Here is a 68,790-nt window from a genome sequence, read left to right as displayed (position 1 = left end):
CTTGTCACTAAGTCATGAACATATCTTTATATCTCGAATGAGTTTTTAGGTGTGGTTGAGGTAAAGTTTCAGGTTCTTTTTTTCCAGTTGTTCCAACATCATTTATTAAAAAGACTTCCCATTGGATTGCTCTGGCATCTTTGTCAAAAATCACATCCGTGACTGTAAAAACAAAAAGCAGCAACAATTTTATTAAATTTTAATGTTTTAAATAAAATGTTTAAATGAAAATTAAGTGCAAATAAAAGTAGTCTAAGTGAGTTACAAAAGTTCATCTGTAAAAATAAGTTCCTCACTAAGAAAAATGGAACTGGTTAGGACTCATCTGCCATCCAAGGATACTTAGTTTAATACCATTCAGATCTAGAATGAAGGTGAAGGACTTCCCTGGTGGTCTAGTGATTAAGAATCCACACTGCCATTGCAGGGGGCACAGGTTCGATCCCTGGTCAGGGGAACTTCGGTCCTGCATGCCATGTGGTGTGGCCAAAATAAATAAATAAAATGGAGGTGGAATTCTCCATTAAATCGGTTTTCTTTTTAAGCCGTGATATTATCCAGTGCTGAGAATGCCAACAGCCATATGTGTGTAGGTGGAGAGATTGAAAGAATTCAGCTGGCTTCTCCAACACACTTTTCTATTGGTTTGTCCCATAAAAAAATGGTTTTCAATGTTCAAGAGCAACGTTTGCCATGGGATGCCCCCACCTACACTGTGCATTGGCCACGTGGCAAGAGAAACGAGCTGACATGTGGTCGGTGTCCTGGTCAGTGTCAGGAAGACAGACCACACTTCTTTTAGCTTTGTCCTGAGACTAATAATAGCTGTGCTTACCATGAGAAGCAAGTTTCTAATTTAGCTCATTTATTTCTCATTAAGAAAGGTAGAGGCACTCTAGCCAGCCCACTTTAACTGGGAAATGGTGCAGAAGAGTCATGCCGCTGGCCAGTGAGCTGGTGAGTGGGAAGGGGGGACAGAAGCCAGCAGCCTGGTTCCAGCTGCCCTCCGCACCTGCTGCAGTCAGTGTTGCCTGTTCCTAGTGAATATGAAAGTGTTCGTTGCTAAGTCGTGTCCGACTCTTTGTGACCCCACAGACTGCAGCACACCAGGCTTCCCTGTCCATGGAATTCTCCAGGCAAGAATACTGGAGTGGGTAGCCATTGCCTTCTCCAAGGGATCTTCCCGACCCAGGGATCAAACCCAGGTCTCATGCATTGCAGGCAGATTCTTTACCATCTGAGCCATCAAGGAAGCACCAAGAAAGGGCTTTCTTTGGTGGGTCACTTATGTGTGCTATTCCCACGACTCAGCCACTTAAGGATATAACGTTAATGTTAGTCGCCCAGTCATGTCTGACTTTTTGCGACCCTATGGACTGTAGCCCGCCAGGCTCCTCTGTCCGTGGAATTCTCCAGGCAAGAATACTGGAGTGGGTGGCCATTTCCTTCTCCAGGGGATCTTCCTGATCCATGGGTCAAACCATGTCTCCTGCATTGCAGGCGGATTCTTTACTATCTAAGCCACCAGGAAAGCCCAAATATAATGTAAGTGCTATGTAAATAGTTGAAGATGAGTGGCAAATTCAAGTTGTGTTTTTTGGAATTTCATGAAATTTTTTTTCCAAATATTTTCCATCCTTCGATTGAATCCATGGATATGCAGATATGAAGGGTCGACTGTATTTTCTTCTCTCCAAATATCAAATTCCTAGCAAATATATACAATTTTAAATTAAATTCACAGGCTTGTTTTTCTTGTTTTGCTTTAACCTGTCATGTAACATATTGCCATGAGTCTTTGGATGTGGCATCTAACCAAAAAAAGCTGCAAATGGTAACTCTCTGTATGAGAGGTGTAAATACAAAAAACCTGAGGACTTCCTAGGTGGTCCGACTGGCTAAGACTCCATGTTCCTAATGCAGGGGGCCTAGATCCCACATGTCCTGTGCTGTGCAGCTCTGAGTTGTTCACTCGTGTCCGACTCTTTGCGACCCCATGGACTGTAGCCCGCCAGGCTCCTCTGTCCATGGGGATTCTCCAGGCAAGAATCCTAGAGTGGGTTGTCATGCCCTCCTCAGATCCCACATGCTCCAATTAAAATATCACAAAGGCTGCAACTAAGACCTGGCACAGTCAAATAAATAAATAAATACTTTACAAAACTGTTTGTCTACACCCCCAGTAAAACCTCAGGGAGGCTGCCTGCTTCGGGAACCTTCTGCTCTTTGAGGCTCACTGCCCGTATCCTCCTACTCACTGCCTCTGGAGGCCTCTGCCAGGGGCCCAGGGCCCAGCGCTCTCATCTCTTCCTCTCCGGGCCACTGCATTCCGCTCCCCCCCACGCACCGAGCCCCACCCTGAGTTATCTGTCTCGCTTTCCAGTTGTGGTAACACACGAGATCCCACTTAATAAAATGGCCTTCATCTATGAAAACAAGCCCTCTGATTCAGCTTGAGAGTGATTTCCTCGAGGCATTTCCTCCAAGAACCATCAGAGAGCTATAATCAGGGAACAGACTTACTCAGATCCGTGCACGGAGCCAGGGGAAAGGCTTTCCAGGCAGAGCGAGTGCAAGAGTGCAGGGCATGTTTGCAGACTCTTGATGTGGTTTCCCTTGTGAGGCTGGAGCAGGGGGCACGTAGTGGGAGGGGTTAGAGATGACATTTGGAAGGGAGAATAGACGATTTTCTATGTCATGATCAAACTTGTGTGCTTATATCTGAAATAAAATGACACAATAATGTTTAAAAATTATAATGCTTGGGAATTCCCTGGGGGTCCAGTGGTTAGGACTCGGTGCTTTCACTGCTGTGGCCCCAGGTTCAACCTCTGGTTATGGTACTAAGATCTTGTAAGCCGTGTGGTGCAGCCAAAAAAATTATAAGTTAAGGTGGATTAGCTTGCAGCCTTTGCAGTCAGCCAGGCGTAGGGTAAGTGCATGAGTGTGTGTGTGTGTGTGTGTGTGTGTGTAGCTAAGCAAGTCTATTACATGGATTCAACTGGGATTTGAACCCAACCAGGTCAGCCTTCAATACTCTTGCTCATTCTGCTACCCTCCATGGTCCGCGAGAGCATGGAGAGATTGTTTATGCGTAACCCTCCCCTCCTACAAGTTCCACAGAGGAAGGAACCCTATCTCACACCCCATTGTAGCCCCTGTTTTCAACACAATGCCTGGCACATCACTGGTGCTCACTAACACTCATCGAATGACTAATGGACTGATCAGATAAATGAAGGTGAAGACTCTTCGTGGAGCTCTCTCTACTGGTTGCAAGACCATTCAAGAGTGTGGCCGATGGAGCCCGTTCATGAGACCCAACAAGTTAATGGAGAATGTTTGAATGTTTTATGAGGTTCCCTTAAATATTGATTTATTTAATTTGGCTGCTCTAGGTCTTAGTTGCGGTATGCGGAATTTAGTTCCCCGACCAGGGATCAAACCAGGGCCCAGTGGTAAAGAATCTGCCTGCCAACGCAGGAGTCGTAAGAGTCGTGGGTTCAATCCCTGGATTAGGAAGATTCCCTGGAGTAGGAAATGGCAACCTGCTCTAGTATTCTCGCCTGGAAAATTCCATGGGCAGAGGAGCCTGGTGGGCTACAGTCTGTGGGATTGAAAAGAGTCGGACAGGACTGAGCGACTGAACACACACAGAGACAATCCTAGGCATGCTACAGCTATGATTTTCCTAATAGAAAGGTACTTGCCAGGCTAGGCTACACAATGATAAGCAATAAAAGCCCCACATCTCAGTGGCTTCATAAAGCGAGGTTTACTCCTCACTTGTACCAAGTCCAGTGTGAACTGGGCATCTCTTCAGCACAGCTCCTTTGTGCAGTGACCCAGCCACCCAGGCTCTGTCATCTCAGTGTGTGGTCTCCACAGCTGCCACTGAAGAAGTCGGGAGAGTGGGAAGACTCTCATCCTCTCAACCCAGAAGTGACACGTGTCACTTCTCACAGCCCAGGGGCTGGAGATTGTCACGTGGCCCTGCTGTCTGCAAAGAGCCTGGAAAGGGTCGTTCTCCCTGGGAGCTGGGAGGAGAACCAGATCCGGCTAAGCCCTAGAGGTCTATCCCAGTCTGTCCTGATCTCCAAATACTGAATTTGATTCACTCTTCTTCCTACACACAACACACACGAGCCCCCTTTCCAAGAGACAAAACCCAATCCCTGCCTCTAGCCCAGGGTCTCTTGGATGCCCTGAGGTCTCCTTATGGGCCTAGATGTGGCCCCTCTTGATCCAGAGATACACGAATTTAAAAGACAATTTACCTGCTCCCCCTGCATGCTCAGAATACAAACACAGAGCAGTGGCAGGATAAGCCCAGGAAAGATGGCACTCGGGAGAGGAGACCTCCCTGGCGGTGCAGTGGCTAAGATTCTGCCCTCCCAATGCAGGGGGCCAGGGTTGGATCCCTGGTCAGGGAACTAGATCCTGTATGCCTCAGCTAAATATCCCCCATGCCACAAGGAAATAAAGTATTTTTAAAAAGATACAGGAGGGAGATGGGAGGGAGGTTCAGGAAGGAGGGGACATGGGTGTACCTATGGCTGATTCTTGTTGATATATGACAGTAAACCACAAAATTCTGTAAAGCAATTATCCTTCAATTAAAAATGTAATAAATAAAGAAAATGATTTTAAAAAAGGATGCTGTTGGGAAGAGGAGGATGGGAGGGGAAGCCTGCTGGGCAGACACCATGCAGGTCCCTCCTCTGGGGCAGAGGAGCCCCCGTGACTGCTCTCCTACAAGGAACCCTCTTCACCAGCTCTCTGGGGCACTTGGCTTGCTCACTGGAGCCTCTTTCATTCCCGTTATCCTCCCTGATTGCATCTGAAGCAGGGGTTTTGGGCTCTACCCTCTTTGAGAACTGCAGGAATTTCTCAATCTACTTCCTGCCCATAAAATTTAAATAAAATCTTAAATTTTATTTATTGTTTCTCCTCTTCTAGCCTTATTGAGGTGCAATTGACAGAGACCATGGGTAAGTTTAAAGTGTACAACATCGTGATTTGATATGCATATATTGCAAAACGAGTACCACCATAAGGCGAGTTAATATATTATCTGTCGTCTTACACCATTACCTTTTGTGTGTATATGGTGAAAACTTTTAAGATCTACTTTCTTGTTGCTCAGTTGCTAAGTAGTGTCCGACTCTGTGACCCCAAGGATTGCAGCACGCCAGGCTTCCCTGTCCTTCACCATCTCCTGGAGCTTGCTCAGACTCATGTCCATTGAGTTGGTGATGCCATCCAACCATCTCATCCTCTGTCGTCCCCTTCTCCTCTTGCTCTCAATCTTTCCCAGCGTCAGGGGCTTTTCCAATGAGTTGGCTCTTCACATCAAGTGGCCAAGGTATTGGAGCTTCAGCTTCAGCGTCAGTCCTTCCAATGAATATTTAGAGTTGATTTCCTTTAGGATTGGTTGGTTTGATCTTCTTGCAGTCCAAGGGACTCTCAAGAGTCTTCTCCAGCACCATTATTCGAAAGCATCAATTAGTACTTTCAAGTGCACAATATAGCGCAGTTAACTGTAGTCATCATGCTGTACGTTATATCCCCAGAAGTTATTCATCTTATGATCAGAATTTTGTACCCCTGGAACACCTTCACTCATTCCCCTTTTCCCCACCTCTGCCTCTGGCAACCACCGATTTACTTTCTGTTTCTATGAGTTTGTTTTTCTTCGATTGCATATGTAACTGAGATCACGCAGTATGCCTTTCTCTGTCTGAGAAATTATTTCGCTTAGCATAATGTCCTCAGGCTTCCTTGGTGGTAAAAAATCCACTCGCCAATGCAAGAGACATGGGTTTGATCTTTGGGTCAGGAAGATCCCCTGAAGAAGGAAATGGCAATCCACTCCAGTATTCTTGCCTGGGAAATCCAGTGGACAGAGGATCCTGGCAGTCCAGGGTCACCAAGAGTCTGACACAACTTAGGGACTAAACAACCGTGCCCTCAGGGTCCATCCATGCTGTTGCAAATGGCAGGACTTCCCTCTTTTTTATGCTTGAATAATATTCCACTATAGATACACCGTTAGGAACTCTTATACATCCTACTGATTCTGTTTCTCTGAAAAACAGCAAGACACCGAGGACAGGGCTCAAGAGGGAAGCCCTCTGGATGTACAGAGGGCATCTGATTTTCAGAGACTTGACTCTGAAAGAGTGTGGAGAGTCAAATCTCTGAAAAACCTTTTGCTTATGCTGCAGCAGCGAACAGCATCCCAGCCCTGAGGGGCTGGAAGCGGCATGGTTTCTCTATCACGTCCCTGTCTGCTGAGGGAAGAGCCGCTCTCAGGGACAGCCTGCCTCCAGACAGTGACTCAGTGATCCTGGCTGCTTCCATCCTGTGGTTCTTCCATCCTGACATTCCTCTCTCCAAGCACAGAAAGTAGAAAACCTACCACCACTGACTGCCTCAGACTGAGGCCTTGTGTAGCACATTGGCCAGAACTGGCCACATGGCCCTAACTGCAAGAGAGGCTGGGAAAAGTAAAAGACTCATAAGCACTCATTGAGTGCCTTCTGTACACCCAGCTATGCGCTAGGCACTTAAATATTGTCTTTTCGGAATCCTCAGGTATGAATTCTACCATGAACTCATCAGACAGCTAAAGAAACAGGCTTGGAGGAGCTGAGTCCCAGAGCACAGGTCCCAGAAAATCAGGTGTGTGGAGAGTCAAAACCAGGTGTCCGAACATCCAGAGGGCTTCCTCTCGCCCCCTGTCCTCGGTGTCTTGCTGTTCACTGGAAAGAATCTCTCTGTCCCGCTGGAAAACTGGGGCTGGGTTCTTATTTTCTGCTCTCTCTCATTTCATCTTCCTCAGGAGTCATGAATTTTTAAACCCTGTGCAAGATCAACCAGTTCCCCCAGAGGAGACAGCAAAAGAACAGAACAGCCAGAAACAGAACAGCCATCCAATAGCTCGGCAGAGTTCTTCCGGGAAGCATCTACCGACAGGGGTGCAAATGAACTACCGGAAGTTGTGCCAGCTTGGTGGGAGGTGGGGGGAGAGAGCGCTCAGACCAGCAGGAGAATCACTTCCTTTTAGGAAAAACAGAGAGGGAGAGGGATTGGGCTTAGGTCACTAGACTCAGCTATTTCAGTGTCTGTGGTGACAGCTAAGTGAGCAAAGCCTCCAGGGCATGTTTCAAAGGTGGAGGTTTTAGGACCCTAAGCCTGGGCGCCTCATCTGCCTCACTGAAGCAGCAGCCTTCCTAGAGGCCCAAGTCACAGTGCAGAGACTAGAAATGGGCAAAATCGATAGTGAAACCTGAAGTCACCCTGGCCTGGCTACTGCCCTGATCCCTGGACCCAGTGTCTATACCCGTAATACTCCCAGCCCCCATCACTCACCAGGGTCACACTGAGCTCCTTTTCTTACAGTCCTCATTTCATTCCCATAACAGCCCAGGGGACAGGTGGCATCCTGCTGTCACAGGAAGGAAAGTTGTCCTTGATGAAGCTGGGATCTAAACACAGGTTGGTGAGGCCCCAAACCCAGGGCTCCCATCCTAACACCAAGCCATTCAGACCCAGAAGCCTCCAGATCCCCTTCCCTCAATTCAGTTACCTGGCCATCCTGAACCCTTCAGAGGGCGGCCCCCACCGCCCAGGGCCAACCTGAGAGATGGTTGTGTGAATCCTGGCCACCTTGTTACCCCCATGCCGCGGATAAGAGGGGGCCCATGGGCTTGGTGTTCCCCCAGCCAGCCCTTCCTGCCATGACCTTTGTTATGTCATGTCCCAGTTCCAAGTTGCTCCATCTCAGAGGGTCGCTCCAAACAGATGAGATCCAGGTGATCACACAGGGGACACCTGGCCTGGATAAGGGTTGTCAGGTGGGCTCAGAAGAGTCTGGGTTCAGAAACAGCGTTCCTGCGGGCAAAATGAGGGGTTTGATGAGCTCTGTTCCTCAAATCCTATGGCCTCCACAGACAAACCTCAGGATCTCAGCTGGGAGGTACTGCCAGTGCGGGTCCCATCAGTCCCAGAGGGTGAGGCTGAGTGTGGGCTAGGTGAGTCATGCTCCCCTCCACACTCCCCTGTAACAAGGCAGAGAGAAAGGACTTGGAAAGAGGGTGGACTGGGGTCCTGTTGTCTCACTGATGAGGGGGATGGGGAAGACGCTGAGCAAGTTATCATTTTAATATATTTGAAGAAAGAGTTCCAAGGCCTTGAGGCCAAACAAACAACACATCTCAAACTAAAAACAAACATGCCAAACCTCCTGTTCTGGCCCAGCGCCCTTTTTCATGGACAGCCAGATCAGAGGGAAAATTAAGGAAAGTCACACAGCACCATTTGTGCCAGAGGCAGACCGCAAACCCAAGTTCTAGAACAGGCTCAGAAAGGAGGAGAGATGTGATCTCGGCTCACCCAAGACAATGGCATCCCAGCCTCTTCCTTTTTCACCCAAAGGAACTCAGCCCAGGCCTTTTCTGGGGGGAGCACCTAATTCATTCTCTTCCCTCAGTAACGCCCTTACCTCGGGGCCCACCTGAAGTCAGGAAACATCACCTTTGTGCCTACCGCAGTCTCCAGCACATGGACTTTAGAAGTTATGAGCATGGGTTTTAGAAGTTCTAGCAATTTCAATTCTGGGTTGCATCCCTCAAAACTGAAAGCAAGGTCTCGACAAACCACATGTACACTCATGTTATAGTAGTATTATTCATGATAACCAAAAGAGGGACACAGCCCAAATGTCCATCTACAGATGAGTGGATAAACAGCATGCGATATATGCATATAATGGAGTATTATTCGGCTTTAAGAAAGAAGGCAATTCTGATACCTGCTACAATAGGGATGAACCTTAAAGACATCATGCTAAGTGAAAGAAACCAGACACAAAAGAACAAAGATTGTATGATTCATGGGGTGGCAAAGAGTTGGACACGACTTAGCAGCTGAACAACAAGGAGCAGTCAAATTCACAGAGACAAAAAAGTCGCAAGGAGGTTGCCAGGGGCTGCGGGGAGAGGAGAACTGGGGAGGTAGAAAAACCGAGGTCCAGAGGTGAGAGGTTCAAAAGTCAAACAGCAATTGGATCAGCGCCGGGAGCAGCCCCTAGACTCCTGCACCTTGTGGGTTCCTGGCCCTTGCCGCGCCCACCCCTCCCAGCCCCTACTCCCGAGCACACCTTGCCAAGGCCGGCCCCTCGGTTCTGGAGAACCTAGGGGTGGCCTGTGGCTGGGCGATCGAGCAGCTTCTCTGCTCGCGCCTCTCCAGGAACCGCCCCTCTCAGCACTTTGAGGGCTGCACCGTTCGATCACCTGCAGTTCTGCGTGATGACCGCTGGGTGTCGCCACACAGCAAAAAACACAGACCGCCGCCTCCCAGAATTCCACCCCCCAAGGTTTTCGTGGGCTTGACGCTGGTATCCCCAGCTGTTCAAGAGCGGCACACACAGCGCTATGGGACAATAACCTTTCACTATCCCATTTGCCTCGCATCCACTGAGAAAAGGAAAACCTAGTCCCAGGCTTCCTCCAGGCTGCCTCCCCCAGCTGAGCCCCTCCCTTGCACCCTGTGCTCCCGACACTGGGACCAGGCGGTCCTGCCTTTGCCTGGCCAGGATTTCCACGTGGTGTGCCCTCCCTTGTCTCTGCCTAGTGCAGGCCTTTTGCTTACTAGACACTGTGCAAAGGGTATTTCAGATTCACCAGCAACCCTGCAACATCGATGCCGAGTTCCTTCCATACAGGTGCAGAAAGGCTCCGAGAGGTGAAAACTGGGGTCGCACAGCTAACGAGTGGCAGAAGCACTTTTAAAATATATTTATTTATTTAGCTGTGCCAGGTCTTAGTTGCAGCGCGGGATCTTTAGTCGCGGCATGCGGAATCTAGTTCCCTGACCAGGGCTGGAACTCGGCCCCCCTACGCTGGGAGCGCAGATTATTAGCCACTGGACCACCAGGTCCCTGACGTGGGTTTTGAGCTCAGTCCTCTCAGGGTCCTGATGTGAATTTTTGTTGGCTACATCATGCCGGCATGACTGAGACTGCTGTAGACTTGGGCTCCCAGAGGGCAGTGCCATGGGGAATTTGTGTTCTTGACCCTAGAACCAGTCTTTTGCCGAGACCTTTCCCCAACTTGTAGATGGCACCTACCACCTCAGTACCAGTTACAGCCCTACAGGGAGGTACCCTAATCACCCCCACTTTCCAGAAGGGGAAACCGAGGCACGAGTAACGTGGCGGTGGATTGGTTGCTAAGTCATGTCAGACTTTGCAATTCCATGGACTGTAGTCTGCCAGGCTCCTCTGCCCATGGGATTTCCTAGGCAAGAGTACTGGAGTGGGTTGCCATTCCCTTCTCCAGGGGGTCTTCCCCACCCAGGGACTGAACCTGAGTCTCCTGCATTGCAGGTGGATTCTTTACCACTGAGCCCCCAGGCAAGCCTTCGCACCAAGTCTTCTGGTTATTAAGTGTCAGAGCCAGGGCCCTGCCATCTGGCTTCAGAGTCTGAACCCTTGCTTGTAACCCTTTCCCTGAGAACCCTTGGAGGAGAGCCTGCCCCCTCTCTGTCCTAAGGGAGTCCCCACCTGTCCTTCCCTGTCTTGTTTCTCATGCGGCGCTCCGAGGAGCCTCTGTCATTAGACAGGGAGCTCCTGGCTGGAGGGCCGGGCTGTGGACATTCCCTTCTGTCTCTGCAGCTCTTCCTTTTTCTTCTTTTTTGTCTGTCCCATGCCCATGCTCCCTGCTGGCCCATCAGGAAAGTCCCCGTCCCTGCAACATCTGATCCCCAAACAGACTTGTTCTCCTGGAGGGCAGGTGCTTGTTACACCTCTGCTGGGTCCTGGTCACCTCTGGGTCCAGGGCCTCTCTGTGGGGGTCAGGTAGAGACACAGTCCCTTCCTCGACAGGTCAGTCACTCTGGGTGAATGCAGCAAGGGCATCTCCTGGGCAAGGGCAGCCGCCCTTCCCACGGCCTCACTTCATTCACATCCCACTCTCCTCTAAGAGCAGGAGTGCCCTGGAACCAGCTCATACAGCTCCTGAGAGCCGAAGGGGAAACTTCCAGGAAATGTGCCAGCTGATTGTTGAATGCAGCCATTGTTAAAAATTCAATGATATAAACTTATAATCTACTAAATTATATTAAAAATGAAGCAGATAAATACTTCAAAGTCATCACCTTCTCATTGCATGCCTACATTTTCCTGTCGTTCACGTTCTTGTGGTTACTTCCGTCTACTGCATCTGGATGCTGGAAATACCATACAGTGTATAGTGGTGGGCTGCTGACTCTGTCTACCCAGTCCTCCTCTCAGAAACATTGCATTCGTAATTTGAGAGCGACCTGTGATGAGAGTGTTTAGATCATGAAAGTGTTAGCTGCTCAGTCGTGTCCGACTCTCTGCAACCCCGTGGACTGTAGCCTGCAAGGCTCCTCTGTCCGTGGGATTTTTCCAGGCAAGAATACCAGAGTAGGTTGCCGTTTCCTTCTCCACAGAAACTGATAAATGCTGCAAATCAGGACACTTCTCCCCAACCTCAACTGCTTAGTCCCCCTTCCCAGAGATCCAGCTGTTAAACATTCACAAGCCTTACGTCAGAATGGGCCCTCACAGAAGGAGCGTGGACTTTAACATTTTTTTTGGAATTATTTTTTATTATTTATTTATGGCAGTACTGGGTCTTCATTGCTGCGTGCAGGCTTTCTCTAGTTGGAACCAGCGGGACCTACTCTTGGTTGCAGGGCACAGGCTTCTCATTGCGGTGGCTTCTCACTTAAGCTTCTGTAGTTGCAGTGTTGCTCCATGCTATGTGGGATGTTCCTGGACCAGGGATCGAACCTGTGTCCCCTGCATTGGCAGGCAGATTCTTATCCACTGCACCACTAGGAAACTCCTTGGCTTATGCCCTTTTAATTCAGATGAGGCCCGGGCCTCACCTTTCCCATCGCAAAATAAAACTTAGAAGAGCTTTTAAAAACTGAGTCTCAACTACCTGCTAGGTACTGAATCCACACTCTCATCAAATCTCCCAACAGCCCTAGAAGCGGGTCCAGTGACACCCTCGGTGAAGATGAGGAAATGGGGGTGTTAAGAGGATAAATAACTCATCGAGGGCGACAGGCCAGGTTTGAACCACACTCTTCACTACTGTGGTTTATTGGCTCTGTAATAATAGTACCCAGTTTGAGGGTGGTTTGGGGGATTATACGAGGTAATGTGTGTAAAAGAGCTTGGGACAGATTTGGCTCTAGCAGAACATAGTAAACATTAATTTACCCAGAGGCTTAAGAGTGGGATCTGGACTCACCCACGTTTGAAACTCAGCTCTGCTATTTTCTGATTGTGAGATCTCTGGCCAGTCAAGTCACTTTTCTTGCCTAAGCCTCATTTTCCCTGTGTGAAAAGAAGGATAATAATAGCTACCTGGAAGAGCTACTCAGAAGACTGGAGATAAAAGATGTAAAGTGTCTGGTGAGAAGTGGGTACTCAATAAATGCGAGTGATTGTTCGGGATTATCTTTTATGTTGTGTCACTCGGACGGCAATTCTGCCCAGCTCAAGCGAGGGACACCATGATAGGGGCTGGAGCCTCAGAAGAAGGACCTTGCCTGAGCAGCTCCTGGCCTCCTCTCTTAGCCAGGTCAGCCCCTCAGTGGGCCCTGGCTTTAGAAGGGTTTGAGAGGCCAGGGGACGCTGTTGCTAGGCACCTGTTGCTAGGCAACGCACTGTTTCTCCTGGCCTGGCCACCTCCCTGAGGGCTCAGGCTTCTCTGGAGCAGCTCCTGCCTCCTGCAGCCTCTTGCCGACCTCAGAGCCCCTGCAGAGGGCAGGTGAGGGTGGGGCCAACTGTGGCTGGGCCCCAAGAGAGCCTGAGAGAGCCAAGCCAACTTCCAGTGGGAGGTGGGCAAGGATGGGGGAGTCCAGGGGCGAGACATGGAGCCTGGGGCTGAGAGTGAGCTTCTGAGCTGGGGTGGCCAAGAATTCCCAGGGAGGGCAGTAGTCTGGCCATTCAGTCCCCAGGAGAGGCCGTGTGGGGGTTCACATGGGACTGGGGAGTCCTGGCTCTGTCACCTATTGTGAGCTAAGCCTTTCTCACTCAGCACCTCAGTTTCAGCTGTAAAATGGGGGAGGGGTTGATGACAAGGTGTGGGGAAAGCAAGATAAGACACAGGGTGCTACGTGTTGACGATCACTAGTCCTTTCTTCAGTTCGGGGTGTTGGTGGAAAGGCACAGACCTGGGAGGAAGGCCACTGTGAAGGCTTCCATCACCTCCTCTCTGGTCCCCGCAACCTGGGCCTGGGGCGGGCTGGGCTGCCAGACCTACAGGGCTCCGTGTGCTTCCTCCCTAGGCCCCCCGGGGGCCCTGCCCCACAGCGCCATGATGGGAAAACTCCCCCTGGGGGTTGTCTCCCCTTATGTGAAGATGAGTTCCGGGGGCTGCACAGACCCTCTGAAATTCTACGCCACCAGCTACTGCACAGCCTACGGTGAGGGCACCTTTGTGTAGGAGCCACCCCCGGGACATGGGACAGGATGGGGAGGGAAGGCCTTTTAGACCTTGGGGGGTGGGCGTGAAGTATGCTGGTCCTGCCTGGGAGCCCCAGTCACTGTTTTCCCACCCTGCTGACCCTCAGTCCTGTCTTCCTGCTTCCCGTCTGGCAGGTCGGGAGGATTTCAAGCCCCGCATGGGCAGTCACAAAGGCACAGGCTACAAATCAAATTACCGGCCTGTGGTCTCCTATCAACCGCATCTCGATGCCCTGGATAACCCGGCCATGGGGTACAGTCTGTCCAACCCCTCCTCACCCCCTGCCTTCCCAGGCCTTAGCCCTCAGGGCCATCGGACCTCATCAGACCAACTCCAGCCTCTGCGCCTGGGGTCTGAGGTCCTGGGGGACTCAGGGACTGGTCTTCAGCCTGGGACCCAAAGGCAAGAAGACTCCTGAGGCAGCTGTGGGAGGTTGGAGGGAGGTGGACGCCCCACAGGGGACAAAGACAGGTGGCGCTGGTGTTAATAGCTCCTGCCCCACCCTCAGGGAACAAGTCTGCAACAATTTCCAGACTGTGACCAGTCAGAGTTACCGCCCCCTGGAGGTGCCCGATGGCACATGCCCGCTGCCCTGGAACTTGCACCAGACCAGCTCTGGCTACTCTCGGGAGAAAGCCAGTGCGGTCACCCCCATCAAGGAGGTCAGTGCTGGGCCAGGGCCAGGAGAGAGACGGGGAGCCCTCGTCTGAGGTGGAGGAAGGGCTGGAGGGGGGACTGGCTGGGGATACCTCCAGAGGGTGGGGCTGCACTGCCAAGGGATGGTCAAGGCTGAGATGACTGGGCATGGAGGAGCCGCTGCGGGCTGGGGTCCACTCACCTGCATCACTTTTGACCGCACCCCACACCCCATCACGCCCCCCTCCATTTCCATCTCCTCTGCCATCACCATCGTCACCACCCGCCCAGTCCTATTCCCTCCCCACTCAACCCCAACACCGTTCCACGATCCCCCGTCCCATCCACATGTCCACCCTCACCACCATCCCCAGCCCTGCTGCCACGGTCACTTTTGCACGGGCATCCCCATCTTCACTTCTGTAATTGTATGACTGTCTTCCTTATTATGAAACCTTCCCTGGGGTCTCAGACTGTAAAGAATCTGTTTGCTAATGCAGAGGACCTGGGTTCAATCCTTGGGTCAGGAAGAGCCCTTGGAGAAGGGAATGGCAACTCACTCCAGCATTCTTGCCTGGAGAATCCCATGAACGGAGGAGCCTGGTGGGCTATATAGTCCCTGGCATCGCGACATGACTTAACAACTGACACTTCCTTATTATCATCACCACCACCAGAATGGATGCTGTCATTCATTCATGCAGTCAATCTGTTCTAAACACCTCTCTTCTTATTTTTATTTATTAATTTTTTGGCCATGCTATGTGGCATGTGGGATCTTAGTTCCCCAACCAGGGATTGAACCCATGCCCCCTGCATTGGGAGCATGGAGTTGTAACCGCTGGACCATGAGGGAAGTCCCACCTCTTCTATTTTTGAAGGTAATATATGCTGGAGGAAAAAGTGTAACAAGGAAGGGGCAAGGAGTGAAGAAGAAGTGAAAGTTTCCCCTGCAAGTCAGGAGGGTCAGAAAAGAGCTTGCTGTGGTGACACTAGACAAAAATTTGAGGGAAGTCAGTGTTCCTCTGGATGCAGCTAAGTGAGGGAAGAGCAGGCAGACCAGACAGCAAGTGCAAAGGCCCTGAGGCGGGAGCATCTGACAGAGGGAGGGATGGCAGGAAGGAAGGAGACTGGAGCAGAATGAGGAGCTGTGTCCTTGTGGGCCGCTGTCAGGATGTGGGATCCTACCTGGGGTGTGATGGGGATACTGCAGGGCTCTGAGCAGAGGAGAGTCCTGGCCCAGTTTCACTGTAGAAGGACCCTCGGGCTGCTGTGCAGATCCTCTGCAGGGGTCAGGGGCAGAATCAGAGTCGGGAAGTGACTGCCATCCCCTCAACGGGATGGAAATTGACTGCTCCCTCCTCCCAGGTCAGGAAGGTCCATTTTGACACGCAGGACTGTGGGCCCCAGGCCATCACGGGGCTGGAGCCCAAGGATGTGCCCCTGCTCCACCAGCAGCAGAACAAGGGCTCGCTGGAGTGGGAGAACGCCCGACATGTGAGTGCCTGGCTCCGATGAGGGCCCTGTGCGGGCAGAGGGGCCAGAACCCACCTCCTCCTTTCTCCCCGGGACAGGCTCTGAGATGGCTCACCCATGTAGCCGGCTCAGTGTGGGCTCAGGGCCCACACAAACACAGGGGTGAGCTAAGGATTTGATATTGGGTGTTTCCAAAACAGCATCAAAGTGGTCCCCATGAGCACCCTTATGTGCATCTTGGGATTTAATCCCCGAGCTCCCGTCTCTCCTGACCCCCGCCAGGGGCCCAGTGCTCTGGAGCACCCACGTCCTCCCTTCAGCCTCTCTTCTCTCTTTGGGTCCCTCCTGCTCTGGGTCTCAGGGGCTGCAGGCCTGGAGTCCAGTGTGGGATGTGACTTAGTAGATCTTTTCTGGAGCTCTGGTGGGTCTTCTTTGCTGCACACAGTGAGTGGGGGCTACTCCTCCTGGCGGTGCACGGGCTTCTCACTCTGGTGGCTTCTCTCATTGTGGAGCACAGGCTCTAGGCACGCAGGCTTCCGGAGCTGCAGCGCGTGGGCTCAGTAGCCGTGGCACTCGGGCTCAGTTGCTCTGTGGCTTATGGGATCCTCCCGGACCAGGGACTGAACCGGTGTCCCCCTGCATTGCAAAGCGGATTCTTAACCACTGGACCACCAGAGAAGCCCGGATGTGACTTAGTTTCAGTCGTCACAGAGGAGCTGTGCTCTCATGGTGGAATTTCGGGTGCTGTGACGCTGGGTGAAAGAGAGATTTGTGTAGGGGCAGGGAGTGGGGGGAAAGTGTTGCCGGCCCTTCTGTCTCAGAGAACCACGCAGGTCTACTCAGAGCCCAGAGAACTGAAGAGCCGGCACCACCCCCACCGCCTGCAGGCCCTGGCCCAGCTTGTGTGCCCCAATGCTCCGTTCTCTGTGTTCCAGCCCCCCCGCTTTATGACTTCTGAGTATAATTCCAAGTATCTCAAGGAGCCATCACATCAGCCAGGTAGGCAGACGTGAGTCGGAGCTCTAGCTACCATCCCACCACACATTCCTACCCCCGACCCTTGGGGAGGGAATCCCTGGGGACCCCAGAGCTGGCACAACACTAAGAAGGCATCAGCAGAAGACAAGAAGGACATACAGACAGCTTGGGGAAACCATCCTCCCTGGCCTGACCTCTGTGCTTTAGGCCTGCCAATCTCCAAAGGACAACTCACTTGCCTAGGATGGCTGCTTGAAGCTTGCCCTTCCTTGTGCTCTCTCCTCATCTGCTCTCTGCCCTGCACTCTGGAGCTCCCACCAGTATCCACGATCCTGGTGGCTCAGGCCTCCAGATCCTTGGAGCTGGCTCTCTCCCCACCTACTGGGACCCTGAGCCACTGTCAGCCATATGGGTGGGGCCAGCTGGTCCCAGGCCAGCAAGAGGGCTGTCTTTTGCAGATCTCTTGCAGAAGAATTCAATTGGTGCCAAGGAGGAGACTGGCTTCACCGAAGAGTCCAACAAGAACCCCATCGTCTTCCAGCCGCCCTCCCAGGCCCTTCCTGGGGACCCAGTAAGTCAGGCTGGGACCCACTAGACTCTCAAGGTGATTGAAGCCCTCCAGTCTGGGGGAATTCTAGCTTTAAATATGTATCTGCTGCAGAGGCCTTTGTCTAAACACAAGATGAAAAAACTTGGGCAAAAATCACCACCTTGGTCAACTCCCCCAGTTGACGGATGAGAAGACTGAGGTTCAAAGAAGAAAAGCAGTGTAGCCAAGGTCACTTGGAGTTTAGACAAGAACCATGGCCTGCTGGTTCCCATGCAGCACCATGCTCCTTCTTCCCTTCTTCCAAACTCTCCCGTTTCCTCTGAAAGTCCAGTGATACCCGCTGGTGCTGAGCTGTCCTCTGTACTCAAGATAGACAAGCTGCTGCCTCTGGGGCCTGATGCTCCTCTGTGGCCTCTTTCCAGGTCCTCCTCCCTGGCCGGAGTGTCACCAAGTCAGACTTTCTCCCCATTTCCCACCCTCATGTAAGCTGAGCCAGGGTTGGAGCCGGGGTGGGGGGATGTCTGTGCTGCAGCCTGGGGTCCTCTGGTGGGGCGGTGGGGGCTGTGCCGGAAGCTGTGCCAGGGGCTGCCTTGCTGCCTTAGGGGGATGAGTTCCTGCCGGTGCTGGCCAGAGGCTCCGAGCGGGAGACGGGCTTCAGCCGAGTGAATGAGAGGACCCTGAATCCCAGAGTGAGTGGCCTCAAGGGGCTCCCTCAAAGCGGGGAGCACTCAGAAGGGAGGGGACAGGGAGGTTTCTTTGGCCTGGTGGCATTTGATCCAGGCAGGATGCGAAGAATCAGGACCTTTGGAGATGCAGAGGAAGGAGCCCTGGGTGGAGAGGCAAAGGCCTAGGGGCTGGAAAGTGAGGAGCGTGTTTGAAGCAGTGACTTGGGTGTTGAAGGAGGAGGGACGCTGTCCTGGGGCTGGGGCTGCTGGGGCTCTCTGCCTGCCCTCCGTCCATCCTGCTGCCTTGCCTTGGCCACCCAGCCACCCTTCCTGTGGCTCTGTCCCTTTCAGGTGCCCCCTCCCTGCCCAGAACCCAGCAGCATGAACCGCTGGCAATTCCAGTCTCCCCAGAGGATGCAACAGACAAATGTTGCCCTGCTTGGCCGGGAGACCGTGGGCAACAAGGTGAGGTCTGCGGCACCAGCCCCCAGCCCCAAATCCCCACTCCCCTCCCGACCTGACAAGTCCTCTCTCTACCTTTCTGGTGCAGGAGCCCTCAGGGTTCAGCCTTAACAACCCCAGCTACGTCCGGAGCCCCTATGACCCTGACATGGATAATCGCTATCTGACCACCTACAATCAAGGGTGAGCCCCCTTCCCTACTTATATCCGGGTTTGCGAAGCTGGTACCCACTTTACAGACAGGGAGACTGAGGCTGGACAAGTAACGAGTTTACAACAATTAGTGAGGACCCAACACTTGATGAATGTGGTTCCCCCAGAAGCAGATCCCGAGCCGAGGAGTTGGGTGTGAGCCCTTTACTGAGGATGTCAGGGAGGGAGTAAGCAGGATGGGGAAGGGCTGGCGACCAACAGTAGTGTGTTATTAAACCAGATATCCCATGGGAAAACTCTAGAAACCAGTGCAAAACATACAATTCAGAATGATCCCGATCAAGAAGCAAGAAAGCTGGGGTATTCATACCCCACCTCCGCCAGTCCTTGGTTAACAGCTGTCCCCAGGGGTGATGTTAAATCCCAGGTACCTCCTTGCCCAGGCAAAGTGGGCTTCAACAACCCAAGGGCAGCCTTCCCAAAGATGCTGTGCAGGCCATGGGTCGGCAGGGAAGGGATAAGGGGTACTATGGGGTCCACGTGGAGCAACAGAGGATCTGCTAAGACAACACATCCAGTCCATGGCAGGGGAGCTCCACATACCCTCAGAAGGTAAGCTCTGTGTTGTGTGAGCCCTGGGCAAGATATGAAAGTCCTCGGCATCAAGGAGAGATTCCAGGAGGAAGCGGCCTTAGAGCCATGGTTGGGGCTGCCCAGGCCAGCACCGGGTGGGGAGGGCATCACACAAGTGGGAGGAAGGAGATTAATTCTTAGGAAAATCCTGCCCTCACGGCATCTGTCATCTGCGTGTCAGCATGTGTCATCTGCGTGTCAGCATGTGTCATCTGCGTCTACACTGCCCTCCCCCAGCTCCTTCATCTCCCAGGGAGCTCTCCCCACCCACCCTGGATCCTTGGAGCCAAACACTCCCTCTTTCGGATGGAAACCCTGAGGCTCAGAGGGCAGAAGCGGTGCCTGAGCCTGATAGCAGATCATGATGTGTGTGGCTGCTGCCGTTCCCACGAAGGGCAAGGAGGAGGGGCAGAGCCCCCTCATCAGGACACTGGGGGACAGCTGTATCCCTGCCCCCTCCCCAAGCTCCTACAGACCCCTCAGCACCCCCACCTCCTCCTTCTCCACCCACCTGTCTGACTTCCTGAGCTCCCGCCAGCATCAGGCACGCTGCTTCTTCCTCCTGCACCCAGAACCCCAGGGGCTGTGATTACTGACGATTTTTTGTTCTGTACCCCTTCTTTATAAACTCAAGGGCTGGGCCCACATATTACTCATCTTGGCACCTTCAGAACCCAGCCCAAGCTAGCTCAGTGAAAACCGGCAAAATGGAAGAAATGTCCAGTGCTGAGAGGGGAATGGATGACGTGGAGTTCCCAGCCCCCATCCTCTCCCACCTCTGAGATATTCACAGGCCAGGGAGGCATCTCCTTTATATATACATATGTATATATATGTATGTATTTACTTGACTGTGCTGGGTCTTACTCGTTGCAGCATGCAGGATCAAACCCAGATCCCCTACATTGGGAGCATGGAATCTTAGTCACTGGACCCCCAGGGAAGTCTCAGGGAGGCATCTCTCAAAAGTCCTTTCCTCTCCTGAGTGTGTCTCAGTATCCGGGGCGGCACAGAGGAGGGGCACGCAGCTCAGGGCAGAGCCAGGGCAGGCTTCCGGGCTAAGAGGGGAGTGTGGGGCCAGGGCCTTCAGGAGGGCCTGGCGGAGGGGATGCCGTGGGCAAAGGCAACGAGGCAGGAGGACCCACGGCAGGGCGAGCTCCTCTGGAGCTGAGATTCCTGCTGGAGCAGAGCGCAGAGGCGGCCCATGTGGACGGAGGCCAATGTGCGGCAACCTGCCCTTCTTTCCATGTCGTAGATACTTCGAGAACATCCCCAAGGGCTTGGACCGCGAGGGCTGGACTCGAGGTGGCCTGCAGCCCCAGAAGCCGGGAGGCTATGCCCTCAACCAGCCGGTCACCCGCCTGGAGGCTACCCCCAGCCCCTCGGAGAGCCTGAGGCGCCTGCACCCTCACGTGGGCAGGTAGCGCAACCCTGCCGCGTCCTTTGCTGTGTCCAGCAGCCTGTCCCCGGCCTTGCCTGCCTCCTGTGTCTGTCTGTCCGTCTGAGAGGCCCCTTTTTCCCCGCTGGTTTATCCATTGCCTCTCCTGCCCTCCTCACCCCAGCGACCCCTCCTCTGCACAGCTGCTCCCCTGCCCGCAGCTTGTTCCCGGGCACTCAGCTGGCTCCGACATGCTCCCTGCCTGGCTGATTGGGGTGGGGTGGCGTGTGGTGTCGGGGGGACAGAGCTGAATGACTGTGGTTCTGCCTCCTCACTCTGACTCCTTTTTGCTCAATTCAATTCCTCAGAAATCACATTTACACCAACAATGGCCCGGAGTTGGCAGGCAAAGACTGGCTGTGGTTTGGCCGTCCGAGCTGAGCCCCGGCTCCACGGAGAGGGACAGGCAGAGGGGGAGAAGGCCTGGGCTCCCTGCCCCGCTCCCCTCCCTCACCTGCACGCCTTTCTTCCCTGCAGAACCCTGATCTCTGAGGACCCCTTCTACCGAACCGTGCCTCCCAACAGCCACAGGAGCCGCTTCACGGCTCCCAGCTGAGCCTGAGGCCTGGGTAAGGGGCTGGGGACCCCCACTCCATCCCGGAGTGGTCCTTGTGGGGCCGCCCCCCGGCCTAAGTCCTGGGTGTGGCCAGCCCTGCCCAGGGACCCCAGCCCCAGAATAGGAGGTGGGAGGTCGGGGGCACCTAAGAGAGAGGAGGGTAGTACACGGGCCACCCGAAGCCCTTCAGGCCTCATCTCTGTTCACACAGGTTTGCTGACCCCAGGGGACAGGAGCCGGCTACTGTCCCTATTCCCACATCCCCCCGGGGGCTCCCCGGCTACTTTCCTAATGAAATAAAAGCAGTGAGGCCGAACAATGTGTCTGCAGTGTCAGAGGGGGCTGGGAAAGGAACGGTGAGGCTGGGGAGGGGGTGCCTGACTGGAGTCAGATGTGGAGTCAAGGAGGCCTGGTTGGACTCACCGTCATGATCCGGGCAAGGCACTTCGCTCCTCAGACTCAGTGTCCTCTCCTGGGAATGGGTCACCTCGGGCCTGTGCTGAGTGCTCTGTCCAGTGTGGGCGGGAAGAAGTCCCTGGGGTGGGGGGCAGGCAGGCCAGAGCGGGAGGTGGGTCTATAGCATGGGGAAGGGGATCAGAGCAGGTCTGCTGGGGCCCTGCTGGGGCCCACGTCTGAGATCGGAGAGTCTACAGGAGAGGGGAGGGGACTTCCCTGGCGGTCCAGTGGTGAAAGACTCGGCAATTCCCCTGCAGGGGAAACAGGTTTCGATTCCTGGTTGGGGAACTAAGATCCCACGTCCCATAAGTTGCACAGCATGGCCAAAATAAATAATAGGGGAGGAAAGCCAGGCAGGAAAAATCACAGGGCTCTTTCTCCAGAGACAGACGAAGGAGGGTCCACAATGGATGTCTCCCTGGGCACTGGACCCTGGGGGAGGGGTGGGGGCTGGTCTCAAGGCTGGTGCCTCAGTACCTTCGTGAGAATGAGAACAAGCCTCCCTCTAGGCGGACGCCCCACTTTAACACAAGACTTGAAGAGCAAAAGTCTTCTGGGAGGAAGAAAAGCCTCCCTTCCTTGAGGTGCGGCAGCCTGAGACCTCTCAACCTGCAAGGCAGAAACTGGGCTGCCTCTCAGCGCCTTCCATCACCTCCACCAGTGCTTTTGCGAAGTGCCCAGCCGTCTCACCATACGCTGTGGCCCTGCTCGCACCAGGCCCTTATTTTATAAATAAGGAGCCTGGACCCGGAGAGGAGGGGACGACTTCAAGATGCTCGAAGTCGGACAGGGCAGAAAGGCAGCAGCCGCCCCTCTGGGGATGTCCTGGATGTCCCCCGCACCTCATGGCTCAGCCCGGCAGGCAGAGGGGCAGACAGTGGTCCAAGAGCTGGGCCCCCACCCTTCATCTCCACCCCTGCCCCTGCTTGGGAGTCTGTGGAACAGCTCTGCCGGCCCCAAGGCCTGTCTGTGCTCAGGAGTCTTGAGCAGCAGGCCTGGGGGCTGTCCACGGCCTGAGTGGGGTTCCATGTGGGAAGTGGGTGGCTCCAGCTGGCTCCAGCATGGGAGGAGGAGGAGGGGAGTGCGGGACACAGAGTATCTTGACTACAAACGCGCAGAACTCAGGACCCAGCGACAGCCCCACACACAGTGGGCGGGGCCTGCTGGTCTGTGGTCCCCAGCATCCGGTGAGTGGCCAGGCAGATGGAAACACACACACACACACACACACACACACACACACACACACACGCACTCCACCCGGTTTCACCTCTCCCTGTCCTTCCTCAGAGGTGTCCTGTTACAGCTCGTGTTTCCTTGCCTTGCCTCTAAGCTCAACAGGGGATAAGGTGTCAGGACACCAGAGCTGGACAACGCTGCCTCTCCATCACCTCCCGGTTCACGGTCCTAAACTCAGTTTCCAAGCCTGGGGCCACGCCCGCCGCAATGCTTCCTGAGCCCGGGCTGTGGACTCCACCCCTGGGCTCCCCTTACCCCTGCCTTCTACCCCCAGCTCTCAGGAAGCCCATCCTGGCCTCCCTGTCTGGGTCTTGGGCTCCAGCCCAAGGGGTTGTGTGAGGATAGGGTGACCCAGAGGGTGGGGTGGCAGGACAGGAGTCCAACAGGGGGCCAAGGTCAAACCTAGATGACTCTAGAGCCCCTGCCTGGTGCAGGACACAGGTTTCCTCATCTTTCCATGAGGAAGCAGACACAGAGAGGCAGAGCACCTGGCCCAGGTCCCCCCGTCCTAAGGATTGTGGGTGGGGGTCTGCTGGAGAGGGGCAGAGTGGGAACCCAGAGTAGAAGGCGCCTGGTGGAAGAGTGAGTTGACTCCAACTCACGCCTGGCTTCCTGACCTTTGCCCTCCTCCCCGAGGCTCAAAGGGAACGAACTTTGAAGTAATGGGCAGAGTGGTCAGTTGTGGGCCTTGAACCAGGGAAGACTGTGGGCAAGGACTCCAGGGAGGGGTCAGCCGAATGTTCGGTTGGAGGCGGGAGCAAGGGAGGCTGAGAGGTGGGCATCCCTGTGGGGAAGGCGGGGGAAGGGGCCTTAATGGCCTTGCTGCAGGGCCCTTCTCTGCCACTCTCCTCCATTATGAGGCTCCAAAAGGGCACAGACCGTGTCTGTCTTGTTCACACGGAAAGCCAGGGGCAGTGTGTGCACCCTTGCAGATACTCAGTAAATATTAAATAATGGAATGAATGAATGAATAAATTCTGCCTGCCGTTGAGGGCACCAGATGTGGGTTCTGAGTGTCACCTGCCCGACACCAGGAGGTCAGTAGCGCAGGCTCCCTGCATCTCTACGGCCCAGTGACTGACATTACGTGGGCCCTGCCTCCTTGCCCAGAGGCCATGTCTGTAGCCCCTGGGACCACTGTGCTTTGCCCCCCAGGTCACCCCTTCTCCCTCTGCGTGTGCCCCATTGCTCTCTTCTCTGGCTCGGCCTTTGACCAGCCCCAACCACGTTCCCTTGCAGTGGCCTGAGGGCCCCACATTCCAACCTTGACCCCTGGCAGGTTCCAGGATCATAGCAGGATCAGTGCCAAGCAGTCCTCTATGCCTTGTCAGGGCAGGAGGGGTGGACATGTTCTCGCCCTGTGGCTATTTGTGTTACTGAGACCGCATGGGAGGGACTGGCCTCTGCCCATCAGTCGAGTTTCTCGCCTGCCCCCAGCTAGCGTCAGCCCAGCACCCTGTACTCCTCTGGGCCAGGGCTGTCCACAGAGGGTAGCTGTCCAGGCCTGAGCTGTGGAGTCAGACTCCCTGGGTCCAAATTCCAGCTCCCTGAACTCTGAGGCTGCCTCCTGCCTCCAGCTGATCATATGAGCTACAGCTAATATAACAGAGCTCACCCTGTGTGTGGGCTAAGTGAGATGATGTGTGTAAAGAGTTTAGCATGTGATGAATAGCTACATTGATGCTGGAGCAGAGAAAACCCAAGTCCCAGATAGAAGCGGGGATTTGAAATTGTCACAGGGTCTGAGCTTTGTCCCCTCCTGCTTGGCTCTGGACGGCCCCCTCCTCTGCTCTCTTCTCTGCCAGCAGGCCTTCACTTGTCTGGGAGAGTTTGGGTAGGTGATCCACCAGGACAGCCTTACCCGGAGGCCCCTCAAGGGGGCGCTGTCTCTGAGGCCAATTCTCCCAGGCCAATTTCCCCAGGCCTCTGCTCACCTGTAACCAGGACAGTCTCTCCTTTCAGCAGGTGATCCCTAGGTTGGGAAGAGCCCCTGGAGAAGGGAAAGGCTACCCACTCCAGTATTCTGGCCTGAAGAATTCCAAGGATGAAGGGGTCATCAAGAATTGGACACGACTGAAGGACTTTCACATTGAATCCGCTACCATATTGAATCCTGTCCACCCCCCACTGAAATTTTAGAAACTGTTCTGAGGTGTCATCAACAATGAGGATGATTATTCTTTATTAAGCCCCCACAGCCTGCTGGGAGCTGGGAATATTCTGTGGGCCTTCATCTTCTGAGCAAGAATGCAAAGGGACCTCCCTCCGGGGGAAGTCTGGGGATGCAGGTGGGTGCTGCACTGATGGCATTGGTATGGGGGAGTGGAGCCCTGGACGGCAGGATGCAGACAGGTGCTGGGTGCTGTGCGATCGGCAGGCAGACATGTGTGAGGCTAGTGCCGTTATAGCACCGTGGCAGCTGATGTTGATGGGCACCATCTGGCCCGGGTCACATGGCGACCCGCAGATCCACCAGCTCACGGGCTTGACAGCTGGCCAGCTGGGAAAAGGCATTGGTTGGTGGGAACTGGAGGCCTGGGGGGTGGCGGGAAGCCCTGCATGGGGAGGCTGCGGGACAGTGGTCTACTACACACGGAGAGATGGGGGCTTGAAAGGCAGGATCTGACCCCCAACTTCCTCTCTGACTGTCTGGAGAGATCCCCAGTCCCATGGAAATGTTCCCCGAGCAGCAAATATTTCTGGAGGGATCAGACTCCAGAAGCTCACCTCCCGCCAAGGTCTCTCTTTGAGGTCAGAGGAGGGCCTGCTGGGTTCTCCTGCTCCAGGCATCCTGACATTCCTTGCTTCTCAAGAGGCTGCTACAGACAAGGTTTGCCAAGAAAGTTCTTTGAGTCATAAAACTTCACTGCTGCAAAGACCTTTGTGAAAACAAGTTCAGTCTGAGCCAGAGGGATGCAGCCAGCTCCCAGAGGCTCACAGCTTAGTCTCTGCTAGGAATACATGGCCTTTCCCATCACATCACTGCACTGGGGGTCTTGGAGTGCAGCTGGTGAAAAGCATGGGGCTTTAAGCTTCCCTGGTGGCTCAGATGGTGAAGAATCTGCCTACAATGTGGGAGACCTGGGTTCTATCCCTGGGTTGGGAAGATTCCCTGGAGAAGGGAAAGGCTACCCACTCCAGTATTCTGGCCTGGAGAATTCTATGGACTGTATAGCCTATGGGGTCACAAAGAGCTAGACACGATTGAGCGACTTTCACCATCACTATTTGCTGAAGCGGTATGTGAGTGTGTGTGTGTGCACTTCAGAGGTCCTCAGGTAAAGAGGCCAGGAAGGCATCTAAGACAGGCATTCTAAGAGAGAGATTGGACAAGATCCTGAAAAAGCTGTGCTTAGAAAAGACTTTAGGAGGCTCTGGGCCCAGCGAGGTGTGGTCCCTACGGCAGGACAGCTTTGCTGCAGATCCTCTTTCTCCTGGTGGGCTCTGGCACCAGGTGTGGGAAGCTGGTATTGAAGAACCTGGGCAGACTTATTCCTGAGTATATATGAGGAGGAGGATCTGGCAGTGTGGGGCCTCCTAGTTATGACAGTGAAGGCCCTGTGGATCCAGGACAGTGGGCCCTCCACTGTGATCATGTGACTCGCTTAGGGCTCCAACCATGTGGCGTAGCAGTCACAGCTCTTTGCGAGTATCAGAAACCAACTTCGGGGACCTCCCTGGTGGTTTAGTGGCTAAGAATCCACCTTCCAATGCAGTGGATGCAGGTATGATCCCTGATCGGGGAATTAAGATCCCACAAGGCACTAGACAACTAAGCCCCCGGGTCGCAATGAAGATCCCGCATGCTGCAACTAAGATCCAATGCATCCAAATTAATAAATAAATATTCTTTAATAAAATAAATAAAGAAAAAAGAAACCAACTTCAGCTTATTTAAGCTAAAAGAAATTTATTAAAAGGCTTTGGAGCTCACAAAATCTTCAGGTGGACCTGAGAATAAAGGTTAGAGGCTACCCAGCCAAGCTGCTGCTGCTAAGTCAGTTCAGTCGTGTCCAACTCTGTGCAACCCCACAGACGGCAGCCCACCAGGCTCCCCTGTCCCTGGGATTCTCCGGGCAAGAACACTGGAGCGGGTTGCCATTTCCTTCTCCAATGCATGAAAGTGAAAAGTGAAAGTGAAGTCGCTTAGTTGTGTCCGACTCTTCGCGACCCCATGGACTGCAGCCCATCAGGCTCCTCCGCCCATGGGATTTTCCAGGCAAGAGTACTAACCGTGATCAAAATCGCCCCATGGACCTGGGCTCCCTGAAAGCACGTGCCTCCCTCCTTGCCGGGCCCTGGATGCTGTTCCTCCTGCTGCCACCACCCCCACACATCCTCAGGAGGGACTCCACACAGTCCCTTCTGTTCTGCGTCTCTCATATCCGATTCAAAATCTGGAACGGGTACTTGTGCTGGGTGGCTGCAGCCAACTTACCAGGGAGGCTGGGAGTTCCCAGAGTTTTCAGCTTCCATAGTAGGATGTGTGGGTTCTGTTTGGTAAAGCATTTGGGGTTCTCCCACTCAGGAGACTGCTGGGAGGCCCAAAGAATTCAAATGTCCTTCACATATGGGTTACCATCAAGAAGGGAACAAAGCAACTTTCCTGGTGATCCAGTGGTTAAGACTTCACCTTCCAATGTTGGGGATTTCAGTTCAATCCCACATGCCTGGGAGCCAAAAAATGGAAACATAAAGCAGAAGCAATGTTGTAACAAATTCTAGAAAGACTTAAGAAAAAAGAAGAAGAAGGGAATAAGCATTTCCTGTATGCCTCCTGTGAGCTGAGAGCTTCACATACCTGGCTGGTCCTGAAGGACTCTCTGTGGGATATGGGGAAAGATGCCCTTCCCCACTGTCCTAATAGCATTCCAATCTATAAGTTTCCTGATGCAACCGGAGCCCCTTGGACGTGGTTCCCACGTGTAGGTGCCATCCCCTCCGCAGAGCAGATGTAGATTTCACAGGCACATACTCAGGAGCTTGGAAACGTACCTCGGTCTCTCTGTAAGTGAACTTAGACACCCATCTCTTTGCTTCCAGTCCAACTTGATCCCCTTTGAATTAAAACTGTCAACTGGAAAAAAAAATCACGACGTGAAAGTTGTGAGTGAAGTTTTACTTGGGGCAAAATGAGGACTATAGTCTGAGGGGCACCATTTCAGATAGCTCTGAGAAATTGTTCCAAAAAGGTAGACAGGAAGGTCAGTGTATATGCGATTTTAATGAAGGCAGAATACATGAAATTAAGCACATGTTTTTCTTGGACTGTAGCCTGCCAGGCTCCTCTGTCCATGGAATTCTCCAGGCAAGAATACTGGAGTGGGTTGCCATGCCCTTCTCCAGCAGATCTTTCCAACCCAGGGATTGAACCCAGGTCTCCATGTTGCAGGTGGATTCTTTACCACCTGGGTCACGGGGAAGCCCCTCCCCCACCCCACCCCCACCCCCCGCCGTTTTTTTAACAGAGGTTGCTGATAACCTCATGAAGGTTACTGCTAGTCACGAGGAGCAGACATCACCACGAAGGATTTTAATGCTTTTCTAGGTACGAGGAGATGCAAGAACTGGACTCAAAAAACTTTTTTCTCGAAAATATTTAACTGTCCGAGGATCTGTTCTGCCAGTTTCTGCAGGAGCACAGAGTGCCTCATTCTTGATCTTCACCCTGAACTCCTTTCAGGAGGTGTTCAAGGTCACCAGCTGCACCGGCTCATAATGTAATCCTTCTAGAGGTAGATGCTGCTGTTCCTGCTGCTATTTAGTTGCTAAGTCGCGTCTGACTCTTTGCAACCCCATGGACTGCAGCCCGACATGCTCCTCTGTCCATGGAATTTCCCAGGCAAGAATACTGGAGTGAGTTGCCATTTCCTTTTCCAGGGGATCTTCCTGACCCAGAGATCGAACCCAAGTCTCCTGCTTGGCAGGTGAATTATTTACCACTGAGCCAGCTGGGAAGCCGGTAGATGGCAAGTGCCAGCATGTAGTTGGCAACACTGTCCATCTGAGAATCCAGTCTGGTCAGGATCTGCTCCTGTTCTCTTTCATCTCCATCTCCCGAAAGGTGCATACCTGCCTGGAGCTTGCTGTCAGGGGAGAGGCATCTGTCTGTGGCTGACTCCCCTGAGATGTGAAGTGGGCTTTGGTCATTCACACCTGTCCTGCCTGCATCTGCCTGGAAACAAGAGTGACACTCTGGCCTCTGGTTGCCAGGGTCACGCAACCAGTCCTTCAGCTGCCTTGCCTGGACCACACACTCAGCACCTCCAGGTCCATCAGCCTGCTTTCTGACACACCAAATCCTCCTTGGGGGTGCATAAACTTCAGGATGCTCCCCCTCAGGAAACAGGGGTCTATTGTGGATTCTGGGGAGGGTTCAGATCACCTCCGTTTCTATTGAGGCTTCTGCATACAGGCGGGGCGGGAGGAGCTGTTATAACCTCAGGACACACCTGCTAAGGGAAATGCCGGTCCGTGGGCTTTTCTCCAGTTACTGGAAGCAGGGGCTGCTCACTGTGGCAGCTTTTCTTAGTGTGGAGCATGGGCTCCAGAGCACAGGCTCTGTAGTTGTAGCCCATGGGCTTAGTTTAATCTGTGGCACATGGGATCTTCCTGGACCGGGGATCGAACCAGTAACCCCTGTATTGGCAGGCGGATTCTTTACCACTGAGCCAACAGCAAAGGCCCACTTGGGATCTTTTCATGGCACCCTCAGGCTCAGCCCGGGCCAGCATCCATGTTTAGGAGTGTGGCTCTGCCACCACCCCACCTCACCCCCTTCTCTCCCGCCTGCCTGTTGAGCCTTCATCTCCCGTTGGGTGGGATCACACTTCCTCGTTCCAGGGCTTACAGCATCAGCTCCTGGCTCTCCAAGTTCAAAGCCTAGCTTTTTGACTTAACAAAAAGTATTTCTCTGTTAGAACCTGCTCTGTGTTTCAAAGCCTCTTTTGCAACTTAAAGCCAAGGATTTGACTCTTTGTTCTGAGTTTCCTTTGGAGAGTGGAATTTGAGAAGCCAATTTAGCATCTGAATGGAGGGGAAGGGATATAAGGAAATTGCCTCCAGAGGAGCATCAGTTGCTATCTCAAGATAATGCCCAGCTCCAGCGTTATCTCACTGACACATGATCCTTCGTGGAGAGGAGGATTCCAGGTCTGGGACTAGGGTGAGGCGAGTGAGGCACTGCTTTGGGCAGATTTAAAGAAGTGCTGCCAAACCAAGGAATGCAGACAAATATTAGTTTAATGCAGTAATTTAAAAAATCAAAATTAATGCAAAAAACCTCATGAGGAACACAGTAGTGAAATTTAAACACAGGATTCGTATCACTGACTTTTCCTGTTGACACATGGTCCACTGCGGATCACAGCACTGGCTATGACCCTGCTTTTATTGCATTAAACTATTATTTCTCTTGATTACTGAGTTTTTTTGGTGCCCCCTTAAATTTTATGCCTGGCCCAAGTAACCTAGCTATCCCTAGCTCCCCTCCTCCCCCTTCTTCCCCACCCCCAATTCCACCACGGTTTGGGACTTTCTCCAGTTGTGAGAACTGAGGTTCTGAGAGGGTGAGTAATTCAAGTCAGGACAGATGGCCCCAGGGATCCTGTGGGAGGGACACTTCCCATCCATTCATTCAGCACATGTTCATTCAGTAGGTACAGTGCAGCGGGCACAGGGCTGAGCACCATGGAACATCCATGAGCAAGGTCTCCACCTTCATGCATCTTACATCTTTAGCACAGAGGAAAGTGAAAGTGAAAGTGTTAGTCGCTCAGTTGCTTTAGACTCGTGACTCTTTGGACTATAGCTTGTCAGGCTTCTCTGTGCATGGAATTCTCCAGGCAAGAATACTGGAGTGGGCTGCCATTCCCTTCTCTAGGGGATCTTCCCAACCCAGGGACTGAACCCAGGTCTCCTGCATTGAGGCAGATTCTTTACCTTCTTAGCCACCAGGGCAGAAACAGACTTCAACTAATTCACAGTTAATTATTTATTTAATTATAATTGGAATAAGTACTTTGAAGGAGAAATGTGGGAGCTGAAGAATCTGTAACATCAGGGCTTGACTCCTGTATTCTGAAGGATCTGGGAAGATTCTTTGAGAGTGGGAGGTTTCAGCTGAAATTTTAAGGGTGAGCAGTGTGAGTTAAGGAGAATGGGAAGAAGGTGGACCAGCATGTGCAAAGCTCCTGGGGTAGAAAGAAGCTGGTGCATTGGAGAAACTGAGAGGAAGTGTGTTAGACCAGGTGCATTCTGTAACAAACAGCCTATACCTCTAAATGGCTAAACATATTAAAAATGTATTCCTCATTTGTTACATAGTCTAACGTGAGTCAGAGAGTGCATCCCCAGCTGATGCCTCGGGGCTCCAATTCCTTTCCACCATTGACACTGCAGAAAATAAGAGAGGAGGATTGTGTAGGGAGGCGGCACGCGTCACTTCTGCCGGCGTCCATTGGCTCAGGGCTCATCCCAGGGCCCCACCCCATCAGCCTGAGAACTCAGGAAGAAGTGGGGGAAAACAGAAGTTGGTGACCCTCAACAGCCCCCACCACAGGGAGGGGGACCAAGACAGGCTAGTCCTTGGTGGTCATGGTTGGGACCTGAGTTTATAGTCTTGGAGCAGAAGATTGGACCTACACTTGGCCACAGGTCTAGGAAGGTATTAACATATGGGCGGCAGTCAGCTGTGACCACTGTGGCCTATTTCGGAAGGAAGTGCTCAGAAGTCATTTTGGAATGTGGAACCTACTAGAACCATTACTTTGATCAGGTTTCCATCCACAGTGTGGAGGCAAGGCCCTGGCCATTGAGTCAGTCTCATTCTCTTGGCCGTGTTGCTCCAGCTCCTGTTTCCTTGGGAGAGATGAAGAGGGTTTGTGGAGGTGGGGGTGGCTACTGATTAGAAAATGACACTCTCAGCTTTCAACAGACCAGGCAGGTCATTCTCAGAGCTCTGGTTTCAGGAGAAAATGATCCTCCAGGGTATGTCTAGGCTCCAGTTTCCAGGGAGCCTGGGGAGCAGATGCTCAGGCTGAGGCTGGTCTAGCCTCGTAAGTCTGTTTGTCTAGAGAAAGGTTCTGGGCCAGTGAGGGGCCAGAGACTACCTGGAATTTGCTAATAGGCAAACCCTGAGCCCAGATCACAGCCCTGCGGGCCTCTTTACTTGGCCCTTTCCAGCTTGTTCTGGGGTTCCTAGACTTGCACTAGGAAGAGAAGGGAACGACAGAGGATGAGATGTTTGGATGGCATCACCGACTGGATGGGCATGAGTTTGAGCAGGCTCTGGGAGTTGGTGATGGGCAGGGAAGCCTGGCGTGCCGCAGTTCATGGGGCCACAAAGAGTCGGACATGACTGAGCGACTGAACTGAACTGAGGCTAGACTGAGGGTTCTAGGACACCCCCAGCTGGGCAAACACTGAACCCCAGGGCCTGGAATCAAGATCTCCAAGTAGGACAGTCCTGGAAGTTTTTCTGCTGTCGGCAGGGTGGGAGAAATCACCTGGGCATCCTGGGTGGTTCTTCTGATTTCCCACAGCCAAGAGGGGCAACAAGATACAGTGGGAGGAGGCCTGGCTCGCAATACGATGGACTGGGTTGGAATCCTGCCTTTGCCCCTGACCAGCTGTGTGACCTTGATCAAGCTACATAACTTCTCTGAATCTGTTTTCCTCATCTGTAGGGCAGAGGGATTTAGCACCTGCCTGGCCAAGGCATGGAGAAAGGTAAATCAGAAAACCCGGAGGTGCTCAGTAAATGGTAACCGTCATCACTTTGTGGCCGGGAACTCGGATGGGAGGGGAGCGGGCAGCACAAACTCCCCCGCCTCCTCCCCCTGCGCCTCACAGGCACACATCTTTCTTGCAGCTGCAGCCAAACGGATCCTGTTAAAATGTACGTCAAATCATGTCACTTCTCTGCTCAAAGCCCCCAGGGAGCTCTCACCCAGGGTCAAAGCGAAAGCCTTCACAGGAGTCCACGAGCCGGCCATGGTCTGCCCTGTCCCTTCCTCTCTGTCCTCGGCTGTTGCCGAGCCCCACCCACCCTTGCTCCGGGGGGGGGGGGGGGGGGCATTCTGTGGCTCCAGAACGCCCAGGCACACTCCTGCCCTGGGGTCTTGGCATTGCCGTCCCCTCTGCCAGGAACCTATTTTCCTCAGACGTCTGTCTGCTTTGTCTGTTTCTCCTCCTTCCAGTCTTTGCTCAAATGCCATCCTGCCAACGAGGCCTCCTTGGCCACTTGGTTTTTACTTTTTATCTCTGTTTTCCCTTTGATATTTATTTATTTATGTGGTTATGTATGGCTGCATTGAGTCTTCGTTGCAACCTGAGGAGTCTTTCATTGCAGGTTCGCAGGCTCTTCTTTGGGGAGTCCAGGCTTCTCTCTGGTATCTGGGTCTGGGATTAGTTGCCCCAACGTATATGAAATTTTAATTTTCTGACCAGGGATCAAGCCCACATCCCCTGCACTGGAAGGTGAGTTCGTAACCACTGGGCCACCAGGGACGTCCCTGGCCACTCTGTCTTAAGTGGGGTCCTCAGTCCTCTCTTATTTTAGCTCCTCTGCAACTTGGCCATTGCCTGACATGTTCAAATGCAGTTTGTTGATTATCTGCACTCATAGGAATGCAAGTTTCACAAAGGCAGGGTTTTTTTCCGTCTCTGAGGGTCACATGCATATGTGACCGCAGCGTCTGGGCATATGAGCAGGGGCTTCATGGTTGTTGAATGAATACCTGAATGAAGGTGAGGACTCAATTTCTGGCTGGTACAGGTAAATGGAGTGGGCCGTGGTACAAAGGACCTTGTCACTTCCTTTTTGGCCAAATGAGGGAGTTGGACTAGACCCTCGGGAGATGAGGAACCATGGGGATTGTAAGTGTCATTTAGTTCCTGCCTCCATGCACTTTTCTGGGGTGAGGGTCCCTGGCTTCTTAACAGAACCTGTGATTTTCCGATGTACCAACCACACTCCCAGGGCTGGCATTTCATGGTTGGCTCTAATAGGCTCAAAGCCTTGCTTTCTAAGAACAGATGATGCCAGCATTCCTTGATCTTATTCAAGTCCCAGCAGCCACAGAGGTCCTGGCTCCAAAGATGAGGGGGTGGGAGGTGAGGGGGAGATGGGGGGTTGGAACAGGGGATGGTGGGGGTGGGAACCAGAGGGGTCGTGGGAGGGTCAGTGAGGCAGGGCGCTGGGGTGGTCATGGGGGCACAGGAGGGGCAACAAAGGGGACTTCTACATGACATGTGCTGTTTTCTTCCTTTTATTTAAAAGAAACTAGATATAAAGCAAGTGTGACACAATGTGAGCAACTGTTAGCGCTGGATTCTGGGCACAGGGGTGTTTATCACAGAAAGCTCTGTACGTTTTCTGTATTTCAAAAATTTCTTTAAAAAAGAAAAAAAAAACAACGGATTTGGAGGCGGGTGGGACAGTTCTAGCTCCTGACTAGGAATGGAGAGGCTGTTTCAGGGGGCCTGAGGGGCCTGGCCTTTGGACGTTTTTCCAGCACGTGTGGGCAGAGGGGCTGGCCAGGGTCTGGGTGAATTCCTGGAGCTGTCAGAGCCCCTCCTGGCTCCCAGGTTTCAGTTTCCTGCCTTTCCAGGGAGTGGGGAAAGGCTGAGAGGCCCCGTGCTGGGGCTGAAGCTAATTCATTAGTGACGCCTCAACAAGGGCTGGGCGCCCGCAGCGCCGGCGTGATTCATCAACACGATTGCCCCGCTGCCAGCCTGCGTGGGCCCAGAACGACAGTGCACTTTACCTTTCCCCACTGAGAAGGGCCTGGTGGGAGGCGAAGGCACAGCATCTACCGAGAGCAAGCAAGAAAGAAGAGGGCTGGTCCCCTGTACCCTTGAGCCCAGGAAGCTCTGCCAAGGCCGGGGCTGGGGTGGCAGGGGCTCAGGGGTCCTGCCCGTGCTGGCAGAGCCCAAGAGGGCTGCCTGGTGCTGCAGCGCCAGCCCCAAGCATGTGGTGAGGGGGGCTGGCTGGGCTCCCTCCTCCACAGCGAATGTTCCCTTGGGGAAACTGCTGGCGGGGGTGGGGGGTGGCTCTAGGCGGTGGGGTGGGATGGGGAGGCACTCTTTCTTGTCCCAGCTGCCTGGCTGGGTTTTCCTAGCTTTCTGGTCTCTGAGGTGTCAGCTCTTCCCAGAAGTTCTCCCAAAAGAGTAGAAGGGAGAGAGTTGGTTTGGGGCTTAGGGGAGATCCAGAAGGAGCTTGAAATCCCACTGCCTGGGGCTCAGAATCCTCCTCCATCCCAGATCTGGTGTCTGAGCCCCACTTATCCTCTGGTTCCTCTACTCAGCTCGCATCTTGTTAGTCTTCATTCCAGGGCAGCGATCCGAGGCTAGCTCCCAGCTCAGAGCAATACCTGCCTCTGTGTTCCCCATCACCTGTTCGCCCCGTGACATCCCTCGCCTGATTAAAACTGCTACTGCCCTGCCCTTTTGTTCCTTTATCCAACACATAGATATCAAGCATCTGAGCAAAAGATGCCAGGACCAAAAAAAAAAAAAAAAAAAAGATACACACGGAATAATTCCATTTATATGAAATTCAAGAGCAGGCAAACCTGATCCATGATGATAGAGGTCAGGATCACCGTTGCCGCTAGGAGGTGGGGATTGTCTGGAAGAGGCAGGTGGGAGGGAACTCTGAGTGATGGAAGCATGACACGGTGTTTACATCTGTCAGAACTCACCAGACCGTATACATACGACCTATGCATTTCACGGTATGTAAAGTTTGCCTTCATCTTTTAAAATGTGGACAGTTTTCACTGAACCACCGCTATGTGCCAGACCCTGTGCCAGCAGGGAAGGAGACAAGTGTGCCTGCCCCGCCCAGCTTACATTTCAGGGGTTGTGGTTTTCATCCTCTTCTTGCATCGGCCCCTGCTGTCTGTCCTTGGACTGGCCTCCTGCCCTGCCTGTAGTGGGGAAAAAATTGGGGATGGGTCAAAGGGCAAGATGCAGTCTAGAGGTCTGTCCCATCAGCCAATTATCTTTTTTTTTAATTTATTATTTTATTTATTTGGCTGTCCCAGGTCTTAGTTGCAGCATGCAAACTCGTAGTTGCGGCATATGGGATCTAGTTCCCAGACCAGGGATGGAACCTGTGCTCCCTGCATTGGGAGCGTGGAGTCTTACCCACTGAACCATCAGAGAAGTCGCCCAGCCCGTTATCAACACACCAGTCAAGATGGGAAGGCAGGATGCACAAGGCTTGAAGCCTACAGACTTGACTCCCTGACTGTATTCTCTCATCAGTCTGCGATGAAGCCTACAGACTTGACTCCCTGACTGTATTCTCTCATCACTCTGCGATCTTCAGCAAGTTGCCTAATCCCTCTGGGACCACTTTCCTCATCTTTCTTATGGGATTATAACCATCAGAATTAGAGGCTTTGCCGTGAGAAAATTCATGGTCAGAAGTGGAGTCGTTTCCATTTATTGGAGTGGTACATGGTTAAGACTACTCCAATAAATGGAAATGACTCCACTTCTGACCACGAATTTTCTCACGGCAGAGCCTCTAACTCTGATGACGAAGGCATTCTTAATCCCATAAGTACATAAGAGCAGCTTCCCAAGTGGTGCTAGTGGTAAAGAACCTGCCTGCCAATGAAGATGTAAGAGACGTAGGTTTGACCCTTGGGTTGGGAAGATCCCCTGGAGAAGGAATTGACAACCCACTCCAGTATTCTTGCCTGGGAAGTCCCATGGACAGAGGAGCCTGGCAGGCTACAGTCCATAGGGTCGCAGAGAGTCGGACACGACTGAGCACACACATACACATGGTTAAGAACACACGTTGGAGAGGCAGTCTGCCTGGTTTTATTTTTATTTATTATTATTTTTGGCCAAGCAGTGAGGCATGCGGGATCTTAGTTCCTCAACCAGGAATGGAACCTGTGCCCCCTGCAACGGAAGCACCAGCCTTAACCACTGGACAGGCAGGGAAGTCCCCTGCCTGGTTTAAATCTCAGCCACTAGCGAGCAGGGTGACCTTGGAGAAGTCACCCGTGCACGTGTGCATGCTAAGTCACTTCAGCTGTGTCTGACTCTGTGCGACGCTATGGACTGTAGCCCACCATGCTCCTCTGTCCATGGGATTTCCCAGGCAAGAATACTGGAGTGGGTTGCCATGCCCTTCTCTAGGGGATCTTCCTGACCCAGGGATTGAACCTGTGTCTCCTGCATCTCCTGCATTGCAGGCGAATTCTTTACGGCTGAGCCACCGGGGAAGCCCCAAGCAAGTCACCCAGCTCATGTCAAACCTCTCTGAGCCTCAGTTTCTCCATCTTAAAAATCGGGGCAGTGAGGGTACCTACCTCACAGGTTTGTGGCAAGGATTCAACGCAATGCTTTTAGTACAGTGCTGGGCACATGACAGGCTGGCAATAAACCAGAGGGAGTGTTTCTGCTGGCAGCTCTAGCAGGAGGGCTTGGAGTAGGAGGGGAGAAGTCAGGGGCAAAAAGGCTGCTGGTGAGAGCGTGTGCAAGAGGAAGCGTTACAGAACGAGTGTGGTCACCGTTTGTGGTGCTCAAAGGCGCTCGTGTGCTCCAGTCCTCTGTCCACCGCAGTTACCCACCGACCTTGAGCACAGCTGGAGGAACTCGGCAGAAGGGGTGAGTGCGCTAACCGGGAACCTGCGGCGCGCTGAGGGTGTACCGAGCGGGGAGAGGTACGGAGCCAAGCTTGGGTCCCCGCAGATCCTCGACCCACCCTGAAAAAGCCCAGAAAGAGCACTGTTCTGAGTTACTCCCCTAATGTGACCCTAGCGGGAAGACTGGACGCACGCCGCTGGACACGAACGGCGGGCGTTGACCTCGCCTCTCAGTCCCTCCTGGAGAGCTACTTGTCCAGGCTTGGGTCGCGCGCCGGCATTTCCTCACTCCTTGTTTCCTTCTTGGACTGGCAGCTCTGGGCGCCTGCAAACCGCACACCAAACGGCTCGCGGTGGCTGGAAGCGTAGACAGCGTCAGTCGTCGGGTTTGTGTTGGCACGGAGCCAGGCTTGAGGGGCGCGGTTCTTGGGTTCCCTGGGTTAGTGCTGTCTCCGGTGCCCGACCGGTGGGAAAGCGGGCCGCGGGCCGGGGCTCCAGGACCCAACTCAGCCGCACCTTGGCCCCGCCCCGCCCTCCTTCCGCTTCATTGGCAGCCGCGCGCGCGTCGGGGGTTGCCAGGGCGACGGGTCTCCAAGCTGAGAATCCGCGCTAACTCGAACCAGTCGGCCTCCAGCGGAGGGAGCGGCGGAGGCCGGAGGGCGGGCGGCCGAGCGCGGCGCGCCGCGGCGGGGCCCCAGGGGGGCGCCTCCTCCCCGCCCCGCACGGCCTCCCTCGCGGAGCAGGGACAGGCCGGGGCGGGGGGTCCCGGAGCCAGCGCGGCCTCGGCCCCGTCTAGGAGGCCCAGGGGCCGCCAGGGCGGGGCGATGCCGGGCGGTGGCGGCGGTGGCCCCGCCCGGGGCCGGTGACCATGGGCATCGCCGAGTCTACGCCGGACGAGCTGCCGTCGGACGCTGAGGAGCAACTGCGCAGCGGCGAGCAGCAGTTGGAGCTGAGCGGGAGGCGGCTGCGGCGGCTTCCCAGCGCCGTGTGCGCGCTGAGCCGCCTGCAGAAGCTGTACGTGAGCGGCACCGGGCTGCGCGAGCTGCCCGAGGAGATCGAGGAGCTGCGCGAGCTGCGCATCCTGGCGCTCGACTTCAACAAACTCGAGCGCCTGCCCGACGGCCTGTGTCGCCTTCCGCGCCTCACGCGCCTCTACCTGGGCAGCAACCGGCTGCTGGCGCTGCCCGCCGACTTCGCGCAGCTGCAGAGCTTGCGCTGCCTCTGGATCGAGGGCAACTTCCTGCGGCGCTTTCCGCGCCCGTTGTTGCGCCTGGTGGCGCTGCAGTCGCTGCAGATGGGCGACAACCGGTTGCGCGCGCTGCCCGCGGAGCTGCCGCGCATGACGGGCCTGCGCGGTCTCTGGCTCTACGGCAACCGCTTCGAGGAATTCCCGCCCGCGTTGCTGCGCATGGGCCGCCTGCACATCCTCGACCTAGACCGCAACCGCCTGGGCGGCTTCCCGGACCTGCACCCGCTGCGCGCCCTGCGCGTCTTCTCCTACGACCACAACCCGGTCACTGGCCCCCCCCGCGTGGCCGACACAGTCTTCCTTGTGGGCGAGGGCGCCGTCGAGCGCATGGCCGAGCGCGACGAGCCCACGCCCCGGCCGCTGCCCAGGCGCCCAGCGCGGGCCTTTGAGGATGAAGAGGAAGAAGACCTGCTCATAGGGGGCGGTAGCTCCCGGGCTCTGGGGGCCCCCGGGGACAGCCTCCGAGCCCTGGAAGCAGCTCCAGGAATGGGCACCTGAGCCTGTGATCTGGGCGATGAGCTTCGGCCAGTCTGGGAGGAGGGGCTCTGGCAAGGTTCCTGGGAACGGTGGGTTCCTACTTGGGGGCAGAGGAAGGGTCAGTTTGGGCACACTGCCAGGGACAGGCAGGCCTGGTGGCCATCTTCAGACATTCCAGGGTAGTGAGAAGACTGCCTCCCGGCTGGTCCCTGGGCAGTCGTCAGCCCAAGAAGTCCCAGCTCTCTCCACCTATAGCTCGAATGGCCCCTGATAAAGTCACTGAGAACACAATAAAGGCACCAGCTTCTTCCTGGAACCAGGGTCACCACTGATCACGGAATCATCTCCTCGACTAAGTCTAGATGCCCACGGCCCCCACCTCCGACCGGAGTTTGGATCTTCTAGGTCCACCCTTTCTGGCCCAGGAGCCACTACCTCTGGGTGGACCACATGCCTGCATGAGGCAGAAGTGCAAACAGAAGGAGGCCTGGGCCAGGGGCGGGGGGCTTGGAGCTGGAGCCTGTGCCCTGGACAGACAGGTGTGGGAGCCGGGGATTGGGGACCAAACACCACAGCTGCCCTTGCCCCTCCACGGGGGCTCATGGTACATACCTCCCTCTCCAGGCCTCCTAAATTTTGTGTGGGGAAGGGGTGGGGATAAGGGGGTCACCCAGAAGGCAAGGTCTCTGCCCCTGCCTTTTATTCTGTTCTCTTCTCCCAGATTGTGTGCGGAATCTTGCTGCAAAGAGAACAGGCCCTCCCTTCCCCATGGCCTGAGCCTTCCAGCTGTCAGGTTTGAAAAGAAGCCACTGTGCTTCCAGGGCCTCCTGCACCAAGAGAGAGGCTCTCTGCTCCGGGTGGCTGCTCCTGTGTAGCCACCGCCTGGACTCTCCATTCCCTTAAATGGGCAGCGTCAGGGTGGCTGGCACGGCACGGGGCAGGGGACAAGCCCTGTGTGCCTCCTCTCCGTCACCAGGACAGCCTCCAGGGGGTGAGGAATGAGGCTTTGCTCTGTAGTTCCCAGGGTCAGATCTTTCCCATCCAAGCAATAATGGGAGGAAGGCCCAGGGCCAGGGCCACTCAGGGACACTGTCTGGGGCGGGGGCCCCACATGGTGGTGTTTTCTTTAGGAAGAGAGAAAAAAAAAAAACTGGCTGTAAACATAAATTATATTTCTTGGAGAAAGAATGTGCGTTTCCCACATGCCTGTTTATTTATAAGCCCTGGGAGCACTGGGTCCCGTTGCTGTGGGGACTCTGGGCTGCCCCTGGCACTGCCCTTTGTCCATGTGCCCCAGCCCTGCGTCACAGTGGCCCCAGCCAACTGTTGTGTCCTGTCTGGGGCAGGAGAGCTTGTCTTCAGTCACAAATGGCTTTGGCTGCTCAAGACTGCTCTTCCATCTGGCTGTATCTTTCTGCCACCCAGCCACTGCCCCCCACCCCCAGCCTCCCTTCCCCAGTCTTCTCCAGCTTCGTTCTCAGATTCCTGACTCTTAATATATTTTTGAATCTCAGGCTGGGCTGACCTTTCTCTATTCTTTCACTGGTACTGACCCTGTTCCTCCCCATCTGTGACTATTCTTCCCTCCTTCCATCTTCCTGGCTCCATGTTCCTCTCTCTGTTTCTTTCTCTTAGTCGCTTTTTTTTTTTTAGCTCAGTCATTACTTTCTCTCTTCATTGTTAAGGAGGGGATAAAAAGAGTTAATTTTTTTTTTTTTTTAAGAGAGAAAATTGTAAAACGTCAAGCCTGGAGGCCCATGTCCCATGAGAAGATGCTGCCAGGCCACCATCACCATGACAACAAGGATAATGTCATATAAGGCCCAAAGGTCAGGCTTGGCCCAGCAGCTTGCTGGCTACTGGGCTGGGCCTGCAGATCAGGAGGAGGCCAGGAATGGATCTGAAGGAATCAGCTTGGGAGAGTGAAGGCCTCCAAATGCACAAAGTGCTTGTAGAATGGGGAAGACTAGAGGCTGCCTTCTTCTCAAGGAAGAAAAGGAGCCTGGGGTTTGGCTGTGTCCCTCCCAGAGACCCTCAGGTGCCACGCTACCCCTGTTGAGGCTCCATCAGGGCTGGTGGTCCCTCCCCACTGGCCCACCTGCTCCCCAGCCCCCAGCTACCCGTGACTTATCACTTGGCCTTGGAGGAGCAGGGAGAAAGGGAGATGATTTTTATAGGGGCACTTGTAACAATGGCCAGGTCAGCGGTTCCCCACATTGTTGGGGGGACAGTAAGGGGTGGGTTGGTTGTGGGGGAACAGGGCAGGGAAGCCCTGGAAGAGTTCAGTGTTTGTGCCAGGGATGCAGGGCAGAGGCAGGCTGTGGGGGTGGTGATGAGATGAGAGCAGAGGCAGCAACAGGGCAAAAAACAGGCCCGGGGAGGTAAGTGACTTGCCCATAAGTGGATGTTAGGCCTGCTAACCCAGTGCTCAGTCCGACACGGGAGATGCTACCTGCCTGTGGCTGGTGGTCAGGTCTGGGTGTGGAGTCAGTGGGAATCATAGCCTCTCTTCCTCCTCCTGGAGCCTCCCAACAGCCAGCCCTCCCAGCTGGCAGAGCAGCAGAGACTGGATGCCTTCCTGGATTCGTTACCATCATCCCCCTCTTCCCACTTCAGAAAGCAGGAGAACAGGGTGCTCAGAAACTGGGGGCCCTGCCCAGAAGCACCTCCCTTCCTTCCAGTGCCATCACATGGGCTTGCTTAGCCATTGCCCCAAAGCTTCCTTAAGACACCTGGGCACTCTTGTTCTCAGAATGGACATTTATTAGCACACCTGAGTGTGCCACGCAGAACATGTATTCAGACAGGGGTCCCTGCCCGGGGGTGGGGCTCACAGTCTAAAGGTGGCACAACTTGTACACACAGGACACAGACACAGGGAGCGGGGCGTCTTCAGGGGAGACAGGTCAGGGGAGCCACGGCTAGGGCATACAGCACGTTCAACCCGCGTCCTTCTGGTTGTCTTTGTGGGGGAGGGAGAGGCGAGCAGAATGTGGCCTGAGATGGCCTTCCAGAAAGCGCCATCCAAGAGGGACTGGCAGGAGAAAGAGACCAGAGGGCAGTGGTCCCAGGCACAGGGAAGGATGGGGGAGCCTCTGCAAGCAGGGATGAAGAGAAACCCCATGAAGTGAAGGCAGGAAGAAGACAGAAGTGCAGGAGGAGAGAGGCCTGGAACCCACGGCAAGGGGCTGTCACCTCTGCCAGGCTGAGCTATCCTGCTTTTTAGCCTAGATTTTCCAGATCGAGCAGAAGTCCTGGCAAGAACTGCTTGTGAGGCTTACTTACCTGACCCTAGGCCTCCCTCCAACCTCTGAACCGGAGACATTTAAACCATATCGTCAGTATGGGGCAGAAGGGGAGAGGGCAGGCAGCTTCAGGTGGGAGTACTTAGTGCAGAGTGAGAAGAAAGCTGCCAGCCCCAGGTACGGGGGAGCAAGAGGCAAGGTGGCCCCTCTAATAGGGGTGGACAGGGGCCAGCAGGTGGACGCACAACAGTGGAGGGCTCTCCTTTCCTGTGCGCCCGTAACAGGTGTAGCGCTTCCCTTCTGAAAGCACCGGGAGAGCTGCCAAGCCTCGGTTTCCCCCGGGCTGTATGCAAGAGGGAAGGAAGAAAGGGCAAGAATTGTTATTGCTCTTCTGTGGATGGAGGGAACTGCGGAAGGAAACAGCTTGCCCTGGGGCCTCTGTGTCTACTGGGGCCCAGCTTCCTAGGTCCTCAGGCAGGGACTGAGTTGAGACTTTTCTAATTCTAAAGGATGAAACCAGAAAAGGGTTGGAGAGAAGGCTCAGGTCCAGCCAACAGCCCAGAACTCCACAGGGAACAGAGAGGACACGCTGGCCTGAAACGACAGTGGCCCTGTCAGAGTTCACGTTGGTGGTGGGAAAGGTGAAGGGTCTCCCTTTGGTTTGTCTCACCTGCCTTGGAGGGTGGTGAGGGTCCCCTGGGAACTGTGGGGAGGGCATGCGGGGCTGGGTGAACTAGAGGGGCACCCTGTAAGCCCTAAGGAGACTCCACTCCCAATAAGCTTTGCTTTAGGCATGACCCAGGGGGTATGGCTGCTTCCTGGATTTCTGGGTAGCTGGTGGGTTCATATTCTCAACCTGAAGATAGGCTAGAAGGGCCTCATCAAGTGAAGCTGAATCCCAAAGGTGACAGGTGAGGGGAGACTTGGCCCCAGGCTATCCATCCCCATCCCCCACTTCCTCTTCCCCTGGGAGATAGTGGAGGGCTAGGACCCACGGAGGAAACAGCCAAGGCCCTACTTTTTCACGATCCTTTATTAATCAGAACGGGCCTTGCCACAAAAAGCAGGGCCCATCCCCACAAAAATATGATTTTGCAAAGAGGAAATCTTGCTGGCTTAGAGGGTGCATGTAGTGGAAAATTTTTGTATGGTTTTTTTTTTTCCCCTCTTTTTTTCTTCAGTTTTTCTTCATTTCTCTTCGCTGCAATTTTTTTTTTTTTGTGACGGTGGGTTTTTGTCGTAGATTTTTTTTTTTTTATAAAACACTTGCGCTCAAGGACTCAAACACAGTACAAACAGAAACCACCAATCCCCACCCCTGGGGCCCCAGCAGGACTGGGGACTCTGGGGACTCCCCTTGGCTTTTTGTGTGGCTGTTTTCCTTGTCCCTTCCCTGGCGTCTAGCGCCGGTGGGCAGGTGCGGGGTCCTGGGGCAGGTGGAATTTATACAGCAGTTATGTGGGGTGATGGTCACAAGAAAGGATACCTGAACAAGTTAACGACTAACTCTAGGGTGCCCACAAAGATGGTGGATGACGCTCAAGAAGGGTGCAGGGACACAGTGGAGAAGAGATAGGTGGGCCCAGGCCGGCCTCAGCTATCCCCGGAGGCTCTGTGGGGGGAGGGGCAGGCGGGCCTTGCCTTCAGGCTTCGGTAATAATACTTTGCTCGCGGGTAGCACCTTCAGAATCCTCCAGCCTCCACCCCCAGGTCAGGTGACGGCGGCCTTACAACCTCCCCCATGAGGTAGGTGAAGTATTATTACCATCATTTTACAGATGGGGAAACTGAGGCCCCGGGAGTGTGGGTGATCTGTCCAAGGTCCTGGGATGGCAACAGGGCCGTGCCCTTCCTCCACCCCCAAGTTCCCCCTTTCTCTGTTCCCTAAAACCTTAGACCTGCCCCCGCCCTCACCCATACCACCCGCCTCTTCCCTTGCTAGCCCACCTTGCCCTTGGCCCGCCGCTTGCCACCGCTCCCCCGCGTCCCAGAGCTTAGGCTGCACGTCGCGGGTTGGAGAACCCCACGCGGGGTTCATCGCTGCGCCTGGGTGCGGTCAGGTTTGGAATAGGCAGGGCCAGGTGAGGCTCTCTGAATGTGATTGGCTAAGAGCTTCGTGGGCGGGGCTCGGAAAACGGGGACGCAGTTGCCCCGCCCACTCAGTGCTAGTTGGTCCAATTCCCGAGAGCTCTGTAGCAGGCAAGTGGACCTGGAGCGGGGCTTGCTGTCCCACCGGCCTCGGGGTGGAGGGGCACAGGATTTGAGGGCGGGATGGAGGCTGGCAGAGCCCCTCCGCTTCTCAGAGCTTCCAACAGCAACCTTTCTTCGCTTCCACTGTCTCCGGAGCAGCTGCCCTCCCTCCCCGCTGGGGGTTGGTTCCCCGGCCTGCCCGATAAGGGCCGTGCTATGAGGGCAGACCCCCATTTTAAGCAAAGCTACAATATAGAAAAACTGGGATTTACAAGGAATGTGGGTGACTACTTGCTTTACGTTAGCACTCTTCACTCTACAAAATGATTCACTTACTTTGTATGATATTCCTCCAGATCCTTAGGGTCAGGTGTAGGGGCGAAGGCGTGAGAGTCTATGTAAGAAACTTTTGATATGGGCAAAAATGTGATCAGAACGCTCAGCTCAAAGGGAAGTCTGCTTAAGGAACATGGTTCCCAACTGCCCATGCTTTTGCCGTGCAAAGTGGGGGACCTTTTCCAGAGTCTCCTTTCCTGGGGCGTCACCCATTTGGGGGTAGAGCCGTGGTCCCAGGCCTCGTCCACAGACTGTGATGTGCTGGCGCCACCTGGCGGCGTCTTCCGGGAATGCCAGGCGCAAGCGCGAGGACCCCGGGATTCGAAGGCGGTCGCCAGCTGTCTTGTATCAACACCGGGACCCACGTGGGGATGAGGGGGCTTAAGCAGGGATCATCTTGAAATCTTCCCTTTCCGTGGAGCTGCTAGTTCTAGTCTCTGCAGCCGCGGAGGCAGGGAAACCACAGCTTCTTGGTGGGGGAGGAGGGCAACCTTAAAACTCACAGGATCCGGGAATGCTCTCTGCTTCCTCCGCCTGAACTAGGGGACCAGGGGCGGTGGGAAAAGTGAGCTGCTCAAGAGATGCAAGGACAGAGACCACGATGGAATGAAAAGGAAGGTCTCCGAACGGGGGTGGGGGCGTGGGGTGGGATGGAAGAGAGGGAGAATGTGTGTGGCAGGGAGGTCGGCAGAGAGGAGGAAGGGGAAGGAAGCTGGAAGGCGTGGTGAGTGCTGCCAGTGTGGCTGGGATGTGACACCTGGGAACGGGGAGGGTGTCTTTGGATGAGGATGTTAGGGAAGAGAGCTAGTGGGGGCTTGGGACCCCTGAGACAGAAAGGAGCAGAGGTGGAATGTGATATGCACAGTGGCGCCTAAAAGGCAAAAACTGATGCTCAAGAGACGACGCTGCTGGGGAGGGAGCCGGTGGAGAGCTTGGGGAGGTGGGAGGAGGAGGACAGAGTCCAGGTCTCAGCCTAGCTCCTCGCTGCCCCTCTTCCCCACCCGACTTTCCCTCCATCCCTGCCTCACCCCACCCCCCCACCTGCCTCTCCTCTCCCACCCCCTAGCTCTGTGCCTTGACTTCTCAAGCCTCCAGCCCACCCCGTCGGTTCAGCCTCTTCTGTTCAGCCTCTTCTTCAGCACATGGGCCCCAGGGACACAGGGAATGCGTGCTGCCACCCCCACACGTGCACGCACACACACGTTACACACGCACGGTGGACACAACACAATACACAGGGCTGCGGCTCCAGGACCCCTGGAGCAGGCTCTATACTGTCCTCGGCACTCAGGGCCCAGCCGGCTCCTGAAACTGCCCTGGAACAGGCCTCCCTCTCTCTCGGTCAGGCCAGGCCGGGGCCAAACGCCTCCGACATCCCCTCTCCTGGGCCCACGTTGGGGGCGGGGGCGAGGGGGCGGCCTTCCTCCACTCCTAGGCGCTGCCTTAAAGAAAAACGGGGGACCGTGCCCACCTGGCGGGCCTCTGGAGGGATCTGCCCTCTGGCTCTCAAGCTCACCTCCCCACTTCTTGAGTATCAGCAAGTCAGGAAGGAAAGGGGCAAAGCAGGCAAATGGCTCCCAGAGCCCCTCCCCCAGAGCTGGACCGGTGGGGAATGGGGCTGGTGCTCCCTAGAAGCAGGGCCCGACTGGTTCCTGGGACCTCTCCCTGGCCGAGCCCTCGGGATCCTTCCCTCACCCATGGCCGGGGGGGCCAGGCCGGGCCTTGTGCATAAAGTGGTGAGGGCGTGATGGGGACCCGGCCCTCAGCCCCCTGGGGCTCCCTTGGCCCCATTCAGGCCTTCAGCTGGTGCCACTGGGCCACAGGCTGCCGGGGCCGGGCAATCATGTCCTTCCAGTGCTTCACTTCCCCGGGCCCACTCTTCCAGGACAGGTAGATCTGGGGAGAGAGGGAAGAGGAGGCGTTAGTGGCACCCTCTGAGGCACTGTCCCTTCCCCCACTGGTGGTGACACTCCGTGTCCACGATGGCACCCTAGCTTGTGATCATGGGGACCAATGGGGTCTCTGCCTGCAGTGACAACCTAGCCTACAGAAGCCCCTCCTATCTCCACCCACCCCCCAACCAGCCTGACCTATCTCCCCTGTTGTGCTTTCCCTCGGGAGCCTGGGCATGCCTGGCCCTTTCCAGTTAAACACCCAGCCTGTTTTGTGGTGAGAGATGGATGGGGATGGAGGCAGGATTCTCCCACGCTCTTCCCTCCCCTACCTGCTGGGCACTGTCTATCCCTCCTTACTGACAAACACTCTTACACTTCATAGGCACGCTTACTACCTATCAGGCACGGAGCTAGGGATTTGCATACATAGATCATCAAATCCTTACCGGTGAGGCAGGTATGTTACTATCCCCATTTTACAGATGGAGAAACTAAGGTACAGAGAGTTAAGAGACTGACCCACAGTCATAGGATTTATGCGTGGTGCAGAAGGATTTAAATCTGGGTCTTTGGGGCTTCATTTGTTGTTCAGTTGCTCAGTCTTACCCGAGTCTTGGCGACCCCGTGGACTTTATACTATCAACCTAATCCTACCTGCTTCCATGTGAGAAGCTTCATAGCCCCGGGGGGTAGGGGGAGGCTGTGTACGTGATCCCGTGGCTAACCTCAGCCTTGTGACTGGTGGCTAGCTCAGGGCATAGGGCTCCCTAAGCTACTTGGGCCAAAGGGAGGACAAATCCACCTTCACCTCAGTTCAGCCAGCAGAAGGTAGGACTTACCCAACTCTAAAAGACTAAGCTTGAGAAAAGACTAAGCTGGCCAAGGAAGGGCTCAACACTCATGGTCCCATGGGATGTGGATGATGCTGTCCTGGGGACCCGTCCTACCTGTGACCACAGGTCAGCAAGTCATACATACTCCCTGGGCCTTGCTGGATGGCCGGCAGGGTCAGCTGTCCTCTTTGGGGCCAGCTGCTTCCCTCCCACCCCCAATAGCTAGGTTCTCCATCCCCGTCTGTCTGAGGGGTGCCTCCACCTCGGCCCTCTTCCCTGTGGGTGCCCAGGTCACTTCCCATTTCCCTCATACCGGGCTATCCCCTGGGTGACGCATGTTCTCCCCTCACTTGCTCCTGGCATCTTCCCTTCCTCTGTACCTCTCTGGTCAACTGACTTCCGGCACTGTTTCTGGTCAAACCTCCATTCCCGACTAGACGCCCATGCCCTTACTAGGAACTTCTCAGTAATAACCTTCATTACGATAGTGGCTAACATACATGTTCCATGTGCTGTGTTAAGCATCTTGCCTGTGTTATTTAATCCTCCCAGCACCCTGTGAAGCTAGGTTTGTTTTACTCTCATTTTAAGAGGGAGAATGAGGCTCATAAATGTTATGACTGTTAAGAGGCAGCACTGGGCTCTGGATCCAGGCAGGGTGATTCTCAAGCCCACACTCTCCACTCTAAGCCATAGCCAAACAAAGGAACAGACATTTCAAAGTAGAAAAGAGATGGCTTTACGGTACAGAATGGCATCCTGGAAAAACTCAAGGCCAGGCATGGACTGTCAGTTAATATATGATGAAGAAAGGTCAGTTTCTGCAAGGAGAATGTCCACATGCCTCAGGCAGTTCTTACAACACCGTAGGGTTGGTATTATAGCTCCATTTTGCAAATGAGAACACTGAGGCTCAGAGAGGCAAGGTCCTACAGCTGTTGAAGAGCAGAGTCTTCAGAGCCTGACTCTCAACACAATTCCCAGGCCGCTTACCCTCTGCAGGCAGAACCCAGGGCGACACTGATTTACCTTGTCAGAGGGTCCTGCCCAGAAAACCCTCTTTGGGGAACCCAGAACACTTTTCTCTAACATTTTCTTCTTTCCCTGCTTTTCCAGTGGTCTGTCCTGAACTGATGGACATGGGAGGACACTGGGGCAAATCTCGACCAATCCTCTCCTTTTCAGATGAAACAGAGACTGACCCCCTCTCCCTCCTGCTGTCCAGCCCTGTGCTCACTCACTACCCCGGCAGCTCCTTTAAAGTACACATCCTTGCCGGATGCCCCCCCAACCCACCTACCTTGCCAATGACGTCGTTGCGGCTGAGCTTGTCCTTGTCCATGACAGTGATAATGATGGTCGTCTCTCTCAGCTTCTCCGTAGGGATGTCGAAGGCAAAGGACTCATTGAAGATGGGGTTAAGGTTCCTCTTCATCGTCACTGTCTTCTTCTTCTCCACCCGCTTGTCCTTGTACATCAGCCACACCTTCACGTAGGGGTCTGGGGGACACCAGGGGGAAGGGTCAGAGGAGCAGAGAGGGGAAGCTGGGGCAGGAAGGGCTGTGCTCTTTCCCTGCGGGGTGAGGAAAGCCCAAGGAAGAAGGAGGGCGCGGGGTCCTGGGGCATCAGCAGATGGAGGAGCTGCCAGGGACTGTAGCCATTGCCTAGTGCTCTTCTGGGAACACAAACGGGAAGACTGAGAGGCTCAGATCTCACTCGAGGTCACAGATAAGACGTGTCAGAACTGGGGCTAGAACCCAAGGCCCCCCCACCATCGTGTTCACTTTCTTCCTGATCCTGAGCAGGGCAGAGTTCAAGATGATGCTGACCCTGAGGGTACTCCAAAGGCGGCCACCAGGGCTGTAGGGTAAAGGCATGGGGACTGGAGGTGGGGCCTGGGGGTTGGGGGTGAAGCCCACAGCCAGGACCCTGCTGTTCACATCCAGCATGACTCCTGTGCACCAGAAGCTCCCTGGCCCATCCGCCCCCGGCCGTGAGAGGTGCCAGCACCTGACGTGCCCCCGATGTCCATGGCTTTGAGGTTCCGGGCTTTGATGATGTTCACGATGATGGAGTTGGCAGAGGGGTTGTAGCAGAGAGACAGGAGCAGCTCGCCTCGGCTCCCCTGAGAGGGAGAACAAGAGGGCGTGGGGACCAGGGGACCCTTCCCCTTGCACCTGGGTGCTTACCCACCCCCTCTGTTTGTCACAGCTGCACAGCTGGTTCCCCTTCATCTGGCAGGTCTGGGCCCTGCTCCCCAGGCTCTCTATCACCGCCCAGCCTCCCCAGGTGCTGAGCATTGGCATTGGCCTCCAGCCGGCTGGTGGGGACTCGGGTCTGCTAGGCCCCGCCTACCCACCCCGCCCACAACCCTCCTGATTCCCTGCCATTGAGGAGGGACTCGGACGCCATCTGGACTTCCCTGGTGGCTCAGATGGTGAAGAATCCCCCTGCAATGCAGGAGGTGTAGGTTCAATCCCTGGGTGGGGAAGATCCCCTGGAGAAGGGAATGGCAACCCACTCCAGTATTCTTGGCTGGGGAATTCCATGGACAGCCTGGTGGGCTACAGTCCATGGGGTTGCAAAGTGTCACAGACTCAATGGAGATGAGTTTGAGCAAACTCTGGGAGATAGTGAAGGACAGGGAAGACTGGCAGGCTGCAGGCCATGGGGTTACAAAGAGTCAGACACGACTTAGCGACTGAGCAACGACCAGGACCTGGTCTCTTAGCTGCCCAGCCGGGGACCTGCAGGTAGGGCCTTACACTCCCATCGCTGCATGGCTTCAGATCCTTCCAGAAGGTCTGCATCTGGGTCAGGTCCACCTTGTTGAGGGGGATGGACACCTCCCCGATGGGGTCGTTGCGGCTGAAGCGGTCATAGTCCAGGACCTGGAGGTAGAGGACCCTCTGCACCACTTTCTCGTAGGGGAAACCTGGGGGACAGACAGTGCAGGTGAAGAGCAGGACAGAGTGGTCACACGGAGCCTGGGCGGGGCAGCGCTCCCGGGCAGGAACATGTGCACTCAGACCTCCCTGAAGGGTCAGCAAGGACCGTCTCATTTGTCTCCGACAGTTCTGCAAGATGGATGGCATCGTGTCCATTTTACAGATGAGGAGACTGAGGCCCAGATGGCTTAAATTATCAGCCCAAAGTCCCACAGCTAATCAAGAGCAGACCATTCATTCACTCGTTCATCACGAGTCCATCTGGCGGCTGGGCAGTGCCCTCCCTTGCCCTCTGGGCAGCCCTGCCACTGCCAATCATCCTGAGACAAGTCTGGGCACATGGCCTTGCCTGAGATGGCCACAGCTGCTAGAAAGCAAGGCCCAGGAGGACACAGGACAGAGGGAAATGGCAAAGGTGGAGAAACAGCACTAGACTCCTGCCTTAGGACTCCCCATTTTTGCCCTAGCCTCCAGCGAATGCATCAGCCTGTCCGTCTGTCCTTCCTCAACAGATCAGCAGCCATCCCCGTCTCCACTGCCACCTCGTCATCCAAGCCACTGGCACCTCTTGGCCAGAGAGTCATAAGAGTCTCCAAACAGCCCTCCCCGCTCGTGAGCTTTCTCCTAGAGCCCATTCTCAACACAGCAGCCAGAGTGAGCTTTTAAAAATAGAAATCACATCATGATACTCTCCGGCTTAAAGCCTTTCAATGGCTCCCAGTGCACTTAGGATAAAAGCCGGGTGCCCTGCCTCGGCTTCGAGTCCTTCTATAATTTGGCCCGCTGGCCTCTCCCTGCTCACCTTGTGACCACTCTTCACTCAGTGACTGGGCTCCAGCCACCCTGGCTTTTCTTGCCTTGGCCCCACCATGCCATGTCTCAGCTTATCCTCTTCCATCAGGTCTCAGCTTTCTTTCCCGACGTCCCAGAGGGGCTCGGATCCCCTGTTTTATACACTAGCCCGTTCCTTTCACAGCACTTATCACAGGCTGCACTAGAGATTTATGTTTCCCTCAGCCTGGCTTTCCCAGTAGGCTAGAATTTCCAGGAAGGCATCTCTGTCCTCAGCTACCACCGGATCCCAGCATCTAACACCATTTCTGGCACGTAGTAGGCACTCGATTAAATATTTGTTAAGTGAATCAATCATTGAACAAATGCCCGTGAAAGGGCCTGATGGAAGAGCTGGACCTCAGGCCAGAGCGGAGAGCCAGGGGAAGGCGCTGGGAGAGGATGGAAGACACTGGGGAGCCAGAGGAAGGTCTGAAGCCTCAGTCACTCACTGGGCTTTGGGAGGCTTAGGAGGAGGAAGAGCTGACCTGGGAAAGCACGGGGTGTGGGCCAGCCTGGAGGCCTCAGGTGATGTGATCCTGAACCAAGGTGTGAGCAGGAAGGAGAGAGAATACTTAAGATTCTAGCTCAGCTGGTGGAGAAGATGAAGGGAGAGGAAGAGTTCCACAGGATTCTGGTGCCTTCTACCAAAGATGCCAGCAGCACGGAGTTGCCTCTGACAGAGGCAGGTGCACTCGAAGAGGAAATTCTTTGTCCCTCTAGCCCCCAGCTTCTGAATTCTTGAGAGGGCCCCATATCGGGGGGGCTATGGGCTATGTCTTGCTCACTTTGGAATACCCCAGGCTCCTGTTCAAGTGACTTTGTTTTCACCTCACCATGCGGTTTACGGGATCTTAGTTCTCCAACCAGGAATTGAACCCAGGTCCTTGCCAGTGAAAGCATGGAGTCCTAACCACTGGACTTCCAGGGAATTCCCTAGGTGACCTTTGGCATCTGTTTAGGTGAAATGAGCACAGACAGGTGTTCTGGAAAGGTTGAAGGTTCCAAGAAGTCCTTGAACCTGAGTCAGCTCTCTTCAACACCAGTCTCCTATCTGGCAAACTCCTATTCATCCATCAAAACCCATCATGAATGATCCTGCTTCTGGGAAATGGTTTTCAGTGTCACCAACAGGAGTTTATATTGGGCCCTTGTGCATCTGCCAGCAATGCATGGTTTACCTATCTACACATCTGTGTTTTGCAAGGAATGCCTTAAGGGTCATAATGGTGCCTCATTCTTTTCTGTACCCTCAGTACCCAGGACAGTGCCCAGCCCATAGTTGATGCTGGGTAAATGTTTGCAGAAAGGATCAGTGGATTGAGGCTCTACCCTTAAACTTCGCCCGACCAGCTGGCCACCTGCACCAGCAGATGGCTGAGCCTCTCACTGGTTATGCCATCTCTAAACCAGCCCCCATGCAGAACTGAGGACCCCATGCAGAACTGAGGAGGGGAGAAACAAACGAACACCCACTGGCTCATCCTTAAGGACTTATTTAGTGGGTGAGCTGGCTGTCGCCCTGCCAAAGGGTGTTTAACAAACTGATAAAAAGTGTTTTCTGGGTGTTGTGAGTGCTTTTACAGTTCGCTGATTTGTTTAACCCTATTATCTTAATTTTACAGATGGGGAACCATGGCACAGGTTCAGGAACTTGCCCCAGGTCACACAGCTAGTAAGCGGCAGAGCTGAGATTTGAACTTAGGCAGCCTGGGCCACAGCCTGGGCTCTTACCCCCTCCACTGTGGTCACTGCAGGTGTTCCCCCTCTGGATCCTGTGGTTGCCGCCCCTCCTTCCTGCATGCTGAGGATGGGTCCTGTGTCCGGGCAGTGGCCCAGCTTTCCTCCCTGCCCTCTGGCTGCGATGCTGGCTCCACTCAGCCCTGTAACCTCATCCCAGCCAGACATGAAACGCACCAGGGTGACGGCCGAGTTCCTGGGCCTCTGTGTGTGTATCTGTACAAGTGTGTTTGTGCATGTGGTCATCTGTGTGTGTGTGTGTGGCTGGGTGGTGCGCAGGACAGCCAAGGGGAAGAGGGGACTCTGGGGGCAGGGGCGGCACGGCCTCACCTTCGAAGAGAAAGGTCTCGTTCCAGTGGGGATTCAGGTTCTTCCGCTTCACCTTGGTCTCCAGCTTGTGCTTCTTGTCTGGCAGCAGGTAGATCTTGACGAAGGGGTCGCTGGTGCCGCTGAAGTCCTTGGCCGGCAGCTCCTGGGCCTTCATGATCTTCACGGTGAGCGTGGACTCCTGGAAGTTGTAGCCGACGCTGAACTGGATCCGGCCCAGGTTCTCCCGGCTACAGCCCTCGTGGGCCTCGTCCTCCTCGGAGCCTGGGGAGAGCTGGGGGCAGAGGAGAGGCAGGCAGCGTTGGGGAGAATTCTGCTTCCCCGAAGCTCCCTCCACAGCCCAGTGGGGTTGGGAGGCCCCGCCCTGTGCCCAAGGCCGGTCCAGCTACGGGAGCCGCCTCCATCCCTGCCCCGTCCCCATGTGGGGTTGGTGGCAGCACCTCTCCTGTTCACATCTTGGTGGTGAGGATGCCGAGGCGGAAGCCAAGTGCCTTGACCAGGATCACACAGGGAGAGGGGGCAGAGCCAGGACAATCCCTGAACCCCAGAGCCGTGTGCACCCCACTCCCCAGCCTCTTCTTGCAGCCCTGGGTCTGCCCCCACCCCCAGCTTCACCACAGGCTGCTTCGCCTCCCCTGGTGTGCCCCAGGACCCCAGCTCCCTCCTCCTCCTTCCCACCTTTCCATCAGCCCTACGGGAGGGCCCCCTGTGAAATACACCAACACAAAAACCTGGGCTACAAAACAGATGAGGGAGATTGTTCTCATCTCAAAAGAGTTTACCACGGTATTTCTTTAGAAAGTGACTCTCTGGGGTTCTGAGGATAAAGAGATTTCGAAAATGAGAGAGGTGAATTTTCAGAAGCAACATCTATTTGTGTAAAGCAGGGACATGCAAAGTGCAGATTCCCAGGCCGCATCCCTGGGTAGCCTCCTTTTTGAGGGGCTGGGGTGGGCCTGGGCAGCAGAGCTTTTTCCTAGGAGCCTCGGATGACAGTACTGCACACCGGATGGCTGCAGAGGAGGCCACACCTGCATTCAGTCCTCATCCCCCAGGGGGGTGGCACTTGGTTGGGCCAACCCAGCAACCAATAGACATAGGGGGTGGCATGGGTGTCCCATTCCCTGGAGGAAGTCGAAAAAATGGGAAGTAACTGGGGGAGGGTCTCTCAGCCAAGTGTTCCCAGCTGTGATTGCTCACTGGGGACATCTGGTCAGGTTTTAGAATCCTGTCCTTCCCCAGCCACCTGCATCCTTCCCTGGGTCCTATCCTAAATTCCACCCCTGACCCAGGGATCCACATGGGCCAAGCATTTCGTACTCTGGGCCTCCCAGGTGGCTCAGTGGTAAAGAATCTGCCTGGCAGTGCAGGAGACCCAGGTTCGATCCCTGGCTCGGGAAGATCCCCTGCAGAAGGAAATGGCAACCCACTCTAGTGTTCTTGCCTGGAGAATCCCATGGACAGAGGAGCCTGGTGGGCTACAATCCATGGGGTTGCAAAAGAATTGGACATGACTCAGCAACTGAACAACAACAATTCCTGTCTCTAAAAGCTCCTGAGGTGATTAAGAGCCAGGGTGGGGCCCAGGGTACCACATTTAAGACAAAACTGCTGGAACCGGTTTGATTTCGCCCCTTCCCCCTGCAGGAGACTTTTCTGTGCCCCCTCCTTCCTCCTGGAGAGGCGGCCCTAGGCTCTGAACTACTAACGAATACAGATGGCAAGAATACGTATGATGTGCACCAACTGCGGCAGAAGTCTCTTGCATCACCTTCTTGCTGAATGCTGACAATAGCCGGGAGAGGCAGTTAAGATCACTCTCTAGCTGAGGAGACTGGGTTCAGAGAGGTTCAGTCACAAGTCCAAGATTGCACAGCAGTATGGACTCTCTCTGACTTGAAAGTCCACTCTTGCCACCAAAGCAGGCCCACATCCCAGGGTGATTTTGAGACTCTCCCACCATCCCCCTCAAGCCAGTGTGTGGACTCCCCTGCCCCAGGTGAGAGGCACCCAGATCACACCAATAGTAACCACCCTGGGCCCAGCCCTGCCCTGTTCGCTTTGCCCTCAGCTACTCCCTCCAACTTCCTGATGAAGCAGACACTACTGGGCTCTAGTCTGGTTCGGGGCACAGAGATTACTGCCTCAAGCACCCTGTGACTAAGTGATGGGCCAGAATTCGAACACAGGTCAGCGCCCTGCCATCATGAATGCCCTTCCAGCTGCCTCACTCTCGCACTCAGGCCCAGTGTCTGGGGCTTCACCAGCCACACCCCTGGTCCTGCCTGGAGGTGGGAGCAGGGCAGAGCTGCCTCCCCTGTTCTTCTCACAGCGGAAGTGGGTCCCCCCAGCCCCACCCCTTGGCCGGATCCAGGCAGCCCTGTGCATGCTCCATTCAGGCCCGCTGAGAATCTGGCTTTCCAACTCAGGTCCAGTTTTCCCCAGGAGCTCCTTCCTTCTCCTCCTACTGGCCCCACTCCCTCTGAACCTCAGTTTTTGCATCTATAGAGTGGCGCCAGGAGACAGACCTATGTTATGGGGTTCCAGGGAAGGTTAAGGGATCCTGCTGTGGTCTTGTTCTACAGCCTGGCCCCTGCCACTGCTGGCTATGGACTGAGAGCAGTCCCTTCCAGGACCACTTGCCCCGCCCCATGCCTTCTAAAATTGGGGTGGAGACCCTGGTGACCGAAGCGCAGGTGGCCCCAGCCCCACCTAGTCTGGTTATTTGGATCTTGGTTTCCAAACAGGTGGGCTGGTGCTGAGAGTCTTAACCCGGGCCAGTGGACTTCACCTCAGAAGTGGGCAGTGGCTCTGTGCCCACTCCCAGTCTTCCCAAACCACAGCCCTGAGCCCTAATTAACCAGCTGGGGCAGCTCCTGGATCTGTTTCCATGGTAACCAAGCTAGCCACTCCACCCCACCCCCGCCCTCCCCACCAAGGGCTGGAGGAGGTGCTACCTCAGCCCCAGCTCTGGTAGAAGCAAGCAGGCAGGAGTAACCCAGATGGGGGTATGGCTAGGCCTCCTCTCTGACCCCCTCCCCTCAGCCCCTTTGTCTGAAAGGCTATATTGGGTGCCCGACTTGTTTCCTGACCCCTGAGCTTCGGACAGTCTGGGACCTGGAGGTCAGCCTGGGGCCTGGTTTCCTTCTGCCCTATTCATCTTCATCATCACTGTTAATGCCAGTGACCCAGCTGTGGCCTAAGGCTAGGCAATTAGACCCTGCCTGCCCACCTCTGAGCATCCGCTGAGCACGTGAGAGGGCTCTGGGGCCTGCACTCCTTTCTTCTGCCTGAGGCTGCCGGCCCCTCCCTGGAGGCAGCAAGGGGCAGGCTAGCTGGCTGGGAAAGGGCCGTCCCTTCTGGGAACCTGGCTACCAGGAAGCTGGAACCAATTAAGAGGCTGTGCAGGGAGGCGGGATGGACTGTGCAGGGAGGCCCGTCCAAAGGAGAGGAAGGCCGGGCTGATCTCCATGGGTGGGGGAAGGCAGGCAGGAAGCTGGTGGAGGACCAGGCAGGCAGGGCTCAGGGCAGGCAGGAAGAAGGAGAGGAGGGAGGCTGAAGGAAGCCCAGATCTGGAAAGTGGAAAAATCTGATACTCTAGTCTGTATTCCGGAGAAATGCAGACTTGGGCCTGTAGCAGGCCTGCTGACTGGGAATCTGCATTTTAATGAGATCTCCCAGTGACGTGTGTGCCTATCACAATCTAGAAAAAGGGAGTGTGGATGGATGGTTTGAGCCAGCCAGAACCCTAAATGGCAGGAGGGTTGGGCCTGGGGCTCCCGGGGCCTCTGGGAAGGTGGGGGGTGTGATGTCAGAGTGGTGGGCAAGGAAACACTGAATTGAATGATGTCAAGTCTAGCAAGGGCCTGGGAGCCCACCAAGCCCCCTTCCTTCTCTACAGGAGGGATGGAGAAGACAGGGAGGAGCTAAGGGGAGGAGAGGGGGCACCCAGGTCCAGGGATGGGAAATGGTTTGTCCCCACTAGGAATCTAGCAGGCACTGGGTCCCCACCCTCAGGTCCTCGCCAAGCCTTCCTGGGACTTCTGGGCTGCCAAGCCTTTGACTGACTCCGGCCTGACCTCTGCGGCTGCCCAATCACAGGGGGCTCGCCCTGGGGCCTTGGGCCCTCCAAGGAGCCCTTTGGAAAGTGCAGGTGGGGCAAATGGCTGTGACTCATTGCTGCCACTAGGGGGTGCCATGTGAAGCGACAACCTCTCCCCTAGGGAAAACACCCCAGATCCACAGGGCTGGGATCCCAGGAGGGTGGGGTCCACTCAGAAGGACTAGGACCAGAGGGGTTCTGCTCTCCTGTTCTCTTTGGGCCTCAGCTGACTCCCAGCAACGGGGTCCCAGAATGCCACCGGACACGTCCACTCAGTGGGCGGTCCCTCCAAGAGAGAGGACCCCTTCCACCCCAAGTCTTTGGTCCACAAGCCTCTCCTCCTAGGATCATGTATCAGATTTTCTAAGGCCCTGGCTCCACCCAGAGACAGGAGGAGGATGGGAATTCTTAGTCTGTCTCGACAGATGAGGAAACTGAAGCACAGAGAGGCTGCTGGGGTTGAAAGAGCTGGAAAAGGACGCAGGGCAGGCTCACCTGGCCACCAGGGTCATTCTCCTGCATGACTGACCCCCACGCTCCACACCCCCTGCCCCCTGCCCCGGGCCTCCTGCCCTTCTCACCATGAGCATCTCACTGGTGAGGGAGTTGACGAGGTCTGAGACGGAGGAACGAGGCTCGGTCCGGCGGTCAGACTCATCGTGGGGCGTCTGGCCGGGCACTGGGGCTGTGTTCACCGCCTTCCCTCCTGCAGGCAACCTGGGGGCAGGAAGGGATCTGAATGAGTATGGACTCAGAGGTGGGCTGGGCTGGGCACAGCCGGCCTGGGAGGCAGCAGGACCTTCTGGTACCCAAGCGGCTGCCACCTCCTATGGGCCAGCAGGAGCCCTCCCCCTCGCCTCTGCCCCTGCGTGATCCGGCTGGACATCCCCGGGCAGGTGAATTTTGGCCCGTGTTCCCACTCTTCCTGTCCCCTAGAAAGTACCCCACTCTGCAGCCCCTGCTCACATGGTGCTCTCTGAGCACCCGCCCTCCCTAGAGGCTCCCTCCACCCCTGCTGGCCCCAGCCCAGGAGGGAGGCTCCCAAGACGGTGTGTCCAGCTCCCCTGTCCACGTCATTTCCCTTGGCAAACACGCCCAGAGCTCCTGTCTCCTGGAGGCCCCACCTGTTTGTTCAGGCTCAGCAGGAATACAGGTGCCCTTTAGACAAGAGACTGACCAGGTGAGTTTGGGACCAGTGTCCATGCAGCCCTGTCCACTAGAAATTTGGCCAGTACAACTGAGAACCGAAGTTTTTCTTTTGATTGACATAATTTAGATTTAAATGGCCACCTACTGGACGGGGCAACTCTACACCACTTTGCTCCCCAATCTCCACCCTCCTCTCACTCTGAGGACTGCACTCTGATTAGGCTCTCACCCAGAGTCAGAGGAAGACAGGGTCCCACTGAAAAGCCCCTGGCTCTGACGGTTCCACTCCAGGCCCCTATCTACACCCTGACTCTGCGTGGGCGCCCCGGGAAGCTGGGCTCTCTGGCCCAGCGGCTGGGTGGTGAGCCAGTCTCCGTCTAGCAAGGATTCAGGAAGCCTGCCCGGGGACCAGGCTGGAATGTCCCATGAGGAAGAGAGGTGGGGGCAGGCAGCGAGGAAGGGACCGTGTGGTGGGGAGCATGGGGCTCATGACGGGCTACGGGAGAACAGCTTCGAGGCTACCAGAGCCACAGACTCGGAGGCACACACAGGCTGGACCCAAGCCATGGCCCTCGGAATGGACCAGCCACCAGCACCCACAGTTGGCTACGACAGGCAGACAGGACATGCATGGAGTATGCCAGGCCCTGGAGGGAAGACACCAAGACCCAACAGCAGGGTGTGTGAACACACACACATACACACACACACACAAACATACACGAGTGCACACAAGCACGACAGACACCCAGGCAACGGAGAGGAATGGCATGGGCAACCAGGCAGATCGACCAGAGTAGCAAGATGACGCACACGCAGTGCTGTGCACACTTAGATTCTGAGAGGACACACATTCGGGGAGGCCCAGGCATGCCAAGGGGTGTGTGTGAACTGGGAGACACTGAAACAGAAAAAGCAGGGAGCAGTTTCGGGGACAGACGCCATGAGAGTCGGACGCACGGTGCACCTGCTGTGAGAACCCGGCCTTGTCCAGACAACATGGAAAACGCCCCACCCGAGCCGGGACACGCGGGGCACCCTCCCAGAGGCGGGGCCACAGCAGAGCACACGCACGCGTGCACGCATCACACAGACACACACACACGGACACGTGCTCACGCAGACAGGCACGGGGAGGAAGAGGAGACTGAAATAGCTGGAGAGGTAAAGTCAGGTTAAAAATAGAGTGGGAGAGGAAGAGGGAGCCGAGATTGACTGCTGAAGGTATGAGAAAGTCGGTTATTCTGGCCACACCGCAGCATCAGCACAGCTGCCAAGCAGCCTAGGAAAAGATGGTCAGCGCCACTGAAGCGATCGGAGGTCACAGGACAGAGAGAGACAGAGAGTGGGGCACAGAGGCAGAAGGAGAGGCGGAGGGGCCCGGCCCAGGGCCATCCCTGTGAGGAGCAGACGGGAGGAAGGAGACAGGGAGGGAGGGAGAGAAGCCGAGAGAGGTTAGTTGGACACGAGTGAAGAGGCTGCAGGGTGGACAAGGGGACAAGGAGTGAGGCGGCCGAGAGGAGGCAGAGAGGAGGCGGGGACACACACCGGGACGGAGGAAGCATGGTGGCTTCGGAGCCGGGGGCAGCGATGGGGTGGCCAGGTCCCGCCCTGCCCCCCACCCCACTCGGGGGGGTGGGGCCATGGTGGAAACCATTTGGATCCCGAGGAGCGACGGTGAGAAAGATGGACAGGGCACGAGGCATGCGTGGGTGCAGGGCAGTGGGTGAGGTGGGCCGGGCGAGCAGGGCGTGGGAGCCAGGGGCAGCCGTGGCCTCCTTCCCTCCCCCTCTCGGGCCCAGGAGCCGTCTGCATCTCTCGGGGCTCCAGTGCTGAGGCCTAGGGGTCTGGGGGGTCCTGGATGGGTGGGGCTTCAGGACCACCAAGAACTGTGGGAGTGAGGGGCAGTGACTTGCTAAATGCACCTTGCTTGGGACCTGGAGTGGCCACGCCTCCTCCTAAGGCTCTTGTTTCCTGGGAACCTGCGGCTAACAGAGCTGGGGGGCTGGATGCTCTCCCCAACAACAGCCAAGGGCCACCAATCTGCTACCCTGGAGACACCTGGCCAAGGGGTCAGCTGGGTGGAGAAGGGGGCACTGGGACCACAGGGCGAACCCTGGACATGGAGGCAGAAGCTGAGGAGGAAAGGAACAGCTGACCCAAGCTCACCATTACAAGGTCCGTGCAGCCAGGAGCCCAGAGGGGTGGACCCCAAAGTGCCCGGTGCCCGGAGGGGGATGCCAATGCCAAGCTTGGGGGAGGGGAGAGTGCCGGGCAGGAAGTACCCTAGCAGTGGCTCATCACCCGAGAAAGACCCCAACAGCCATGAGAAATGAGCTTCCGGGATGGAGTAGACGTGACTGGGTGGGAATGGCCTGGGTCCACTCAGAAAGTCAGGCTGGGTGGGGGCGAGGGCGCACGGCCCCCACCTCCACACCCACCTCTCCCAGAAAGGCAGGGGACGACTGGTGCAATGATCAGAAGCGATGAGTGTGTTAAAATATGGAGTGAGACCTGAGTGGCAAGGAGGTAAAAATAGGCGGTGGGTGAAAATGGAGCCAGTTAATTAACACATGGGTGATATGAAATCTCGTTTCCAGCCTGCCTCTGCTCCCTCACACTTCACACCTTTGTCGGCCAGGAGCTCGGACTCTTAGCAAGGCTTTCAGAGGGCTTCAGCTCCTGCGGGCCCCTAGCCCTCTCCCCCACCGCCCTCTGGCTGGCCTGTGGGAAGCCGGGACTCCGGTGGTTCCAGTGGCCTGGAGGTGGCAGACTCGGCTCCTCCCGCATCCCAGGACCTGGGCTCAGGGTGTGACACCATTTGTGCCTGTGAGCGGAAGAGCTGGTCCCATGCTCCCCTCCCACTCTCTGGTCACTTGCGGCTTTGCCCACCAGACATGCAACTGTGAACTTGGGATGGGAAGAACATAGGAGAGTTGGGTTTCCAGAAGCCACTGCAGAGACAGGCAAGTCGGCTAACTCGGGCCTGTCCTCCCCTCCTGCACAGGCCCCCAGCAGCAGCCTGGGACAGTCCCTCCTGCACCTTCCGGGCTCTTAGTGAGTGAGGGTCAGGGTCCCTGCCTGGCAGACAGGCTCTGACCCGTGCCTCAACCCGAGGGGCTGCTCCCTCGCTAGAGGCTTGGCATGTCCAAGCTGGAAGGGGTCACCCTGTCCAACCCCTCACTTGACAGACGAGGAAGCAGAGGCCCAGAGAAGGGCTGTGACTTGCCCAACGTCTCGAAACCAGAGCTAGAAGGAGGCGGCCTGGCTGCCAGGCCACACAACTCTCCTGTAGGCCTTTGGGCTGATGAAAAGTACAACCCGATCAAGGGAATGGGTCCTCCTCCCGCGATTACAGGTATGTACCTGACCCAGCCCAAGGCAAGGGGGGAGGCGGTGGCCAGACCAGGAGCAGGGTCATCCCACCTTAGTGATGCTGCCTGAACCCTGGGTCCCTTGACCTTTGCCCGTCCCCTTCCCCATGAGAGTGCTCAGCTCCCTCCTTGAGATGGGAGTGTCAGATGATGCTTCCTTTGGCTCCTGATGACCAGGGCGACGGATGGTTAAATGCCCAGCCCTCTGCTCAGCCCATGGTGGGGCCTCGCGGGCTACTCCTGAAGGCCAGCTGCTGGGCTCCCAGTGACAGAGGGCCCGACCAGCCCCTGCCACCTGCTCTCATCCCCCACCCACTTCTGTTCCCTCCTCCTGGTACCTCAGGCTCAGGGGGGACTGCCTTTCTGGTTCTTTCTGATCCCTGGGCCTTTCTTAGGCCCCAGACCTTCCCTGCCAGGGCCTCCTCTTCCATCAGCCCTGAGCAGCTGGTCACATCTCTGCAGGGGTGGGGTGTGTATGTGTGTGTGTGTGTGTGACCATCACCCCAGGGGGACCTCCAGGCAAAAGGGAGGTTGAGGTGGCGGGGATGAGGGAAAACAGGCTGACGCCCCCTCCCTAACATCCCGGCCGCCCACCAACCACCGGAGAAACTGGGATTTCTGGGTCGGGTGGGACAGAAATGAAAGATGAGGGGGCAGCAGAGGGGAGCCAAGCAGGAAGATGGGGCCGAAATGCTGGCTTGCTCCGGGCGAGGGCAGGCAGGCCCAGGGAGCAGGCTTGATCCAGAATGGTCCCAGGACAGCCACACTGGCCTCAGGCCCAAGGGACACCACCAGTATGGCCGGTGTGAGGGCGCCGGCTGGGGAGGGGCCGTCCACCCGCTCCAGCATCCGCAGAAGGTGCCGCTGCCTCGTCCAGCAGCCGGGGGTCGAGGCTGGCAGCCTCTCCACGCCTCCTTCTCTGCCACGGCCGCCGCAGGCCCTCGCCTGTGCTCGTACCTCTTGTCCCCCTGAGCGTTCTGGTTCTGCTGGGTTCCTGGGTTTTGCAGGTCAGGGATATTGGCAAAGTCATCCTGTTCCGAAAGCCCTAAGACCAAGGATAGCACCACCATCCGGCCTTCCCTGCCCGGGGGGCGGGGTGGGCAGCCCACCAGCGGGGAGAGAGGAGGAGGCGGCCCCGCGGGGTGGCGGGGGGCAGGGAGGGGGAGGAGAGAGAGACAGAGACAAAGAGAGAGAAGAAAACAGCGTAAGAAACTGGGCCTGCAGAAGAGAAACCAAACTTCAGCACTGTCAACAGTTGCAGAGCAGAGGAGGGGAGAAGGCGGGTGGCGGGGCGGTGGGGAAGGGAGGGGAATGGAGTGGAGGTGTCTGCAGCCTGAGACCCAGCTCGCCACCAGGGAGGGGCTGGGCAGAGGCATGTGGCTGGGATGCCCCAAGGAAACCTGCGGGGAAGGCTAGGAGGAGTGGAGCCCAGGCCCGGGGACACAGTCCATATCCAAGGTTCATTCATCTCTGGCTGAACAAAGGCCAGAGGCTACTCAGACCATCTGGGCCCCTGGGAGAAGGTGGGGGGAGGCCCTCTGCTGCCGTCTTGCTTGGGGACCCTGTGGGCAGGGGTTTGGGCTTCCAGGCAGGAAGTCGTTAGAAAGCTTGGAAACCCAGAGGGTGCTGCATCCAGTGAAGTCCCTCATCAAGACATCCCTGGGTCCTGGTTGCCAGGAGGCAGGTCTGGGGGGCTCCCTCCCAGGTCCTTAGAGACTCTGCCCATTGGAGGAGAACGTTAGACTCTTCTGGCACGTGGTGGACTGGCCATCCTGCGCCTTCTCCTGGGTCCCCTTCCTGGAGATCTGGGGAATAGCCACCAAGGCTCTGGGGTCCAGTTCAGGGGCCTTTCCTTGGAGAATCAGTCCAGAAGGCGCCAAGGGGCAAAGAGAGAGAGAGACAGACAGAAAGTGCAGGAAGCTGGCAAGGTCTGTAGAGGGCCTGGCAGGACTCGAGGGACCTGTGTCCACAGTCAGGGTGGCCCGGAGGACTCCTGCCCTGAGGAAGTCTCGGTTCAGATGGCCCAGGAATCATCACGTGGGCAGCAGCGTGGGGCCAGAGGTCAAGGGGGTGGCGTCTTCCAGGCCAGCTTCTCTCAGACAACTGCTGGGTGGCTGTGGGGCTGCTTGCCCTTTCCAGGGGTGAAAAGTGCCCCTCTAGGCCATCGCAGTTTGTGGGTGTTTTCTGGGTGCTTGGCTGAGCTCCCCCAGCTTTGGCTTCTCAACTGAACACACGGAGAGCAATTCTCAGAAGCGGCAGGCATGCCACCAAGGGAAAGATAGCCAGCCTGATGGGACGTCCCAGAGGGTGGGACTCCTGGGCCAGGAGGTCTCCCGCTTCAACCACCGTTCAAGAGCACGAAGAGGTTGGTCTCCTTGGAGAGTTCCTGGAGAGGTCGTCAAAAAGGCGAGTGAGAAATGACGACAGAGGGGAAGGAGCGGGGGTCTCAGAAAATGGGGGAAGGCCGTGGGGTCCGGAGCCGGTGGATGCTGACTTCTCTGTCTTTGCATCTTCGTCCTGGGCACGGCTGCTCCAGGCTGACACCTGCACCGGCATCTAACTTTCCGAAAGAACGCCCCCTTTCCTCAGGACTAATCCTCGTTTTTCCTTTGTTCCCTGCCCACCGGTACTGTTTCACAGTTGGTAAAATTCCATTTGACTGCCTGGAAGCTGGTTGTGCTGGGGGAAGTCAAACCCAACGAAAACAACATGTTTTTCCCTGGTTAATGCATTTTTCAGATACTCCTTTTGCTCTTCTTAAAAACAAAACGGCTGCTCTGCACAAGTTCCTGGTTTGTCATTCTCCACGGCATCGCAGGCCGCAGGGGCATGAGTGAAGGGCAAGAGGAAGGGGAGAAGCTGGCGGTGTTGAGGGGGGTGCTCACATCCTGCAAGCAGGAGGAATGCCTTCTCCCTGCAAGAGGGAGTGGGATTTGGGGTCCCTGGTTAGCCTTCTCACCCTGACTCTCTGTGTGGGCCCCCAGCATTTGTGGTGAGAGAAGGATGTCAGAAGCACGCCAGCTGAACTGTGAGAGGGGTCAGGGGCTGGCAAGCTACAGCTGGTGGCCTGTTTTGTGCAGCCCACAAGCTAAGAATGGTTTGTACATTTTAAAAATCTTGTTGTTTTTTTTTTTTAATGTGATCGAGACCATGTGTCCCTCAGAGCCTAAATTATTTATAAATCTGGTCCTTTAGAGGAAAAGTTTGCAGACCCCTGCTGTGAGGGACTACAAATGCAGGAGGTGAGGGACTGCGGTGAACTCTGGGGCTGGCCTGCCGGTGAGGGGCGCAAACACCGCAGTGGGCGGAAGAAACGCTGATGCTGGCATGAGAGTGATGCTCATCGAATCCTGGCGGGCTAGAGAGGGGGTGGGCAGGGGAGGGGGTACCAGAGGGCTTCCTGAGGCTGGCTGCTTTCTTCCTGGAGCCTGGGCATGGCCCTTGCCCCCACGTGACAGCTACAGAATGGGAGGCAGGGTGACGGCTGTGCAGATGGCCGCCTGCAGTTAGGAGGAGCAGAGGGGTGCAGGGTTCCCGCCGGCTCTCCGTTCTGCTCAAGCCATGGCAGAACCGATTCCCATCACTCTTCCAATCCACGCCAGTGCCACAGCATCCGCCCCAGGACAAACCACCCTTCTGCAGGCCAGGAGGCTCTGTCGGCTATCTTGTCTCAGGCCGGCGTCCAGCTGAATTCCTGACGGTCCTTGGGTGGGGAAGAGCCCCAGCAGATGCGCTACCTAGTTTGGCCAAGTAGTCACAGGCGGCACAGCACCTTCCTGCCTGGCCGGGGCCAAGGGTATGGGAAGCTGGTGCAGGGGGTGTCTTCCGTTGGGCTGCCCCTCCCAGGGGTAGCACTCCTGACCGCCTTTCGGGCTGGGGTCTCAGCTGGAGGCACGAGCTCTGAAGGATGCTCAGAATCCTCACATTTTGCCAGTGAGCCGGGCCTTCACCTTGGCCTTCCCCTTCCTCCTCCCTTTCTCCTCTCCCAGGCTTAGTGTGCTGGTCTCCTGCTCCATGAAAAGTGCTCCCAGGAAAAGACCTGGGTGTTGAGAATAATCCCCAGAGCCTGGAAGGAAGGTCACGTTAGGCCAGAGGAAGGCGGTGATGTCACGGACTGAAGCCCAGGCCAGCCCCGGGCTCGGAGAGTGAGTGTAGATGCCCAGAGGGACACTGGGCAGAGGGCACCCTGGCTGGGGCCCTGCCAGTGTGGGAGGGGCAAGTGGGCACACGGCAGGGGGTAGGTGAGGGACACACCCAGCGGAGGGGAATGGTTAAGGCCAGACACGGCCGGGATGTTGTTACCTCTCTGACCTGTGCACTTCGAAAAAGCCTCTGATTCAGAGACGTTTTCTAAAGCTTTGGGGGAACGTTTTGAGGTTTGTCCTCAGGGAATGAGCGGGTCATGGCGGGAGCCAGGGAGGGAAGTGGAGGGCAGGTGGCTATGGAAGGTCATCAGAGGGACAGAGGACAGGGTCCCAGGCAGGGACAGGGGAAGTGGGAGGGAGGGAGGGAGGAAGTGCAGGGCCGGAAGGTGAGCAGAGTCGGGTTACAGGGACAGGAGGAGGTGAGGCCTGGGCGCTGGAGTGAAGGAGACCAGGTTTAGGAGGAGAGGAGGAGAGAGGTGACAAGGAGGCCAGGAGAGCCGGCCCTGGCCAGAAGGGGAGAGACAGATCTGGGGACCTCAGTAGCATCCCCTAGTGTCTCCACTGGCTTTGGGGGGCATCGGGGGAGGGGGCTGGGGTCCTCAGGGGGTGGCTCAGATACAAGTCCTTCCATGGGAAGGGGGGAGCTTCAGGGACGAGCCAAAAGCCACAAGAGGCTGGGGAGAGGGTGCCCGAGTCTGCCAGCCGGGCACCTTGCCTCGGAGATGGAGGGCTAAGCATGGTTCAGAGCCAGCCGCTCCAAAGGAGACAGGGAGGAAAAGAGGCTGGGTCAGGGAGGTGGGAGCCGGGCCGCTCAAGCAGGGCACTTACAGGAAGGATTTCATGTCCAAGCCTCGGTTTCGAATCTGCCCCACCACGTGGTCCCAGCTGCCCGGGTTGGACCGGCTGCGGCCGCCGGCCGGCCGGTACTTGGAGCCGGCCGAGGAGCCCTGCCGTGCCTGGCCCCGGCCGTGGGCCCGGGGGTTGGGGCCGGGCACTGAGGCCGCGTGGGCCTGCAGCTGGCCCAGGCTCTGGCTGGTGGTGGGCTGGCTGGGCTGCCGGCCCCGCTGGTGCTGGCTCAGCGGCTGCTGCAGGCTCTGCTGCCGCGTCAGGGTGCGGGGTCGCTGGCATTTCGGCTCTCCCGTGGAGCTGGGGATAGATTCAAGGGTAGTGGCCGTGGACAGGGTGGAGTCCTCGAAACTTGGGGCAGGTGGAGGAGAGGAGAGAAAGGAGAAGCAGGTGAAGGGATCACAGTGGAGGAGAAAGACACCTAGGGCCAGGACGAGGAGGCCCCAGTGCCAGGCGCGCTCTGCCGGAATACCTCGCCAGGCCTCCATCTGGGCTGTCACCGTTGCCGTCGCCACCACCAACTCACCCAGGAGGCCGCCGCCAGGCCCCACGCCCACCCAGAGGCGCCCAGGGCGGCCCGCCCAGCCCCCCACCCCGGCCCTGGCTCAGCTAGTGCCCGATACCTCCTGTCTGAGCCGGCCTCTGTGCTGGTCTGAGCGGGCCACGGAGTTGCGCCACTGGCCGCGTGGTGAAGGCGGGTCCCAGGGCCCTGTGGCTGCCTGTCCTGCTGGAGCGGGAGGGGGTGGAGGGAGCTGGGCCACCCCCTCCCGCCATCTCACGGGAGACCCCAAGAAAGTCCGCCTCTGTGCTCTAAGTGCTACAGGCCTCTGGAGACGCCAGGAAATCCAGGCCAGCGTGGAGCTGGCCTAGTAACATGTGGTGAGTCAGGAGCAGCCAACAGTTGTCCTGCTTTGTCCTCTGCCCTCTGGCCGGTGCTCCCTCAGGGTTCGGGCTCTAGCACGGAGAACCCTTCTGGGGTTCCTTGTTTCCTCGGCTTAGTTTCCTTTCCCAGTATCTTGGGAATGACTCCCAGTTGGAGGAGGGGACTCAGGAAACCACTTGGCCGGCTGCTTGGCAGAACTCAGATTACCCAAGTTCTGACAAAGAACAGGGTAATTATCCTGTCCTCTATGCATCTGCAATAGGGCACCCTGCCTCACGGGCCAAAAGCATCTCTGAAACACACAGGGAACAGGACATGGCTCATCAGAGGCAGTCTGGGGTCAGAGAGACCCAGGGTTCAGGCCCAATCTCTGCCGCTTCCTCACTGAGGGACTTTTGGAAAAGGAGGCGACCTCTCAGTTTACTCATCTGTAAAATGGGGTAAAAATTCCGAGCTGCCTCCATCACAGTGTTGCCATGGGGACCTAATGAGGTCAGGCCCAGGGAAATATGCTACTAGTCCTTGTTCCCTTGCCAGGGGAAACTACAGAAGTCTCAGGAAATGGAGGCAGAAGGAGGTCTCAGAGACCCCTGGCCTCTGGTAATCTGTCTGCTTTGTCTCCTGGCCAGAGCTTTCAGCACCTGCAGGGCCAGAGCCTCAGGGGGCCTACCCTCCTCATCTTCTGTCCCTTCCCTCCATCTTCCATTCAGTCATCCAGGGCAGGGGTTGGCAAATTATGGCCTGTGGGCCAAATATGGTTCGCCACTTGTTTTCATAAATAAAGTTTTACTGGAATGCAACCACTGGCATTCATTTACATGTTGTCTATGGCGGCTTTGGGGCTGAGTACCTGAC

At 55.8% G+C, this 68,790-nt stretch overlaps 3 protein-coding genes and 1 non-coding gene across 4 annotated transcripts; 3 read left to right on the top strand and 1 right to left on the bottom strand.

Moving 5' to 3' along the window:
• The first annotated feature begins 13,361 nt into the window (after positions 1–13,361).
• SAXO4 (stabilizer of axonemal microtubules 4) lies at positions 13,362–21,058 on the top strand. The gene is made up of 12 exons (XM_068979030.1): positions 13,362–13,470; positions 13,646–13,763; positions 14,020–14,173; positions 15,516–15,644; positions 16,559–16,622; positions 17,060–17,172; positions 17,574–17,633; positions 17,754–17,840; positions 18,168–18,281; positions 18,367–18,461; positions 20,320–20,484; positions 20,980–21,058. Exons 1-12 carry the CDS (start codon positions 13,362–13,364, stop codon positions 21,056–21,058), a joined length of 1,287 nt encoding a protein of 428 aa, XP_068835131.1.
• A 17,175-nt stretch (positions 21,059–38,233) lies between these two features.
• LRRC10B (leucine rich repeat containing 10B) lies at positions 38,234–39,112 on the top strand. The gene has a single exon (XM_068979135.1). It carries the CDS (start codon positions 38,234–38,236, stop codon positions 39,110–39,112), a length of 879 nt encoding a protein of 292 aa, XP_068835236.1.
• Positions 39,113–46,635: 7,523 nt separating this feature from the next.
• Positions 46,636–67,540, bottom strand: SYT7 (synaptotagmin 7). Its single transcript, XM_068977219.1, has 7 exons — positions 67,035–67,540; positions 58,120–58,255; positions 53,440–53,710; positions 50,356–50,525; positions 49,601–49,715; positions 48,891–49,090; positions 46,636–46,758 (listed from the first exon to the last, which is right to left on the bottom strand). Exons 1-7 carry the CDS (start codon positions 67,538–67,540, stop codon positions 46,654–46,656), a joined length of 1,503 nt encoding a protein of 500 aa, XP_068833320.1. The 3' UTR covers positions 46,636–46,653.
• TRNAA-GGC (transfer RNA alanine (anticodon GGC)) lies at positions 54,765–54,836 on the top strand. The gene has a single exon. It is a non-coding gene; the product is annotated as a tRNA-Ala (tRNA).
• Positions 67,541–68,790: the final 1,250 nt, after the last annotated feature.

This window comes from Capricornis sumatraensis, chromosome 8, assembly GCF_032405125.1.
Source record: "Capricornis sumatraensis isolate serow.1 chromosome 8, serow.2, whole genome shotgun sequence".
Classification (NCBI taxonomy): Eukaryota; Metazoa; Chordata; class Mammalia; order Artiodactyla; family Bovidae; genus Capricornis; species Capricornis sumatraensis.
This window is presented reverse-complemented; position numbering and strand designations above follow the sequence as displayed.

What these genes read in the sequence shown, in the direction of transcription:
- SYT7 (XM_068977219.1), bottom strand. Translation starts at nt 67,540, where the DNA reads ATGGAGGCCTGGCGAGGTATTCCGGCAGAGCGCGCCTGGCACTGGGGC. An exon ending in TCACCAGTGAGATGCTCATG is followed by an intron (nt 53,711 to 58,119) that starts GTGAGAAGGGCA and finishes CTCTGCCCCCAG; the next exon opens with CTCTCCCCAGGCTCCGAGGA. An exon ending in GCAACGACGTCATTGGCAAG is followed by an intron (nt 46,759 to 48,890) that starts GTAGGTGGGTTG and finishes CTCTCTCCCCAG; the next exon opens with ATCTACCTGTCCTGGAAGAG.
- LRRC10B (XM_068979135.1), top strand. Translation starts at nt 38,234, where the DNA reads ATGGGCATCGCCGAGTCTACGCCGGACGAGCTGCCGTCGGACGCTGAG.
- SAXO4 (XM_068979030.1), top strand. Translation starts at nt 13,362, where the DNA reads ATGATGGGAAAACTCCCCCTGGGGGTTGTCTCCCCTTATGTGAAGATG. An exon ending in CTGGATAACCCGGCCATGGG is followed by an intron (nt 13,764 to 14,019) that starts GTACAGTCTGTC and finishes CCCCACCCTCAG; the next exon opens with GGAACAAGTCTGCAACAATT. An exon ending in TCCCCATTTCCCACCCTCAT is followed by an intron (nt 17,634 to 17,753) that starts GTAAGCTGAGCC and finishes TTGCTGCCTTAG; the next exon opens with GGGGATGAGTTCCTGCCGGT.